The 52,980-nt window shown below is 36.2% G+C and overlaps 5 protein-coding genes across 11 annotated transcripts; 3 read left to right on the top strand and 2 right to left on the bottom strand.

Moving 5' to 3' along the window:
- Nucleotides 1-13,129: 13,129 nt before the first annotated feature.
- On the top strand, nt 13,130-16,561 carry LOC110672829 (uncharacterized). Of its 6 annotated transcripts, none has more exons than XM_021835724.2 (3): nt 13,130-13,427; nt 13,993-14,083; nt 15,398-16,561. In XM_021835724.2, exons 2-3 carry the CDS (start codon nt 14,067-14,069, stop codon nt 16,173-16,175), a joined length of 795 nt encoding a protein of 264 aa, XP_021691416.1. In that variant the 5' UTR covers nt 13,130-13,427; nt 13,993-14,066; the 3' UTR covers nt 16,176-16,561. The 6 variants fall into 6 exon arrangements, with proteins under 6 accessions (XP_021691416.1, XP_058009076.1, XP_021691413.1 ...); XM_058153093.1 differs by having other exon boundaries at nt 13,130-13,388; nt 13,990-14,083; XM_021835721.2 differs by having other exon boundaries at nt 13,130-13,388.
- Nucleotides 16,562-17,427: 866 nt separating this feature from the next.
- On the top strand, nt 17,428-23,794 carry LOC110672836 (rab escort protein 1). 2 transcript variants are annotated; one of them, XM_021835735.2, is made up of 10 exons: nt 17,428-18,283; nt 18,766-18,888; nt 19,148-19,247; nt 19,604-19,642; nt 19,740-19,983; nt 20,074-20,149; nt 21,688-21,880; nt 22,671-22,751; nt 23,057-23,142; nt 23,577-23,794. In XM_021835735.2, the coding sequence occupies exons 1-9, from the start codon at nt 17,553-17,555 to the stop codon at nt 23,138-23,140; spliced, it is 1,671 nt and encodes a 556-aa protein (XP_021691427.2). In that variant the 5' UTR covers nt 17,428-17,552; the 3' UTR covers nt 23,141-23,142; nt 23,577-23,794. The 2 variants fall into 2 exon arrangements, with proteins under 2 accessions (XP_021691427.2, XP_021691428.2); XM_021835736.2 differs by lacking the exon at nt 23,577-23,794 and adding an exon at nt 23,228-23,555.
- Nucleotides 23,795-24,065: 271 nt separating this feature from the next.
- LOC110672837 (probable serine/threonine-protein kinase PIX13) lies at nt 24,066-28,044 on the top strand. The gene is made up of 6 exons (XM_021835737.2): nt 24,066-24,977; nt 25,084-25,421; nt 26,026-26,161; nt 26,301-26,443; nt 26,920-27,043; nt 27,346-28,044. The coding sequence occupies exons 1-6, from the start codon at nt 24,899-24,901 to the stop codon at nt 27,765-27,767; spliced, it is 1,242 nt and encodes a 413-aa protein (XP_021691429.1). The 5' UTR covers nt 24,066-24,898; the 3' UTR covers nt 27,768-28,044.
- A 1,170-nt stretch (nt 28,045-29,214) lies between these two features.
- On the bottom strand, nt 29,215-32,095 carry LOC110672838 (4-hydroxy-tetrahydrodipicolinate synthase, chloroplastic). Its single transcript, XM_021835738.2, has 3 exons — nt 31,693-32,095; nt 31,449-31,532; nt 29,215-30,343 (listed from the first exon to the last, which is right to left on the bottom strand). The coding sequence occupies exons 1-3, from the start codon at nt 31,776-31,778 to the stop codon at nt 29,416-29,418; spliced, it is 1,098 nt and encodes a 365-aa protein (XP_021691430.1). The 5' UTR covers nt 31,779-32,095; the 3' UTR covers nt 29,215-29,415.
- A 12,827-nt stretch (nt 32,096-44,922) lies between these two features.
- Nucleotides 44,923-48,663, bottom strand: LOC110638724 (uncharacterized). Its single transcript, XM_058152129.1, has 8 exons — nt 48,504-48,663; nt 48,072-48,437; nt 47,250-47,596; nt 46,627-47,133; nt 45,945-46,487; nt 45,764-45,856; nt 45,587-45,678; nt 44,923-45,433 (listed from the first exon to the last, which is right to left on the bottom strand). Exons 1-8 carry the CDS (start codon nt 48,661-48,663, stop codon nt 44,923-44,925), a joined length of 2,619 nt encoding a protein of 872 aa, XP_058008112.1.
- Between the last annotated feature and the right edge of the window lie 4,317 nt (nt 48,664-52,980).

Raw genomic sequence — 52,980 nt, forward strand, 5'->3', positions numbered from 1 at the left:
CCCTTCCCCACGGCCGGCCGCTGCCCCAAAAAGCCGGAAAACGCGCGCGAACGCCCCTCCCTTGCGCGCGCAATCGTTCGTCTTCCTGGCCAAAATCCGACTGATCCGGCCACCAATCGGATCGAGTCTTGTGTCTAAACTCATCTACTCGTTGAGAGCTTTCCATAGACACCAAGAACACCGAAATCCATTGAGCGGTTTGTCTAATTTTTGCCCGGGAAGTTTTAGCCCATTTTGACTTTCGGGCTAGATTTCTCGCAAACCGTGAACCCCATGAGAAAACCGAGAGTACCAGAGCGCTCCACTCATCGAGAGCTTTGCGGGGATATAAATTTCAAAATTTTCCAACACCGTTTTTCGATGGGTCCCACGGAACTTCGCAGTGTTTTTCTGAGCATTAAATGAGCTTAGAAAATTCTGAAAAATTTATGTACTAACCCCCGTGTTGTGGGCTTCGTGTAGGTATCCTCAATTCGCTGAAATTCGATAGTTGTCCAGGTCTGTGAATTTCCGGCCAGACAGACCCGTTGCCAGAAAAGTCTCTGAATTGGACCGAGGTTTTGGCTACCCCCCCATTGTCAGACATCCCGAGCGTGTTCCCGAAGTCGGAATCAGCAAAGGTAAACCCGAACCTTGCTTTTTCGTAATTTTCTAGTGCTTAAATAGGATTAAAAATCCATAAAATATTCTTGGTAGCTCAGAAAATTATGATTCTTTTTGCAATAGCCTAGTAATATTGCTAAGGATCGCGGGGCAAAGTTTTAGAATTTTTAGAGCTTATTTGGGCAGTTTTTGCAAAAACGATCAATTATAAGGACTAAATTAAAATTTTACATATTGTGATCGATGATTGATTTGATGGGCCCAGGAGGGGCTGTGTGATGTGATTGAATTGTGGATATATGAGTTGTGAATATTGTAGACCCTTAATTTGTAATGAGTATGTGCATTGAGGCCGTGGGAAACCCGATGATGAAAAATTATATGACTGTAAGATATAATTGAAGTCATGGAGCTGAATTATTAATTCTGTGGCATGATCTTGAAAAAATAAAAATAATAATAATGTTTTGGAAATTAATTTAATTAAATTTAAATAAAATTTTATTTTGTTTAAATTTAATATGGGTAGTTCTTAAATGGATCTAATTAAGTTTAATTGGGCTCTATGGTCCTAAGAAAGCCTAGTTATGAATTTTAAATGGGACCCATTTAATTATTTTCTAAAAATTAAAATAATAAAATATCTCTCTCATCCTTGGCCCCACCCTCTTCCTCATTCCCTATTGGTGCCTTCCATTTTTTCCTGTCTTCCTATTGGTTGAAACACCTCGCCCATATCCCAGTCTTATTCGAATTCTGCAATCGTAGTTGTTTAAGTCATCTAAACTTTATCACCCTAAGACTCCAAATCCTACCACACCTCTTCCTCATTCCCTATTGGTGCCTTCCATTTTTTTCTTGCCTTCCTATTGGTTGAAACACCTCACCCATATCCCAGTCTTATTCGAACTCTGCAATTGTAGTTGTTTAAGTCATCTATACTTTATCATCCTAAGACTCCAAACCCTAGCACACCTCTCTCCCAAAACCCTATAAATACCCTACTAGAGAAGAGAAGAAGGGAGGATGAGAGGAAAGAGGAAGAGAAAATTCAGAGCTATAGGAAATTTAGAGATATTCAAGACTCTTTGAGTTCTTCCTTATTTTTTCTTTTCTTCAAGAAGATTTTCATACAAGATTTCTGGAAGGTCAGTTTTTATTGTTTTCTTTTCAAGATCTATGCCACACAATATTTTAATTCTATGCTCTTTGCCTTCAATTTATTTTATATGTTCATATAGATCATGTAATCATGTTTAATTTGAGGGGATACACAACTCTGCACATGTTTAGTTTCTGTCTCTCGTATTTTTATTATTTTTCTTTATATTCTGAAACTTTAAAAAAATTGTAAAAATTATATTCATATTCTACACGAAATTCCATTAATTTTAGGCTCAAGAATCACTAAAAAAGCTTTAATATTTTGTAAGTTATGACTGTTTGAAGTTAGGGTTCCTGTAAAATCTTATTTGCAGGATATCCGAATTGTGAAGCCCATATCTCCCTTGTTCCTTAATATTTTTGTGCAAATCTAGTGTTTAAAATTAACTTTAGAATCTTATGAATCTTTTCCAATTGGTTTTGCATTCATATCTTTTGTGGTTAATGAGTTATGGATTTTATAAAAAAGTAGTACGATTCTGTCACTTAGAAGAGTTACGATTTATGTAGATCATTCGGCTAGGGTTTTGTTTGATTTATAAATTTTATGTTATTGTATGATATGTAGGCTGTCTTCTGTAATTTTTTTATGATTTTTAGGCATGCTTAACTATTTTTAAAAAATCAAATTTCTTACTACTGTTAATCTGTCAGAATTTGAAAATTGTATATTTATGCATGTTCTTGTATTTTCTTAGGTTTTAATTGATATTTGATATATTTTCTGTATTCTTTTAATTCAAGAAGTGTTATAAAGTGTTTGGATCATGTTAGAAGACTTAGACCATTAGGTAGTTGTAATTAATTAGGAATCTTAACCCTTTAGGAGACTAGAGTTAGAATCTAATGTAAATTGTTATTAATATTTTCTTTATTTCTTTTATTTTCTTTAGTTTCTTTATTTTTTTATTACAAACAAAATTGGTAAGTAGCCCTAAGGTAAGTACCAAAGAGGGCATTTGCGTAGAGCTTATATGGAGCTAAACGGGAGTAAGCCAGGGATATCATTGCCATACTAGAAGAGAAGACCCTTTTTTAAGGGTAGCTTGCCCCAATGGCAACTGCATTTACCAACAGGTAAGTAGCTCTAAACTCCTCGAATAATCATTGGCATGAAATTGTAGTAATAATAGAATTCTTATTTGATAAATTAAAATTAACTTTGTTTTTAATTTAACCGACTTTTACATGTAATTAATTTAAATAAATACTTTGTAAATTAAAATTAATCTTATTTGTAAATTAAACTAACATTGGCATGTAAAACAAATTTAATTTAATACTTGGTAATTGTAAAATAAATTTGCATGTTAGAAATCTTTATTACGTTGTGATTGTTTGGGACTTATGTGATATTAGAATAACTTACACATGTACATAATTAACTTAGTTCAATTATCCTTAGGGTAACTTGGTGAAAATTAATTAATTAGGTTAAATAGAAACGTAGGGTTATTTGAAATTGAATTTGTTTGTAAATTAAATTCTCAATAATAAATTAATTTTAGTCATCTGGTAAATATCATTTAAATAATTAGCAACCCCATAGATAGGAATTACTTGTGCATGAAAATTGTGTGTAAACAACAACCCTTTTCTGAATTACTTGCGTGTGTAGGATTAGAATTGCATTTTTTTAGGATAAAGTTTAATAAAGGAATAATAAATAAGACTTCTAGAAACATTAGTAGAGGACTGGCACTCGAATCAACGAGGTTAGACCAGGCGTAAGGGGTGCCTAACACCTTCCCCTTACGTACCCACTATCCCGAACCTAGACATTGGGCTATGGTAATGAAGGTTGTGAAAACTCTGCAAGGAGTAAGTTGCCATCCATGACCCTCGGAAGAAACACTGAATATGTCCCGGTTATTATCCGGGTGGCGACTCCTGTCTATCTATGCCTTCGTGGCATAAATCCTTAGTACCGTGGTAGTGTTATGGGAAGACGGTACTTACCAGTGGTTTGATTCTATTAGGATTGTATGAGGTGCATGTCTAGGAAATGCTGTCTAAGGAGGTGGTACTTAAGTGAGACCATTGTGACTCCACCATCTTTCCTGGGCATTACCTGGTGCATTTTATATAATTCCAATGGATGATATTTCGCCTCACGCCCCACTCCTCCCTACAGTTTGGCGACTCCACTGGGGACTAAATGGATAGTTACTCCAACATGTTTCTATTAGTCTAATATTATTCCTTTACTTTTTGCATTGCACTACACTATCACACGGATCACCCTTACCCTTTTAGCCTCGTTAGTACTAGCCAAGGAGACCATGGTTCTACTCGAGCTATGATGAATTGGTGAATGCTAGCACCCCATGCCTGTACCTTTGAGTATATAAAAGAGCCACAGCTCCGGCCGTTGTGCTTAATGGACAAGCTCTCGCATGGGTGACCCTTTTCCTACCCAATGAAGCCCATGAGCCATAGATTTTAACCCTAGGTACCCCGTAGATTTTTGTTGTGCTAGATTTATAACTTTACTGTTCAAACCATAAGTTCTAGTGGTAGTTGAGATGAACCTAGGCCTATGCATAGGCCCAATGTGTGTATAGGCCCAAGTCGCCCAAGTCCATTTCAAAACCCATGTTAAGCAAGAGGATGCTTACTTATGGTTAAACTTTAAGGACATAAATCCTTTGTTTGTGAGGGAAGGATCGTCCTGGACCACCCCCTGTTGGTGTGTCCAGTGTACCATAGCCTAGGATAAAATTTTTTCTTACCCTGCACGTGAGAGTTGAAGTTATAAGGGGGCGAAGATTTAGTTCTGGAGATTTTTTTTTCGGTTTTGATTTAGTTTTTGGTCCGATTTTAGTTCAGTTTATATGGTCTGGTTTTGATTCAGTTTTGGTTCTAGTGGTATGGTTCGATTTTGGTTTTGTAAAAGTAAAGGCAAAAAAAAAAAAGAAAAAAAAAAGAAAAAAATGGTTCATTCATGCATTGCATTCATGTACATAGTATGCTTAGGTTAACCCTTAAATCCTATTTTTTTTTAGCAAACATAGCCTCAAAACACACCAAAGAGACTTCCAATTAGGTCACTTGGGTTAGAGAATGGAAGAAACTAGTAAGGATTAAACTAGTAAGGATTTCTCCTGCACTACTTAAGATGGAAAAAACTATAGCCGTGCTTGATGAAATATTGAACGCCAAGATGTTTGAGCTAGAAGAGACAATCGTGGTCAACTTTAGAAAGAGGCCCCGAGGTAGGCCAATTAAGTGGCATTAAAGTTATTGAGGTTCAAATTGTGTCTCACACCCCAAGGAGATTTTTTCCAAATTAGCCAACCCTTATCCTAAGTTTTGGAGCGTCTCAAAGTTCAAGACCTCCTACAGCTCTTAGCACCCAGACCACTACCAAATCCACTCCCACCTAGCTATGATATCAACCAATGTTTCCGGTTCTACCAAGCCCACAATCATGACACTGACTAATGCTTTCAACTTAAGCATGATATCTAAGACCTAATTGATGCCAAAAGGATAATTGACCCAGAAAATCAACCCAAAAGCCCCATGCCTAGCCAAAATTTCCACCTACACCAGGTCTCTACATGATCTCCATCACCCCAAATAACCCTAACAGAATTATTGACTTTATCCAACCCATCCAAAAGCCCAATAAACTTATCCAACCCATCCAAAAGCCCAGTGAACCTATCCAACCCATCCAAAAGCCCAATGAACCTCAGTCTATAATGGTTGTTGACATTTGTGATAATTCTAGCTATGATGAGGGTCCTTTAGACGTTTTGATCAATTTTGATGAGGAGGTAGTTGCATTACAACTAGATGGTTCAGTTCCACTAGTGTTTGATTTTCAAGTTGTTGGGATCTATAAAAACTAGATGGATCTAAAGGTGGCTACTATGAAGAAAGGGATGAAGTTTTTTCTTAGCACAGGCCTAGAAGAAAGTATAGATGGTCTGGTGACTTTTCTTGAAATGAAGGGGTAGATCACAAGGTATGGTTTGGGCTATGAGCCAACTAAAGAGGAAAAAGAGTCAAAACCTCCTAAGTTCTTGAAAGAGAGGGGCAATTATCTAGACATATGATTAGGGGTTACTACATGTGAAAGTGCTAAAGCAAAAAATCAAGACCATTGATCTAAGGACAGCATGGAAAGCTAAGCACCTAAAGTTACACTCCTAAGTTTGAGTTTGTCTTTTGTAATGCTCATAGTAGTGATACAGATGTTTCCATTTTTGATGTACTTGATGCTGATTTTAAGGTGAAGATCAACAACATGACCAGTCCTTCTGCTTACTTGTTTGATGTTTATTCTAATGGGCATATGCATGGCATTCATAATCATTTAGAATTAGTTTCTATTAATGCATCAAAATTGATCTCTATTAATTTGGGTACACCAAATAATCCTAAAGACATTAAGTTAGCTGAAGATTTAACCCAAGAAGAAAGAGATAAATTTATAGCCTTGTTAACAAAGTACCAAGAAGCACATGCCTCGAGCTTAAAATTAGATGGCTGATTCCCAAGTCAAGCTAATGTCCCCATAGGAAAAGAATGATCAAAAGTTGACTTGGCTAGTTATCCTAATGAGGAGTAAAATTTCATGCTATGAAGAATTAATAGTGGCACCTGTTGACCTAGAGGGAGAAGGAAAATGATATGAAGACATAAGGAGATCTCTAGAAGTGAGAGAATACTCGCAATAAGCCTACAAAAGAGATAGAGCAATAATTCATAAATTAGCTGCTCAACTTACTTTAGCTGGGGGGCAATTCTACAAACTCTTATGTGTGATAGAAAAATAGGCTGACCAAATAATGAAAGAAGTACATGCAGGAATGTGTGGTCCCCATATGAATGGAAAGGTTCTAGTTGGGAAAAAATGTTCAAAACACATAAGGATAGCCCTGAAAAACTCCCTTATGTTCTTTAAGGTCATCGTAGTACTGCAAGGACATCCACGGGGGCAACTCCATTCTCTTTAGTGTATGGGACTAAAGCAATGCTATCCATTAAGCGAGAGCTCAGATCCTTAAGAGTGATGCTAGAAGCTAAGATCCTAAAAAAATGAGTGGGCTTAGAAGAGATATGAAGAATTAGCTTTGATTGATGAAAAGAGGATGTGAGCCTTGTATCATATGCAAGCTTATCAGAGGAAGATAGTTAGAGCCTTTAATAAGAAGGTGAAGCCAAGAAAGATCAAAGAGGGAGACATGGTTTTGAAATAAGCTCGGCCCATCCCTTTTGATTTAAGAGGAAAGCTTAACCCAAGCTAGGATGGTCCACACATAGTCAAAAAGATATTGCTACTGTAAGAATATCAGACCTGGATGGGAATGAATTTCAAGAACCAGTCAACTTAGACAAGCTCAAACAATACTTTGTGTGAGATAGGCCCGCTAGGCTGAAAACTTACAAAAGACGGTCCAGGCAAAAATAAGGGTCAAAGAAAAAAAAAAGAAAAGAAAAGAAAAAAAATGCTAGATTGAAAACCTGCAAAAGGCAGTCTAGGCAAAAGGAGAGATGAGAGAAGATTTGGATGGAAAACCTGAAAAGGCCATTCAGAAAGTTAGAAATTTAGCAAAACTAAATGTAAGAGGGAGTAATGGTGTACCTGAATAAATAAAGAAGTTTTTATTGCATTAACCAAGAATAGGTTTTATTTAATTATGATTGTGAATGTTTGTGTCTTGAGGGATACATCAAAAGATTAAGTAATTGAACTGCATTGTTTTGATTTAACCTATTGTCTTGTGAGCATGATAGAATAGGTTCTTGATATGAATATCCTGGTGATTGTCTAATTTCAAAGAAAAAAAAAAGAGAAAAAGAACAAGAAAAAGAAAAGAAAAAAGAGAGCTCGCTAAGTGGAAAACCCGAAAGGGCCGCTTAAGCAAAAGTTAGAGCAAACCCGCTGAGATGAAAACCGAAAAAGGCATTTCAGGCAAAAGTTAGGGCACAGAGAATGGAGTTCATGGAAGAGAAATGAGTCAAGGAAGAAACCATAGGGGGAGAGAAGAAAAAGAAAAATCAGAGGGAAATTGTATTGTGACCTTAAGGAAGTCTTTTTAGTGAATGGTTTTTCTCAAAAATTTTGAGGCTAAAAGAAAGTTTTTGCAAAAGAGATCCCTCAGAGGACTATGTTTTTTATAGAATCTCCAATAAAATTTGCATTCTCATGATAGGAAATAGCATACAGGAAGCACAAAAATCAGAGAGAATTTTGAGACCAAGTTATCCCAATTTTTTTCAAATTACGAATTAGATATTTTTTGGTAAGTCCTTAGACGTTGTTTAGAGCGCACGACATAGTTGTGTAAGGCGTAGAAGAACACGCATCAACATGTCACCTGTAGGTGTGTAAGGCGTAGAAGAACATGCATCACCACAGTTTCAAGTGTCGAACTACGAGGGGGTCTGATTCTTCCTCAAGATAGCGAGGGGGATACGTAGGTAGTTTAGGACTGCGGTCCTAAATACGAACCCACAACATTTCATGACAGATGTTTTTTGGTAAGTCCTTAGACGTTGTTTAGGGCATATGGCATAGTTGTGTAAGGCGTAGAAGAACACGCATCAACATGTCACCTGTAGGTGTGTAAGGCGTAGAAGAACATGCATCACCACAGTTTCAAGTGTCGAACTACGAGTGGGTCTGATTCTTCCTCAGGATAACGAGGGGGATACGTAGGTAGTTTAGGACTGTGGTCCTAAATACGAATCCACAATATTTTGAATCACACAGTTGCCATTGTCATGAGACCGTAGCTAGTCTCATGACACAGAGTGTATCGACAGAGCAAGATGCACTCAATTTTCACATGACACAGTTATCACTGTTATGAGACCGTAGCTAGTCTCATGACGCAGAGTGTATTGACAGAGCAAGATGCACTCAATTTTCACATGACACAGTTATTACTGTTATGAGACCGTAGCTAGTCTCATAACATAGAGTATGTCGACCGAGCAAGATATACTTGGTACTCATAGCCAATGTTTCATAGTTATTAGAAATTTGAGTTTCACTTTGACGAAACTTGAGCAATGCTTTCGCATTGATTTCAACTTTCGCCAAAGTGGGGGGCAAACTGTAGACCCTTAATTTGTAATGAGTATATGCATTGAGGCCGTGGGAAACCCGATGATGAAAAATTATATGACTGTAAGATATAATTGAAGTCATGGAGCTGAATTATTAATTCTGTGGCATGATCTTGAAAAAATAAAAATAATAATAATGTTTTGGAGAAATTAATTTAATTAAATTTAAATAAAATTTTATTTTGTTTAAATTTAATATGAGTAGTTCTTAAATGGATCTAATTAAGTTTAATTGGGCTCTATGGGCCTAAGAAAGCCTAGTTATGAATTTTAAATGGGACCCATTTAATTATTTTCTAAAAATTAAAATAATAAAATATCTCTCTCCTCCTTGGTCCCACCCTCTTCCTCATTCCCTATTGGTGCCTTCCATTTTTTCCTGTCTTCCTATTGGTTGAAACACCTCGCCCATATCCCAGTCTTATTCGAATTCTGTAATCGTAGTTGTTTAAGTCATCTAAACTTTATCACCCTAAGACTCCAAATCCTACCACACCTCTTCCTCAAAACCCTATAAATACCCTACTAGAGAAGAGAAGAAGGGAGGATGAGAGGAAAGAGGAAGAGAAAATTCAGAGCTATAGGAAATTTAGAGATATTCAAGACTCTTTGAGTTCTTCCTTATTTTTTCTTTTCTTCAAGAAGATTTTCATACAAGATTTCTGGAAGGTCAGTTTTTATTGTTTTCTTTTCAAGATCTATGCCACACAATATTTTAATTCTATGCTCTTTGTCTTCAATTTATTTTATATGTTCATATAGATCATGTAATCATGTTTAATTTGAGGGGATACACAACTCTGCACATGTTTAGTTTTTGTCTCTCATATTTTTACTATTTTTCTTTATATTCTGAAACTTTAAAAAATTTGTAAAAATTATATTCATATTCTACACGAAATTCCATTAATTTTAGGCTCAAGAATCACTAAAAAAGCTTTAATATTTTGTAAGTTATGGCTGTTTGAAGTTAGGGTTCCTGTAAAATCTGATTTGCAGGATATCCGAATTGTGAAGCCCATATCTCCCTTGTTCCTTAATATTTTTGTGCAAATCTAGTGTTTAAAATTAACTTTAGAATCTTATGAATCTTTTCCAATTGGTTTTGCATTCATATCTTTTGTGGTTAATGAGTTATGGATTTTATAAAAAAGTAGTACGATTCTGTCACTTAGAAGAGTTACGATTTATGTAGATCATTCGGCTAGGATTTTGTTTGATTTATAAATTTTATGTTATTGTATGATATGTAGACTGTCTTCTGTAATTTTTTTATGATTTTTAGGTATGCTTAACTATTTTTAAAAAATCAAATTTCTTACTACTGTTAATCTGTCAGAATTTGAAAATTGTATATTTATGCATGTTCTTGTATTTTCTTAGGTTTTAATTGATATTTGATATATTTTCTGTATTCTTTTAATTCAAGAAGTGTTATAAAGTGTTTGGATCATGTTAGAAGACTTAGACCATTAGGTAGTTGTAATTAATTAGGAATCTTAACCCTTTAGGAGACTAGAGTTAGAATCTAATGTAAATTGTTATTAATATTTTCTTTATTTCTTTTATTTTCTTTAGTTTCTTTATTTTTTTTATTACAAACAAAATTGGTAAGTACCAAAGAGGGCATTTGCGTAGAGTTTATATGGAGCTAAACGGGAGTAAGCCAGGGATATCATTGCCATACTAGAAGAGAAGACCCTTTTTTAAGGGTAGCTTGCCCCAATGACAACTGCATTTACCAACAGGTAAGTAGCTCTAAACTCCTCGAATAATCATTGGCATGAAATTGTAGTAATAATAGAATTCTTATTTGATAAATTAAAATTAACTTTGTTTTTAATTTAACCGACTTTTACATGTAATTAATTTAAATAAATACTTTGTAAATTAAAATTAATCTTATTTGTAAATTAAACTAACATTGGCATGTAAAACAAATTTAATTTAATACTTGGTAATTGTAAAATAAATTTGCATGTTAGAAATCTTTATTAGGTTGTGATTGTTTGGGACTTATGTGATATTAGAATAACTTACACATGTACATAATTAACTTAGTTCAATTATCCTTAGGGTAACTTGGTGAAAATTAATTAATTAGGTTAAATAGAAACGTAGGGTTATTTGAAATTGAATTTGTTTGTAAATTAAATTCTCAATAATAAATTAATTTTAGTCATCTGGTAAATATCATTTAAATAATTAGCAACCCCATAGATAGGAATTACTTGTGCATGAAAATTGTGTGTAAACAACAACCCTTTTCTGAATTACTTGCGTGTGTAGGATTAGAATTGCATTTTTTTAGGATAAAGTTTAAAGGAATAATAAATAAGACTTCTAGAAACATTAGTAGAGGACTGGCACTCGAATCAATGAGGTTAGACCAGGCGTAAGGGGTGCCTAACACCTTCCCCTTACGTACCCACTATCCCGAACCTAGACATTGGGCTATGGTAATGAAGGTTGTGGAAACTCTGCAAGGAGTAAGTTGCCATCCATGACTCTCGGAAGAAACACTGAATATGTCCCGGTTATTACCCAGGTGGCGACTCCTGTCTATCTATGCCTTCGTGGCATAAATCCTTAGTACCGTGGTAGTGTTATGAGAAGACGGTACTTACCAGTGGTTTGATTCTATTAGGATTGTATGAGGTGCATGTCTAGGAAATGCTGTCTAAGGAGGTGGTACTTAAGTGAGACCATTGTGACTCCACCATCTTTCCTGGGCATTACCTGGTGCATTTTATATAATTCCAATGGATGATATTTCGCCTCACGCCCCACTCCTCCCTACAAATATAGAAGTGTGTTTTGAGCCCTTTTGCAGGTTGGGTAGGTCCTAAGTGTACGGGAGACTCTGCCGGATTTTCGGCACGACTTATGACGAATTTGGTCTTTTCTTGATTTGTATTGAGTCATTTGTATTAAATAATTATAATGTAATTGTCAGGTGAGCCGGGACAGCCTTCTTCCTCCGCCCAGCCGCCACATTGACCGTTGTCAAGTCTGTGAGTAAAATATTAATTTTAATTGTAATTTCACTATTATTATATGTTCAAGCATGTCCATGCATCACTTATATGTATGTATCTATGTAGATAAAATCTATGCACGTTTTATATTGCGTTCATAACTGTTAAAGTGCCATGGATGTTGTTGTGGTAATTTGGAGCAGTGTGCGTGCGTTGGCGTGCGTGTGATGTGGTGTGGACTATGGATAGGACGGGTAGACACGGCTTGAGATCTTCGCTGGGACCCGGTCCTTCGGGGTAGTCACGGCTTGAGTTCTTCGCTGAGACCTCGATTTGGTTTATTAAGCGAAAGTCCGGCTTGAGTTCTTCGCTGTCACCAGGTTGGATTTAAGAGAGCTGTATAGGGGATCAGCTCCTATATATTATGATTGATATTACTGGGTGTGTGAGTGCTCCAAATTACCTTTTTGCTGTTATGATGTGAATTTATTGCTGTTGTTGCATTTCACTCTACATGATGCATTAGTTTTAGATAGTTATAGAAATTATGATTAAAATTGATATTTTACTCTCTGAGTCGAACGCTCACTCCTGTTCAATATTTTTTCAGGCTACAGGAGGATTTTGTTGTGGTTAACCTGCTTTTCTCCTTCGCAGGTTGTTTATTAATATTTGTGTAATTTTATTTAATCCTAGAATTTTCGCATGTGTTAGAAATATTTAAATGATTCTGGTCTGTAATATAAATTGTTATGTGGACCTGTAAAATTATTATATGCATGTTTGATGGGCTGGATGAGGGAGCTGAGCTCTCATTTATCTTTATGTTGATATGAGTATGTGGAGAGTGAGCTGAGCTCCCCAATTGATGATATATTTTGTTTACAGGTCGGGTGAGTCAAAAACTCCCCGTTGAAAGGTCCACTTTATGACCGGACTCTGTCCAGTTGATTTCTTGAAATTGGGCCCAAATGGGCCTTAGAGTTGGATTAATGAATATTTAGGCTTACTACGGGCCTCGGCAACTTTAGACTGGTCCAGGTCCTAGTGCCGGTCCGGCCCATAGGTTGTGTCGTGACAATATATATATATATATTTTTTTAAGAAAAAAAAAGGAATCGCATTTAGAATATAATTATAGAATTGAACTAACCATAGAAAAATTAAATTGAATCATTTTAATTTAATTTTATGGTTTAAATGATTCAATTTAGTTAATACTTAAAAAAATGGGTTAATTTTAAAACACCCAAATTTTAAGGGGTAAGTAATTTATTTGACTGCCGTTGATCGCTTTAGAAGGTGTCGCGATGACTCTATGTGCCCAATTCAACCCATAAGACTAAAGCCCTATCCTCTTTCTTTCTCATTCTCAGGAATCGCGATTGCAGCCTCTCTCTCTCTCTCTCTTCTCGCTCTTGGTCCACCCCTCCTCACTATGTTTTTTTATCAACCCTAAAATCCCTGCGTATAAATCACGCGATCTCTCTCTACTTGCTATCATTGTGTTGTCAAACAAAAAAGAAGAAGAAGAAGAAGAAGAAGAAGAAGAAGCAGGTGGATTTCATTTTCAAAAGACGATTTCACTTTAGTAACGTTTGTTGATTTCCTTCATTTATATTTAATGGGTTTTGGATATTTGATTTCGTGGGATTTTATTATTGATTTTATGTTTTTTCATTGCTGATTTTGTGGTTTTGAATATTTGATTTTGTGGGGTTTTATTATTGATTTTGTGGGGTTTTGATTGCTAATTTAGGGTTTCGATTATTGATTTTATGAGGATTAGGTTAACATGGACGATTTACTTGCATTTTAGTAAAGATTTTTGGGCGTTAATATAGGAGATTATTTTATGGGTTTTGAATAAAGATTTTAAGGTTTTTTTTTATTATTATTTTTTTTTTATAAATTAGTAAGAGTAGATTATTTCCTTGTACATGAATGAGTAAGGGTAGATTATTTCCTTGAATACAATTGTAAACTTTGTGATTAAGAGGAAGCCGATTCTTTTGTTTCCTAGTTGAATTAATTTTGAGTTCTGAGTATGCTTTCCTTCCTTCTGGTTCTCAAAATTTATGGGCCCAGCTAGGGTTCTAAAATTTTAATTTCTTCATTTCTTAACCTTTCTAGGATTTTTAATATCTCTCTAATTTCTCAGGAAATTGAGCGAGACTGCTGAACATTTTCAAAGACGCAAAGCAATAGAACAGGCTACTGAACATTTCAAAAACCATGTACGGATCCAGAGGGTAAGTATATAAAACTTGTTATTTCTTCTTTTTCTTTTTCGCACTTTGTTTGTAACTTGCTTCTGATTTGATGTTGATATTGTTGCTGCTGCTGCTGCTGCTGCTGTTGCTGTTGTACGTGTTTGTGAATACAGAATTGTGTAATAATGATTGTTAGGCAAACGAAAATAAATTTTATTTTTCTTTTTTCCTTCTATCATTTGTGAAATGATTTTGTACTGGTCTCGTGTTTTTTTTTTCAGTTTTACATGGGAAAGTAAATCGTACAATTTGAAGACACGATTTGAAATTTCCTAGATGGATTCCATTATTTGTACATATTCTAAGGTCAATGAATTTGAAAAAATAAAAACTGAAATTTCTCCAATATGTATTTTTCCCAAATATTACAGCGCAGGAATACTCAAAATCAATCAAAATTTGCAACTTTTGAGATAATTTATTTATTTTTCTTTGAAAAACCTTATAGCAGTCAACAAAATCTAGAGATGATCATTTTGCTATTCTCTAAAATGGGTATTAGTGTCAGATTTTTATTTATGTTCTTATGAAATCTGTTTTGCAAGACAGTTTGACAAACTTGTGTTTTTATACAAATCAGTGATTAACTGTTTTTGAGGGCGGCAAATTGTTCTAAGCATCTAAGGTTCACAATTGTAGTAGTCATAAAGAAAACCATTTGAAACCACTTTGATATAATTTACATGTGTGAATGAATGAAAAAGCAGTATGTTTTGTTTTCTTGTAGGGCGAAGCATATCCTCCATGACAAATTATATTAGGGTGATTGATTTGGACATTGCTTTTCTATCTTTTTTTTTTTATTATTATTTTAATACTTGGTACCATGGTTCCCTGTCAACTATAATCTGATTTAGTGTTGAAATACTTTTTACTTGTACCTTGTAGTGTTAATGGTTATTATGGAATCAGTATGTATACGAGGAATCTCATATATGGCATGACACTAATGTTATTGGTTATGTATCTTTGATTTCTGATGGATAAAAAATAAGTCTGCAGAAGTAATCACACATATGATATATACGTGATACATTATTTGCTGATCCTTTCTCATTACATTCGTTTGTTAGACACTTTGTTATTGCCATTGGTGATTATGTGCTATTGTCTTGCTTTGCATTTGTGGTTTTTCTGTAGTTTCTTTTAGGAGGGTTTTAAATATTATGCCTCCTCGTTTTTAAAAAAAAAAAACTGTAGGAATATTAGGTGTCAGGGAAGCTTGGGTTGGGTTTGGTTTTATTAACAGGTTGAGTGGGGATTTTTCTTTCTTTTGGGTATGGATAAATGAAGGGCAATGTTGGGAAGCGGGGGGGTTTCGGATGGGTACGAGGTCGGCTCAAAGAGACAAAGAATGATGGAATCAAATCCCTACTTCGCAGTGAGCAGTGGTCCTAGTGGTTTTCAACCCTACAGCTACGGTGGTGGATTTCAGCCCCCTGCCTTTCCTGTGGTTCGTCTGAGGGGGCTTCCTTTCAACTGCACTGATATAGACATCATCAAGTTCTTTGCTGGACTGGACATTGTGGATGTGCTGTTGGTCAATAAGAATGGACGGTTCTCAGGAGAGGCCTTTGTCGTCTTTGCAGGGTCCATGCAGGTTGAGTTTGCTTTACAGAGAGATCGACAGAACATGGGGCGTAGGTATGTGGAAGTTTTTAGGTGCAAGAGGCAGGATTATTACAATGCTGTTGCTGCAGAGGTGAATTATGAAGGGATCTATGACACTGATTATCATGGAAGTCCTCCACCACCTAAAGCAAAGAGGTTCAGTGATAAGGATCAATTGGAATACACTGAGATTTTGAAGATGCGGGGGCTCCCATTTTCTGTGAAAAAACCTGAAATAATTGAATTTTTTAAAGAATTCAAACTGGTTGAAGAGAGGATACACATTGCGTGTCGCCCAGACGGGAAAGCTACTGGAGAGGCATATGTGGAGTTTGTTTCTGTTGAGGAAGCTAAAAGGGCCATGAGCAAAGATAAGATGACAATTGGTTCAAGGTATGTTGAGTTGTTTCCTTCAACACCTGATGAAGCTAGAAGAGCAGAGTCAAGATCAAGGCAGTGAAGAATCAAAGGTGGCTAGGGATTCGGTGCTGATTTTTGGTTTAAGTTTTATGTTCTATCCAGCTGCTGTTCACTTCTATCATTACATGAATTAGTTGTGATGCTAAAGCTTACTACCTTTTAGGCGTTACGCTTAGAATATTCATATACCTATTTTTTCAATGTTGTATTTAAGTTTTAATATGGGGACAAGTGACACTGTGATCATGCAAGCAGTTAGTTTGTTAGACTGCTTATGATTCTGGATTGGTACTCCACCAGAAATTATCAGGTTAGATGAAGGAAGATACTGCTTTTCGAGGGCTTTGTGCATAAAGCAACCATGTTTGTCATCGTCTTGTTCAATTTATCATATAAGCAACCAGTGGACACAGGCCTTAACCTGTACTTCCCAGATCATGCACACTTGAATCTAGTCGCCTTAACAGTCTGGGATTCCAAAAATCATAAAAACTCTCTGTTATCCGCAAGTGAATGATAATTTCTTTGATCACAAAATTCATGGAATTCGGCTGAAGGTCCTGCAGTCGCCGTAGACGCTAGTAACATTCTTCACACACGCCGCATCTCTAAGAGACTTTCCATATGCTTAGAAAATGTAATGAAAGTGAGTAAAGGTTTATGGAAATAATACATTTAAAGCTACTTTGATGGGAAACTATTCTACTATTTATTAAAAAAAATATTTAAATTGACAAATAATCCAATGCAATTCACTTTTTTTTTTTTTTTTAAGAAATGTATGATTTATTGTTTTAAATGTCAGTAGAATTCATTTTTTATTCCTAATTAATTAAAATATTAATAAATTCAAATTAAAATAAATTATTATTTATTCATTAAATTTTATTATTGTTAATATATTTATTTTATTATTTTAAAAAATTAAAACATATATAAGATTTTAATTAATAATATTAAAACAATATACTTACCACGCCAAGATAACACAAGCCACTATAATCACATATTATCAATAAAATAAATTGAGGGATAAAATTTTAATTAAATTATTGTTTTATTTATAAATTTTGTTATTATGTATATTTTTATTCTTCTATTATGCAAAAAAAAAATGTTTTAAGGTTATTTATTTTCATGAGTATATTTTCTTAAAACATTAATAATTAAATAAATTAAAATAAATAAAAAAATTAAATTATTTGATCAAATTAAATATTATAAATATTTTAAGCTATTCTTCTAAATAAATTAATAAAAAATATTAGTAATTATGTAATATAAAAAAAAAAAAAAATTACTTGATTAGTATGAATCTACCCCTTTAAGGTAGCGTAGTAGGTCAGCAGCAACGGTTCTTCTTGCTGGCTGTAGCTGTTGGCTACTATCTCCTAACGACTTCCTCTGACGCGTCGCCATGAGCGAACCTCCGTCCTATCCTTCAATTGATCCCACCACCTTCGACCTCGTCGTCGTCGGAACCGGTCTACCAGAATCTATGATCGCCGCCGCAGCCTCTGCTTCAGGAAAATCCGTACTTCACCTCGACCAAAACAAATTCTATGGATCTCACTTCTCCTCTCTCCCCATCTTGGAACTCACCTCTTTCTTCAATTCCAATTCTACTCCTCTACCGCCGTCGTCCTCCTCCACCAGCGCAACCAGCAGCGACGACTACTCCGTCGTAAATCTCGCCATCCGCCCCCTCTATTTGGACGTCGAGATTTCCTCGTTTTCCACTCAACTTTTGGATGAACACTCGAATAAGTTCAATCTCGATGTATCGGGACCTAGGCTTTTATTTTGTGCGGATAGTTCCATCGATCTTTTGATAAAGTCTGGGGCAAGTCAGTACGTGGAATTCAAGAGCATAGATGCGAGCTTCGTGGGCGATGAGAGTGGGAAGCTGTGGAGTGTACCAGATACCAGGGCTGCTATTTTTAAAGACAAGAGCTTGAGCTTGATGGAGAAGAATCGGTTGATGAGGTTCTTTAAGCTGGTGCAGGTACATATGGCGGCTGCTTCTGATAGAGATGAAGGAAACGAGAATCAAGAAGAAGGAAAAGAATCAGAGATTTCAGAGGAGGATTTGGAAAGTCCATTTGTTGAGTTCTTGACAAAAATGAAGTTGCCTTCCAAGATTAAATCGTACAGACTGCTGCATCTTTATCTATCTGTTAGTGAGAGTTCTTTTTCTAACTGTTGCCAATTTTATCTTCTTCTTTTTCCTAATGCTTAATGGATTTTGGTGAAATTTGCTGTTTTTCTAATTCCAAAGCAACCTTTTTTGGTTTTTTTCTCGAATTTAGAATATTAATTTCCCTATTCGATGAGAATTTTACTAATACATTCCAATCCTACTTTCTGCATCGGAAGGTTTGCGATTGATGCTTTCAAGTACCTATTAACAGTCTCAAAAGATACTAAAGGAAGTCTTTAGTTTGTATCATTTACTGGGATGAAATCTTTCTATTTGTTTTTGCCTTTTTGGTGATCCATTTTCCTCGCCCCCACGATAATGAACTTGTGTTCAAAATATCCGTGTTTCTCATTGATTAGCTGTTATCTTTTGTTTTTAGCCATTTGCGGTGTGCTTCGGTGACATATTTTACCCCTCTTACCCTCTCCAGGATTATCCTATATGCTATAGCCATGGCTGATTATGACCAGGACAACAAAGAGCAATGTAAAGATCTACTCAAGACAAAAGATGGAATAGCTCGCTTGGCTTTGTATCAATCGTCAATTGGCAGGTAAATAATCCCTTCTTATTCATAGCTGAGCCAGTGATCCTCTAATTTTAAATTTGAGCAGTTTTTATGGTCCTGCACTTGCTACTGGTGTGATATTGGTGCCAGAAATGCATATTGTATAACTTCTTGATCATATCATTTCCCCAATTTGGTGTATCCCAAGAGAAGTGTAGGTTAAAAACGCATGCACTGGGGTTCTTTCATTAGGTAAGCAAGTTAAATTGCTGCTACTCTTTCTTAACTGTTTTTATCCCTTTAGGTTGACAAATGCGCCTGGGGCTTTTATTTATCCTATTTATGGTCAAGGGGAACTGCCACAAGCCTTTTGTCGTCGTGCTGCAGTGAAAGGCTGTATTTATGTAAGTTCTAGTTAATGTTGCTATGATGCCCTTTTTTTTTTTTTTTTTTTTTCTCTCCCTTGATGAAAAAGGGACTCTAATCTTGTTTAACAATTCCTTTTCTCTTATAAAATGAATATCTTTTCTCTCTAATATCCATTTTTTTTAGATCTCTGTGGTTCTATTTGCCTTTGGATTTGAGGGTATATGGAAACTGCATAACTATCTTACTGGTTTCCATTCCCCCTGTGAAGGGGGGAAATTAATGAATTTGAAGACTGCACATTAAATTATGGAATATTGTTTATATAGTGAAAATGCGCCACTGTAGATTTGTAAAGCTAATTACTTCTTTGTTTGAAACTTCTGTTATACAGGTTTTGCGAATGCCAGTGACTTCTTTGCTTTTGGAAAAGGTGCTGAAATATGCTAATGGTTGCTTAACAAATGGATAATATTGAATTAGTGTAGCTACTTTTAAGATATAAATCTCTTTGCTTCAAAATTTTTCAGAGTAGTGGCGTGTACAAAGGTATAAGATTGGCTTCTGGTCAGGACATATTTAGTCAGAAGCTAGTTCTGGATCCATCCTTAACAGTTCCATCCCCCTCAGCTTCTCCATTGGATTCTTTCCATGAAAGTTTTCAATTTCTATGCATGAGAGATGTTAAACAGAAGGTGGCTAGGGGAATATGCATTATGAGAAGTTCCTTGAAGCCAGACATATCAAATTTCCTGGTTGTATATCCTCCTCAATGTAAGATTAATTTCTAGTTTTGCTCTTGTAGTTTGGTGCAGTTTTGAATAAAAGAAATATCTTCTCTTTTTTAATTGTTCTCTTTCTTAGCATTGTATCCTGAGCAGATTACATCAATTCGAGCTCTCCAGATTAGTGGCAATTCAGCTGTTTGTCCGCGGGGCATGTAAGTTTGCATTTAGTCCTTGAGAAGCTGCATATTACCATATGTGCATGTTTCTTTTTGAGTTTCGGTCTATATAGTTAAGCATCTACTATGTTTAAATATGCTGTGGTTTTTTATACTCCTAAAGCAACCCTCCTGCTGAAGTAGAAAATTTCATAGGGTTTGTAATCTATATTGAAGGCCTAATGACAAAAGAAATCATGAACTATGGAACTTTTTACAATTATTTATCATTTTAGGTCATAAGCTTTAGTTAGTTGGACTATTGTGTTACCCTGCCAGCCTCTCTCTCTCTCTCTCTCTCTCTCTCTCTCTCTCTCTTTAAGTTGGTGTTAATTTATTAAGTAGGACACTAAGCAATAACTCTAGGGCTCACTTTGTGCTGAGAAGAAGTTAATGTGGCATGAAGTCTACATTTCGGAGCATATTTGCCTTGGAATTGGAAATCATATTTTGCAATATTCCATTTGATTTGTAGAATCATATGCCCTAGGAAGTGGATTTTATGCCATTTCAGCTCGTCAACATGTTATAGCACTATGGTCTTTTTTGTGAGAAAAAGTCCTAAAGCATTTATACACTTATTGATATATTTGATAGTAATATTTAGAGGGTGTTTAGTTTGACTTATAAGACATTCAAACTTACTATAAATAGATCAAAGTTTAGTTTGGCTTAATTTAAAAAAAAAAATTAAAATAAGTCCAAATTCATGAGTAAGGTAACCTTTACTTATGACTTATTTATTTATTTTAAAATTACCCTTTGATCAAATAAAATAAAATATTATCTTAATAATTTTTATAAATATCAACACTGCTCTTATTTTAACAATTACAACATTCAATTACACATCCTTTTTAGTCATTTACAAATTAAGCTACTTTTAAGTACCTTTTAACCAAACACTTAAACTATTTAAAAGTTACTTTGAAGTAATTTTACCAAACAATCAACTGCGTATTTTTAAATTAACTTATAACTTAAATAATACATTTTAAGTCAAAAGTTAAAAAGTAAGTAATCAAACTAAACACTCTCTTAGATTTTTAGCTAGAAAGAAGGAAAGGAATTATGATTCTAAACTGCTTCAATGTCTCAATAAATTTTTTATGATTGGATTCCTACTTTGAAGTCCTGTGAATTTTCTTCCTCATCAAAAAGATTAGAAACTGCTTCAATGTCTTGATAAAAATTTGTCATGATATTGGATTGCTACGCTGAAGTCCTGTGAATATTCTTCCTCATCCAAAAGATTGTGAGTTTCAGGAAATGCCTAAGTTCATCTCTTCTAGACACTTTCTGAGACTAGCATTGGGACATATGAAAAGATGGTATGGGAATAGTAATTATCCTTACTGATACACAAAATCATTACTATTTTTTTTTTCCCTCCAAGTTAATACAATAAGAGCAGACCAGATGAGAACCGCTGTTTGTTTTGCTATGACCCCACTCTTCTTCTTTTCAAGAAAACTGTGATGATAGACTTGACCATTTCTGTTCATTTTTTAACCTTTTTATTTCTTTCTTTTCAGGTTTGTGCTGTATCTGTCGGCTTTGTCTGATGATGCTCATCAGGGGAAGAAGTCACTAAATGCAGCTATGAATGCCCTTTTCACTTGTCCTGATTCTGTGAATCTTGAAAGTAGTTGTGCAGATCAAAATGAAAATGCAGAACTAAAACCCACTCTACTTTGGAGCGCATTGTATATTCAGGAGCTTGCAACGGTTTGCTTCTTGACTTTTATTGGCTTATATTTTCCTTGGTGTGTATTGAGCACGATAGTCATAGATATAATTTTCTATGGGGTGAAGCTTAATGGTTACTAGGATTCTGATATACTTAAGTGTCTGTTAAGTGTTTGTTGGGTAGCATACTTGTCAGGATTACAGTTGCTAGTTAGTTGGAAATTGTTGTTTCTTCTTGACTTGTGTATTTGGAACTTGTCAAAGCAACATCAACAACTTGTCTAACAGAGCTGAATGGCGAAAATGATCCATATGACTGACTCCAAATAATTTTGGATTAAGTATTAGTAGTTGTCAGTTGGACTGATGTAATTGGACTTCTGGTTATGCAACTTGCTGGTTCCTAGTTTTATCCTCCTAGGATCTGCAATATAATTTGATAACCTAGAATTGTCATTATTTATGATGCACTTATTTTTACCATTTTCTTCACCTTTTGCAATGTGCTCTACATGGTTGGAGCTCTCAGTATTTTTGGGGTAGGGGGAGAGTGTTGGACTGACTAATGCCTCCTTTTTTTCAGTGCTTCTAGTAATTCTGGGGATTCATATACTGATTTGTATTAATTATTAGTTGATCTTTTACTACCTTTACAAAATTATTTTGGGGCCAACACGACAGCAGAACTTGTAAATTGCGCAAGAGAAACTACTTGTCTGAGTGTGTTATATATATATATAAACTTTGCTAAAGTCCAAGAAGACTTTATAGATATGGATGCATTGAAACTGATATGGGTTTGACTTAGATCGATCTTGCTATATTTTAGGGTCAATTTGATTCTATCAGCTTCACTCCCATGCCCGATGGAAATCTGGACTATGGTGATGTCTTAGATTCAGCTATGAAGGTATTTTATTTTCTGTTTCACTTTCATGATGAATAAGGTTTCATTATGCCTAAATCCTTATTACTATTTGTTGCATATGATTATATCATGTTTCCATATTTTGTTTAAGAGGAAAATTAAGGAAAATGGCTGAACAAACAAGTGCACACGCTTGTCTGGTTTAATTGTAAGGTTGTTTCCAAATACGCGTGTGATGTGCCCCATGATTGTTCTGTGTTTATTTAATAAATTTTCTTTACTGAGATTGAAAAGTTATCAATGTTTTTCGTGCTGACAATGATTTTGCTGGTTCATGCACTGCACAGCTGTTTCAGAAGATGTATCCAAATGAAGAGTTTTTTCCAGATACAGTTGAGCATGATGATGGGCTCAGCTTAGAGGAGACATAGAGGTGCTTTCCTGGACTGTACACTTTACATGTGCCCTGTAATGTTAAACAGTATCCACTTATCTTCCTATACTGTCTGCAACTGCAGCAATGCTTTGACATTACTATTTACCAGATGTAATTCCTGAATTTGCTGAGAAACTTCAGGGGGTTTACTATTTGCGTTTAAGCTGCTGGATTGCACAACCCAAGCCTCAGTTTTTGTTGTAAAGTACGAAAACATTAAAAATACAGATGAAATGTTCGTTTGCCAACATAATTGTTTAACCTCTCTGTTGAAGTCCCTGATTATTAATTGTTGAATGGACCCTGGACTTGATGTAATATGGGCTTGAACTGGGAAGGAATTGGACTGAATCTGTTAAATTGTTCCTCAAAGTTAGCCCAATCCATTTGCTTATAGATTTTTTTTTTTTTTTTTTTTTTTTTTTTTGTAGGTGGATTAAGAGAGTGGAGAGTGCATGCTCAAATATGATCTATTAAGTGAGTGATATGCCTTTTAACCATCAAAACAAGGTAGGCTAGTCAATATGAGTTGCTAATTTCCTCCCTCTTATGCAAAGTAAAGGGATCTTGAATAATTATCGTAGATTTGGAAAGCATATGGATAGGAGACAAATATAAAAGGTCAACAAGTGGTTTTAGTGTTTGATGAGATCAGGTCTTGAAATTTTGGTCAATTGATAAAATTTACAGACTTTAATTTTTAGGTGTCTTGCTACAAAATTCGGGTGAGTTTAGTTTGTAATTATTGGTCTATAAAATCCACATATAAATTAACTATCCTGCTTCGAATGAAGTTAAAATTTGATTTTATTATTTTGGATTATAAATCTTTTTTTTATCTTAAAATTTTAATGCGTCTCTCTATTTTAAGTTAGAATACAAGCTTGGACATGCCTTAGTAAGAAGGGCTTTGAAGAATCTTTGATGTTTAATAAAAGCAGTTTTGAATTGTTTATGCCCAAATAACAATGTTGTTGGGATCAGGGGTGTAAAATGCTGTTGTAGGGACTACATAAGCTCTAGCGGGGATTGGAGATTAATTGAAGGAAGGGTGGGTAGTTGGAAGTTGATGTAAAAGGTGGTCCTCACAGCCTTCCGACAGGAAACAAAGAAGCAAATTGACTAATTTCCAATTAAAACAACAAATTCATATTTCATTACCGTTGGACTTCAAAACCGAGTGGCACGTTCGTCTTGACCTTCAACTTCAATCACTTCACTATGCATTGCTAGTCTTCTTCCTTTTTCATTTTACTTTCTTCACTTCAAATTTTCCAAATTATTATTATTATTAATTTTTATTTTCAATCCTTATATTATAAAAATGTATTTTAATTTTTGGATGACAGTAAAAATCGAAGCTGAAGTAAGTAACGGTAGTAACATAAATAAGGTCGTTGCTAAATAGCGGCGGTGAGTTCCGTTGCGTAACTTCTTTTCATAGGAAGAAAAGTCCATGGCCTATAAATTGTAAAATACAGAGCTGGCGACAAAATATGAAACCAGAAAAGTGGGATTTTGGTAACTGCGACGAAAAAAAAAGGCTGAGACCATTCTTTTTCCTCCCTATAAAGAAGAAATCGAAGTGAACATCATCCAAAAGCTAAAAGCAACAAAACCCACTTTTTCTTGCTCCTCTCCTCTTCTTTTTCATCTCTTCGATCCAACCCCCTTTATATACTTCTGCCATCAACATGTTTTCTTGATCTAACGAGTTGTTGTAGCATCTAAGAGAAACAGGTTAAAAGTCAACATGGGCAATTGCTTTGGATCTCCCTTTCAGGATGCTATTCCTAGCTTCTCTTTCACCACTACCAATACTCACACCCCTGGTACCTTTCTCTCTCTGCTTTTTCTTTCTTTTGGGTCTTTAAGAGTTATATGTTAATGTTTGCTTTTGAAGCTGATCTGTTGCATTTTGTTGTTTTCGTGCTACAGGGTCATCAAATAGCAACACCACCATGGATTTCTCTGCCACGAGCAGCAGTGCAGGGAAAAGTCAATTCTCTGCTGCAGTTAGTGAAGTGAATGAAGAGACAAATCCAAACGGTCAAATATTGGAAGCACCAAACTTGAAGGAGTTCACCTTTGCTGATTTGAAGAGTGCCACAAAGAATTTCAGACCAGACACTTTGTTGGGTGAAGGTGGTTTTGGTAAAGTCTACAAAGGATGGATAGATGAAAAGACTTTTGCTCCATCCAAAAGTGGTATTGGTATGGTGGTTGCTGTCAAGAAATTGAACCCAGAAAGTGTTCAAGGGTTTCAAGAGTGGCAGGTCTTGATTCTAATTTCAATTATACAATTATCCGTTAAAAAAATTGGAATTATTAAGTATTTATTGATCATTCTGTTTCCAATATCTTGTTTCTGTTGAGTCTGTGAACGTAAAAGAAAAGAAAGAATAAAAGAGGGGAAAGGGAAAAAAAAAAGGTAAGCAAGGGTGATCTTTGTTGTTGGCTTCAATCATTTTCCGAAATGGATCCCATTTGCAGTGACATTTGGTATGCTATTGACTGGAATTTATTTCACTAGTGTGATTGCTGGTGGAAGATGCCTTGCTCATAAGGTCACCTCTGCAGTCATATCTTTGTAGCTATGAGACCTCTTTTGAGGAAAAATGCTTGAAGAGTGATCATAATTACAAAATTATGTATAGCTAATAACTCTAGCTTGGTTGGATTTTTTTTTTGTTTTTTCATGGGAGAGGAATGGAGAGGCCAGTCTGAGCCAGGGTTTGAAACCTTTTGTTCTCAAAATGTGGGGCAGGTGCTCAACCATTGGGCAATAGTTCCATAGCTTTGTTGAAAACATTTTAAATCTGCGCAACATGGCCCTTATTATTGATGCTAACTATCTGTGTTTCTTTTTTGAAAATGCAGTCAGAGGTGAACTTTCTAGGCAGATTGTCTCATCCCAACTTGGTTAAATTGTTGGGTTATTGTTGGGAGGATAAAGAGCTACTCCTTGTGTATGAATTCATGCAGAGGGGAAGCTTGGAGAATCATCTTTTCAGAAGTAAGAATTGATGGAAAAGAGTAAGAAGAGAGAGAGAGAGAGAGAGAGAGAGAGAGAGAGAGAGAGAGAGAGAGAGAAGGCTAGGGTTTACTAAGTCTTAGATAAGTTATATTGAATATTGGATTGTTTATTCGTGCAGGGAATCCTGCCATTGAACCCTTGTCTTGGGACTTAAGGCTCAAGATAGCCATTGGAGCAGCTCGAGGTCTTGCTTTTCTTCATACTTCAGATAAGAAAGTCATTTACAGAGATTTCAAGGCCTCAAATATACTGCTTGATGGGGTTAGTTTATAATTTATCCGTTCTTTTTTCAAAAGAAAACTGAGGCCTAATTTGAATCCTCTATTTGTTTCTTGCAAAGATGAAAGAATTGGAGACTAATTATAGAAATATGGAACAAATGACGAATTTGTAGTGGGATTGCCATTTCAATCAAGGATTCTATTTTCCCTTCTCTTTCTTATGGTATTTAGTGAGATCTTGGGTCTATAATAAGACTGGTAATTGATTTTTGTACTTGACTAACTATAAAGATACTTTTATAGTAACAATACCAAATTTATTAAACTTCCGAAAAAAATAAAGGTGCCTTCCTTTTAATGTACTTTCAAGCTTAAACAAGAAGAGAAAAAATGAGTATGGAGTTTGAAAGTACCCTTTATAGGTGTAGGAATCTATTATTTGGCATTTATCTTTATTATATGTGGATATTTTAGTGATATTGCATTTTCTTTTCTTCTTTTGTTTTCCATTTACAGAATTACAATGCAAAAATATCAGATTTTGGCCTGGCCAAATTGGGGCCTTCAGGCGGTGACACACATGTGACAACCAGGATTATGGGAACTTATGGGTATGCTGCTCCTGAGTATGTTGCAACAGGTAATACTACAAATGACAAATTGTTAAACCTCAAATCTATTTGCAAGCAACTTTGTGAAATTATATATAGGTGGTCCGGATAAGAAATGAACATTTTCACTATTCCAAGTGATCTAAAAGATACCTTTAGCAGTTGAGCACTGAGAATCAGGAATTCTGACTGCATACTCAGTTATAGGCTTTCATTGACAAGCCAAAAATGAACAGGACATTTAAATTGCTGCTCAAATAGGGTTTTGTCTTTCAGAGCATATATATACCTATATGAATATGCTGACATGCAGTTTTTTCATAATAATCAGGTCATTTATATGTTAAGAGTGATGTGTATGGGTTCGGCGTGGTGCTGCTTGAAATGCTGACAGGCTTAAGAGCGCTTGATACAAAACGTCCAAGTGGGCAGCAAAATTTGGTTGATTGGTTGAAACCAATTCTCTCGCAGAGAAGAAAGTTAAAAGACATTATGGATGTAAGAATAGAAGGTCAATACTCTTCCAAGGCAATGTTACAAGCAGCACAACTTACTTTAAAATGCCTAGAATCGGATCCTAGAAGCCGTCCTTCCATGAAAGAAGTTTTGGAGGCATTGGAACAAATAGATGCAATCAAGGAAAAACGAAAACCCAGGGGGACCAAAAGTATTTCTGGTTCCTCACATTCTTCTACTTCTCGCAAACCTTACCGTCATCGTTACCCACTCCACTCGAGACCTCAGGACGCCTAAATACAAGCAGGATGCCATTGTGACTGACAAAAGGGTGAAGGTAAAAACATGTTGGATTCAACAAGTTTTTGTGTTTTGACAAAGTCATTTATACTGTTATTTTTTATTTGTTTCAACTTGTGATTAAATGATCATATTTTTTAGTAATTCCTTTTAGTTTATAGCAAATTTTGTCATAGTTGCCATTTATGCTCAAAAGAGATGATCAGTGCTGTAACTCATAAAGAAGCTTGATTTTCCAATGTAATTGTGGATAGAGTCAGAAAATTTTCTTCTACTCGTCTTGTTTCATGGTTTTAGTCATCTGTTGAAATTTTCAGGGAAATATAACCAGGGCACACTTGCTCTCTTTGCATGCCCATTTGAATATATAGTTTGCCAACTTTCTGACGCTTGCCAGGAAGGTAGCTCCCCAAGGCTATTGGCTTACACCATATCCATTCGCAGCTTTTAGCAATTTATTCAAAGAAAGAATGTAACCATGTTGTTGAAAATTTATTAATAAAAAATATTTATATGTCATGTCATAGACTTGGTGAGATTACATATAATTGGCAAGAGACTGGGCAAGTCACATTGATGATTAAAGTAATATTCCAACTGTATTCCAGCTAATGGGTTGTAATTAGTCAAAATTCCAGCCGTCCTTGACACTCTCATTAATTTATTATCATCACTCAGATTATCACCATTGTATTCAAATATTCGAGTGTTTGTTATCAAGCAGATACCAAATAATAGGAAATCCAGTTGTGATGTAGATAGGTGGATACTTTTGTGGTGGTCCTGCGGTCTTGGATCTTATATGGCCTAAGTAATGTGTGTGTATGTGTGCCGTATATAAACGTGTGTATAACTATTTTTCAGCCAGTAATTATTGGATGGTGTGTCTCTGTACCGTGTATTTGTTGAATTTAATTTAAAAAGAAATTCATTAAATTTCATACATAGGAGAAAAATTTATAATAATTAAATAAATCTTATGTTTAGACTTTGGAAAAATCATGTATGCCACCAGAACCCTTTTAACACTCATATACATATATTAATAATGGTCTTATTTATTCTAAATAAAATTGAATTTGATTGTTTTAATTTCGTGATTTTATTTTATATATATATATATATATATTTTTTCCATTATTTTTATTTTGTTACAAATGAATTATAAATAATAGTTTTAATTGCATAAACGTTTGGATTCTGATAATTCTCTTTTTATCATCTCTTATGAGAAGTTTATACACCACATATAATACTTAGAAATTATTAAATTTTCTGAAAAAAAAAATTGTAATTTACATATTTCCGAACAACCGTTGAACCGTTAGATTTCTTCGAGCAGCTTGTGATTACATTCACAATGAAAATTATAATAGCTAATTGAAATTATAATAGGAATACGAATACAATGTCAACCAATATTTCTCATCCGCGAGCAACACGATTTGCAAGCAACCACCCCTAAATGGATATTTTTGGCATTAAAAGCACACTACATTTAGCACAAAACCAGCGACAATAAGTCAAATACTACATTTCCACTTCCATGTTTAACGAGGTATCAAGAACCCTTATTGTTAACTGAAAATGCAAAACCATAATAATCATAAGGCCTATTCTAAAGATCCTTGTCAATAAAATCTGCCTAGTACCGACCTACTAATATGAAGTCATCATCATCAAGAACCTCAACGTCTTTTTCTCCCACAAAATTCTCCCGCCCGATTGACTTTACCAAATTCACAAATTCTACCCTCTTTGGCAGAGGAAGAGGTACATATGGTAGCCTGAAAACTGGTCTCACAACTCCAAGCTGTGCAAGAGCAGTGTTCAATGCAATGGGGTTTGGCTCCTGGAAAAGCCAATCTATGAGAGGCATTAGTTTTGAATTAAGTGCAGGATCCTTCCCCTCAAACATAAGTTTTCTCATTAAGCCTGGGACTAAGTTGCTAGTAACAGAAATCACTCCAGTAGCCCCATGGTTCCACCTTGCATCATGGCATTGATCATCATTCCCACTCCACACCACAATTCCTTTCTCCGTGTACTGTTCCACCCTATCATTACCCACACATTCCTTAACACCTGCCAAGTTAGGACTCTGTGCCACACTGTGTATCACACGCGGGGGAATATCTTGGCCAGTTCGTGAAGGCACATTGTAAATAATAGTTGGACCCATAGGTAGCACACTATCGAAGTGAGAAACCAGGCCCTCCACAGAGGTTTTACCATAGTATGGATTGATGTGAAGAGCAGCATGCATTCCGACTGCAAAGCCTTGCTCTGTGGCATGAATTGCTTCCCTTGTAGAGTTGCTTCCAGTGTTTCCGATCACCTTGATAGAACCACCAAAACAGTTAACTGTATGGCCAATGAGCATTATGTGTTCATCCCAGCTCATCAACTGACCTTCACCAGTCGTGCCGCCAACAATCACACCTTCAGCACCATTAACAATTTGCATATTGACCGAGGCATCATATGCTTCAAGATCAAATCTACCATCAGGTAAATATGGGGTTTTGATGGCTGTTATCAATCTAAGCGATTTTATATCCTCAGGTGATGTCCTGCAAACATCAAAAGTGCACATATAACTCTCTGCAGCATCAATTCTTGAACCAAACAAGCATTTTATCAACAAGTAGTCCTCAACAATGAGTTGAGCTCACGAAAAGCATCATCAAACCAGCCACATACACACCAAAAAAACATGCTTTGTTCTACCAGAATCCATTACCATATAAAAGCCATCACCAAGCTTGCAAAACTAAATTATCTTGCACTTGATCAGGATATACTATAGTACATATGAATGGTTCCCACCAATCTTCATGGCACTCATCATTTGGTTTAGAATCTTTCTAAAGAATCATTCAGACCATTCAATTAATCAGTGAACTAAGTACATACAGAGTTCATGTTATTATTATCTAATATTTTACAGGTGCTGTGATTTTAATATGAGCCATGCCTTTCCCTACTCAACAGAACAAGATGTTGAAAGTTGTAACTATGGTTTATACGATATTGAGGTCCTTATCAACAAACCACAATTAAAGATAAAGAGTTATTTTAGTTACCTGTATATGACTAGCAGCAAAATCAAAGTGTTTGATCATCTAAAATTTTTGAAGCAACTAATGGCTAATTTTGACTTTTAAATTCATTCTAATTCATTGACCTTAGCGCTATATTCAACACTAGCAAAAAGCTCCAGACAAATAAACTCAAGGAATTCATTTACAATGTAAACTTATCACTAACATTATGTATCTGGCTACCCCTCATTTTACTCCATTGAATATGTTTGGTTATATTGGTCCAGTCTCGCCAGTTTACGTTGAATAAAGGAAGCAAACTCTTTGTAAAGAACCTAGATAAACATCAGACTCTCAACGATCACAAATAACAAAAACACTGATAAATTTCTTATGTAGGCATCCGACATAATACAGAAAGCATTTTCGTTAGCTATAGTACAACAACACACAAATCTGTCTTATAGCACACATAAAATACTCATCCATAAAAACCAAACCAGAAAAGACTAGCTCATGTAGCACTAGAATACACAAATCTATCTTATATCACACAAGCAATAGTCATCTATAATTCCCAACCAGAAAAAAAAAAATCAAAATGAGACTGCATCACGCACTCTTGATAGTTTACCTATTTTTAACTTCAAAACTTCGCATTGGGAGATGGAAATTGGGTATTATAGCAGCTTGAGGAGACCTCCATTTTGCACTCCTCCTGTTCCAAAAAAACAAAGATAAATAAAGGAAGCACCTTCAGAGAAGAAATAGACAAAATAAAATATTGGCAAAGACAGATATCTCGACTACTATTGCAGAAGGAAGGCTACAAGAGCTTCAAAACAAACTGATCAATTAAAAATAAAAACAGATTCAACCTCTTGTAGCATCTGGTGGAAACAGGAAGGGGAAGCTGGCAAGCAGAATCCCTCAAGCACACACTACTGCCACTCAAAGCAGCCATCTCTTATTTTATCTCTTCCTCTTCTGAAACAAAGAATAATACCCAAGAAAAATTTCTAGAACTAGAGCGAAAAGGCTAAAGATTGCGACTTTTTTAGTGAATGGTAATGGTGATAATGGTGAAAATTGTAGAGATAAACGCTGTGGAGATAGTTTGCAAGAAGCAGTGGAGATTGACGGCGGAACTAGAGCTTTGGTTATCGGAGTACATGACGTTAGATTTCCGATCAATAGACGGCACTGGCGGCTGCTATGACGATGTATTGCTCTCCCCTTATAATCGAAACAGAGGCTACGTGTCTGTTGTGCCGTGTTAGTCTAGGGTTGCATTTATGTGACGACAGGTGGCCTGTTTTTTCCATTTGATTAGTTGGTTTAGCATTAAATTAATTTTGATTATACTTGATTAAAAATTTAAATAAATTTTAAAAATTCTCCTGCATGAAAGATAGTAATTTCAAAATTACAATATGAAAAAAAATAAAATAACAAATTATAAGATAATTTGATTTTTTTTATTTTTAATATCTTAATTTAAAAATGTTTACTTTTATATATAAATTATTATTTTAATTTATTATATTTTTATTAAATATAAAAAATGAAAAATGAAAAATATCCCAGTGAGTTAGAAACGACAAACAGTCTGAGTTTTTTTTACTATTGTCGTTTGGTGCAAAAATTTCCTCCATGACTTTTTGGCCTTCTTCTTCACGCGTATGAGAATGTGGTTAAATTAAACAAAATATTGTCAATGCCATTTGCCTTTTACCAAGTAATGCTCTTATAACCAAAAAATTTATTAAATTTTATTTTTTCTAATTTAATTGAAACTAGAATTCTAATTTATACTACTTTGAAAATGATTTTACTTATTGAAATAAATTTATTAGTATTTTTTATTAATTTTAACTTAAATTATTAATAATTAAATAGAGATTATATATAATTGTGTTAAGTAATAAAAATTATTAATTATTTTAATTTAGAAAAAATAAAAATATTTTATGATCATAATTAAAAAAAAATAATGAAAATCACATTTCCTCGGCCCCCGGTTCACAAGTTTAGCACACAACATTCAGATAAAAAAATAATAATAATAAAAAAAAAAACTAGCACACAACTGCCTCGGGCCCCGGCTCTTGACACGAAGGAAGCAGCCGGTCTGTTTTTTTTGGAAGCAAAAATAATTTTGTATTACTAAAAATTCTTATATCTATTTAATATATTTTTATGTGTGTATATCAATAATTCCAAAATATGTATTTGAACCAGGCCTATTTTACATGAATATTTGAATTTTAATGTAACACCCCTAATTTTTTTAAATTTATTATTTTTGAATAATTATTGATATTTTATTTTATTGAATTTTAAGAAATTATTTAAAATTTTTCAGATTTTAGAAATCAAGTTCGGTTTTTCGAAAATAAAACTTTGATAATTTTTAAAATTTAATTTAAAGACCACGTGGCAAAACTAAAAATATATTTGGAGTCTATGAATTTTTCTGAGTTTTCTATAATTTTTTTCAGAATTTTTGGACCTCATTTTCGGTCTCAAGGTAGAGTAAAAATTTAAAATTTTATATCCCGAATCGAACCGGCCGAATCGAACTGGACCGAATCAGACAGACCGAATCGGGCTAGCTCCTTTTTCTTCTTCTTCTCCTCTTCCCGCTCGCATTCTCCTCCCTCTCTCTCTCTCCCATTTTCTCTCTCCTCTCACCTCCCCTCGCCGGCCGGCCGCCACCCCAGCCTCCCCACCTAACCGGCGCGCCTCCCCAGCCACCCTAGCTCACCGCCGCTCGAACGGAACGCCACGCTGGCGACGCAACGCCAGCGCGTGTCGCCGCCTTCCCGGCCGAAATCCGGACGATCCGGCCACCATTTGGGCCGAGTCTTGTGTCAAACACCATCTACACCTCGAGAGCTTTCAATAGACACCAAGAACACCAAAATCCATAAAGCGATTTGTCCAATTTTTATCCGGGAAGTTTTAACCCATTTTGACTTTTGGGCTAGATTTCTAGCAAACCGTAAACCCCACGAGAAAACCGAGAGTACCAGAGCACTCCACTCATCGAGAGCTTCGCGGGAATATAAATTTCAAAATTTTCCGACACTGTTTTTCTGTGGGTCCCACAGAACTTCGTAGTGTTTTTCCGAGCATTAAATGAGCTTAGAAAATTCAGTAAATTTTATGTACTAACCCTCGTGTTGTGGGCTTCGTATAGGTATCTTCAATTCGCGAAAATTTGATAGTTATCCGGGTCTGTGAATTTCCGGTCAGACAGACCGGTTACCGAAAAAGTCTTCGAATTGGATCGAGATTTTGGCTAGCCCACCATTTTTAGACGTCCCGAGCACGTCCCCGAAGTCAGAATCGACATAGGTAAACCCAAACCTTACTTTTTCGTAATTTTCTATTACTTAAATGGGATTAAAAATCCATAAAATATTTGTGGTGGCTCAAAAAATTATGATTCTTTCTGCAATAGCCTAGTAATATTGCTAAGGACCGCGGAGCAAATTTTTAGAATTTTTAGAGCTTATTTGGGCAGTTTTTGCAAAAAGGGTCAATTATAAGGACTAAACTGTAATTTTACATATTGTGATTAATGACTGTTTGGATGGGCCCAGGAGGGGCTGTGTGATATGATTGAGTTGTGGGTGTATGGTTGGTGGATATAAAAGTGTGTTTTAAACCCATTTGCAGGTTGAGTAAGTCCTAGGTATAGAAGAGACTCTGCCGGATTTTCGGCACGACTTAGAACATATTTGGTATTTTTCTTAGTTTGTATTGAGTCAAATTTATTAAATAATTATAATAAAATTATCAGGTGAGCGAGATGACCTTCTTTCTCTCGCTTCACCGCCACAAAGGATCTGCCAAGTCTGTGAGTAAAATATTGATTTTAATTGTAATTTCACTATTATTATATGTTTCAGCATGCCCATGCATCATTTATATGTATATATCTATGTAGTTAAACTCTAGGCACATTTTATGTTGCATTCACAACTATTAAAGTGCCATGCATGTTGTTGTGGTAATTTGGAGCAGTGTGCGTGCGTTGGCATGCGTGTGATGTGGTGTTGGCTATGGATAGGACGGGTAGTCACGGCTTGAGATCTTCACTGGGACCCGGCCCTTCGGGGTAGTCACGACTTGAGTTCTCCGCTGGGGCCCCGATTTGGTGTATTAAGCGAAAGTCCGACTTGAGTTCTTCACTAGCACAGGTTGGATTTAAGAGAGTTGTATAGGGGATCAGCTCCCATATATTATGATTGATATTACTGGGTGTGTGAGTGCTCCAAATTACCTTTTTACTGTTATGATGTGAAAATATTATTGATGTTGCATTTCACTCTACAGGGTGCATTAGCTTTAGATAGTTATAGAGATTATGGTTAAAATTGATATTTTACTCTCTGAGTCGAACGCTCACTCTTGTTCAATAGTTTTCCAGGCCACAGGAGGATATTTTTGAGGTTAACCTGCTTTTCTCCCTCGCAGGTCATTTATTAATGTTTGTATAAACCAGTTAACTCTTAGAATTTCCGCATGTGTTAGAAGTATTTATTTGATTTGGATCTGTAATATAAATTATCAATTTGGACCTATAAACTTATTATTTTATGTATGTGTGTTGGGCTGGATGAGGAGCTGAGCTCCCATTTATTTTATGTTGATATGAGTATGTGGAGGGTGAGCTGAGCTCCCTAATTGATATATATTGTGTTTACAGGTCGGGTGAGTCAAAAACTCCCCGTTGAAAGGTCCATTTTATGGTCAGACTCTGTCCGATTGAATTCTTGAAATTGGGCCCAAATGGGCCTTAGAGTTGGGTTAAGGAATAGTTAGACTTACTACAGGCCTCGGGAGCTTTAGGCTGGCCCAGGTCTTAGTACCGGTCCGGCCCATAGGTTGAATCGTGACAAATGTGGTATCAGAGCTTAGGCTCCAGATTCATAGGGAATAATTGTCCAAAGTGTTGGGAAGAGTCTACTAGTAGTCACATGCGGAAAATAGGTCCACATTCATCTTGCATTGTCATCTTTGCTTCTAGTCTCTGCTTTATATATTGTGTGTAAATATGAGTCTATAGAGCTGTGTAATGTGCAGTTTTGAATTTTGTGGGCTAATGTTGCTGAATTCCAGGAAAATGTGTAGAAGCAGGAGAGCTGCCACTGCACCAGAACCAGATGTGCCTGACGAGGTTTCAGCACAGGATGAGGCGCTTGTCCCGAGGAGGTGGGGTAGGAGGCCTAGAGCTGCTCAAGTAGAAGAGCAGCTGCCACCAGTTCAGGATCAGTCTTTTATGGCATAGGGTCCCACGGACCCAATGGCAGCTACTCTAGCTGGTTTACAGAGAACCATCGATATGATAGCACAGTATATGGTCCACCCTCCCCAGCAGCAGCAGTCCACCGCACCAAGAGGGGAACCTTACAAACAGATAATCAATTTCAAGAAGTTGGTGCCTGGTACTTATGATATGTCAGACGATGCATATCGGTTTTTGGATTCCTACAGGCAGGCAGGAATAGAATTGCAATTGACTGACAGAAGACTTATTGAGTGTGTGCAGCATGTCATGGGGCCTATGCCTAGATAATGGATGAATGATTACATATTACCTCGGATGGAGGGTTTATCGTGGACTCAGTTTGTGGAGCTGTTCATCAACCGGTTTGTACCAGAAAGTTTCAGAGACCAAAAGCAATAGGCCTTTAAGGCCTTAAGACAGAATGATAGGTCTGTAGATGAATATGTTACAGAATTTCTGAAACTGAGCAGGTATGCCCCTACAGCAGTAGTTACAGAAACTATGAAGGTGAAGAGATTCCTAAAGGGGCTTGACTGGAGGTATGCAAACCTGGCCATAATGTCTGATCAGTCTTTTGATGCGGTGGTTGATCGAGCCAGACAGATTGAGATTAGCTATGCTGTGGATGACAGCGGAAGAGCAAAGAAAAACAGATCAGGAGTATGCTTGTGGATGCGGTTTGGTTAAGGATCCTCCTTGGCACCTTGGGCACAGTGTGGGAGAGGACATTTAGGACTTTGTATGATGGGTTCAGGAGTATGCTTCAGATGTGGCCAACAAGGTCACTTTGCTAGGGAATGCCCCGTGTTCAGTGAGCCACAGATAGGGTCACAGGGTTCTGTTGCAAATGTTCTTCGTCAGTTGTACCCTAGTGCTTCCAAAGCATGGCGCATGGGCTACCGCACAACAGGCCGAGGACAAGGGGGACATGGATTTAGAGGCAGATCAGGAGGTAGAAGTCAGTATCAGGGTTCTGCCACCCAAGGTAGGGGTTAAGCTCGGGTTTTCACCCTGACCCACCAGGATGCTCAGGCTTTCAATGCAGTTGTGGTAGGTATTCTTCTAGTCTGTTCCTATGAGGCTCATGTTTTGATAAATCCAGGTGCTACGCACTCATTTGTCTCCCCTGTGTTTGCCATGAGATTGGTTAGAAACCCTACAACTTTAGAATGTCCTTTGTCTGTAGCTACTCCGCTTTGTGACAACATAGATGTAGATATGGTTTTTCTGGGTAGCCCAGTAGTAGTGGATGGAAAGATCCTCCCAACAGACTTGGTTCCTCTACCAGTAATAGATTTCGATGTAATTTTGGGAATGGATTGGTTGGCAACTCATTATGCCACTTTAGACTGCAGGAATAGAAAGGTGTATTTCCACATACCTGGTATAGAAGAGTTTAGTTTTGATGGTGACAGGAGCGTGGCTCCATATAATTTGATGTCAGCAATTAGTGCTAGAAAAATGTTGAGGCGTGGATGTCAAGGGTATTTGGCATTAGTGAGAGATACATATGTAAAAGGTGTCAACATGGAAAATGCTCTTGTTGTCAGAGAATTCATTGATGTCTTCCCTGAGGAGCTTCCAGGGTTGCCACCAGAAAGAGAAATAGAGTTTTGCATTGATGTTGTGCCGGGTACAAACCCCATATCAATGTTGCCTTACAGGATGGCGCCAGCAGAATTGAAAGAGCTAAAAGAGCAACTACAGAAGCTTTTGGACAAGGGTTTTATACGTCTGAGCACTTCACCCTGGGGAGCTCCTGTTCAATTTGTGAGAAAGAAAGATGGGTCATTGAGGTTGTGTATTGATTATAGACAGCTGAACAAGGTGACTGTGAAGAACAAGTATCCACTTTCTCGGAGCGATGATCTGTTTGATCAGCTCCAAGGGGCTAGATTCTTTTCCAAGATAGACCTATGATCAGGCTACCATCAGTTGAGAATCAGGAATGAGGATGTGTCCAAAACGGCATTCAGGACAAGATATGGTCATTATAAGTTCTTGATGATGTCTTTTAGACTCACTGATGCACCAGCAGCTTTCATGGACTTGATGAACAGGGTATTCAGGCCATTCTTGGACCGTTTTGTCATCGTATTCATAGATGACATTTTGGTATACTCTCGGACCGAGGAAGAATACGTGTGGCATTTGAGGATGGTGTTGTAGACTTGGGGGAGCGCCAACTGTATGCTAAGTTTTCAAAATGTGAATTTTGACCAGAAAGCATCTCATTCTTGGGACACGTGGTTTCTAGTGAAGGCATTCAAGTAGATCCCAAGAAAATTAAAGCTGTAACTAATTGGCTTAGGCCTTCAACAGTCACTGAGGTGCGAAGTTTTCTGGGTCTAGCTGGTTACTATAGGCGTTTTGTGCAGGATTTTTCCTGAATAGAGGCTCCTCTAACTAAGTTAACTCGGAAGAATGTTCCATTCATTTGGACAGATGACTGTGAGGAGAGTTTCCAGAAGCTTAAGGAGTGTCTAACCACTGCCCAAGTGTTGACACTACCAATGAGTGGTGAAGGATATACCGTGTATTGTGACGCCTCCAGAGTTGGCTTAGGATGTGTTTTGATGCAGAATGGAAAAGTAGTGGCTTATGCTTCAAGGCAGCTGAAGAGGCATGAGCAGAACTACCCCACCCATAATTTGAAAATGGCGGCTGTAGTCTTTGCACTAAAAATCTGGAGACGCTACCTGTATGGTGAAGTGTACGAGATATACACCGACTATAAGAGTTTGAAGTACATCTTCCAACAGAGAGATTTAAACTTGAGACAGAAGAGATGGATGAAGCTTCTGAAGGACTATAATTGCACCATCCAGTACCACCCTGGGAAGGCCAATGTAGTAGCAGATGCTTTGAGCAGAAAATCTTCTGGCAGTTTGGGGCACATTTCAGCAGAGAAGAGACCGTTGATTCAGGAAGTACATGAGTTGATGGATCAAGGTTTAATCCTAGATCTTTCAGATGAGGGGGTATTGTTGGCTCATTTTTCAGTGAGGCCAGACTTGCGAGACAGAGTTAGAGTTTCCCAGCACAGAGACCAACAATTGATGAAGATCATAGAAAGAGTACAGCAGGGTGAGGGTGGTGAGTTTTGATTTGCCAATGACGGCGCCCTTATTCAAGGTTCTAGGATATGTGTGCCCGATGTGGACAATCTCAGAAATGAAATCATGCGAGAGGCGCACTATACACTGTACAGTGTCCACCCAGGTTCCACCAAGATGTACCATGATGTGAAAGATAGCTATTGGTAGAATGTCATGAAGAGAGACATAGCAGATTTTGTGTCCAAGTGCTTGACTTGTCAGAAGGTGAAGTTTGAACACCAAAGACCATCAGGGAAGCTGCAAGAGCTCCCTATCCCAGAATGGAAGTGGGAAATGATTACTATGGATTTCGTGACTGGTTTGCCTCGTACCACGCGAGGATATGATTCGACATGGGTAATTGTAGACCGCCTAACTAAATCAGCTCATTTCTTACCTGTAAAGACTACATATTCTGTGGCACAGTACGCCCGACTCTACATTCGAGAAATAGTCAAATTACATGGAGTTCCTATTTCCATAATATCTGACAGAAGGCCCTAGTTCACTTTTCGGTTTTGGAGGAAGTTGCAGGAGACACTTGGCACACAATTGAACTTTAGTACTGCTTTCCACCCTCAGACAGACGGACAGTCCGAAAGGACAATCCAAACACTGGAAGACATACTTGGCATGAGTGTTTTGGATTTTGGAGGTCAATGGGATGATCAGCTAGCTTTGGTGGAGTTTGGAGTTTGCCTACAACAACAAATACCATTCCAGCATAGGGATGGCACCCTATGAGGCACTATATGGAAGAAAGTGTAAGTCTCCTCTATGTTGGACGAAAATGGGAGAAGCAAAGGTGCATGATGTAGACCTAGTGCAGTACACTTCAGAGATAGTTCTTTTAATCAGGGAACAATTGAAAACAGCTTTTAGTAGGTAGAAGAGTTATGCAGACCCTAGACGGAGGGATGTGGAGTTTGTAGTAGGCGACTATGTATTCCTGAAGGTTTCTCCAATGAAGGGAGTCATGAAATTTGGAAAGAAGGGCAAGTTGGCACCTCGGTATATTGGACCTTTTGAGGTTATTGATAGAGTTGAAGCAGTTGCCTACCGGTTGGAGCTACCACCCAATCTTTCTCTTGTTCATCCTGTGTTTCACATCTCCATGCTCAGGAAATATATTCCTGATCCTTCCCATGTACTACAGCCGGATGTAATAGAGCTAAAAGAAAACTTGACGTTTGAGGAGCAACCGTAGTTATAATGGACTACCAGGTGAGGCAGCTAAGATCAAAACAAATCCCTATGGTTAAGATTTTGTGGAGGAGCCAGTCAGTGGAAGAGTGCACCTGGGAGTCAGAACAGGACATGCGTAGCAAGTATCCTTATCTATTCAATATGTAATCCTGTACTTTATTCTGCCTTGTGTAAAAAAAATTCGAGGATGAATTTTCTGTAAGGGGGGAAGAATGTAACACTTTTAATTTTTTTTTAAATTTATTATTTTTGGGTAATTATTGATATTTTATTTTATTGAATTTTAGGAAATTATTTGAAATTTTTTAGATTTTAGAAATCAGGTTCGATTTTCCGAAAATAAAAACTTTGATGATTTTTAAATTTTAATTTAAAGTCCACGTGGCAAAACTAAAAATATATTTGGAGTCTACGAATTTTTTTGAGTTTTCTAAAATTTTTTTCGGAATTTTTGGGCCTCGTTTTCGATCCCAATGCAGAGTAAAAATTTAAAATTTTGTATCATAAATCGAACTGGCCGAATCAAACTGAATCGGATCGGATCGGCCAAATCGGGTTGGCTCCTCTTTCTTCTTCTTCTCCTCTTCCCGCACGTGTTCTCCTCCCTCTCTCTCTCTCTCATTTTCTCTCTCCTCTCACCTCCCCTCGTCGGCTAGCCGCCTCCCCAGCCTCCCTACCTCGCTGGTGCACCTCCCCAGCCACCCCAGCTCGCCGGCCGCTGCCTGGAACGCCGGGAAATGTCGAGTGAAGCGACGCGCAGCGCGCCTTTTCATTTTCCCGACCAAAATTTGGCCGATCCGGCCACCATTTGGGCTGGGTCTTGTGTCAAACACTATCTACACCTCGAGAGCTTTCCATAGACACCAAGAACACCAAAATTCATCGAGCGGTTTGTCCAATTTTTGTCCAGAAAGTTTTAGCCCATTTTGATTTTTGGGCTGAATTTCTCGCAAACCGTAAACCCCACGAGAAAACCAAGAGTACCAGAGCGCTCCACTCATCGAGAGCTTCGCGGGAATATAAATTTCAAAATTTTCTGACACCGTTTTTCGATGGGTCCCACAGAACTTCGTAGTGTTTTTCCGAGCATTAAATGAGCTTAGAAAATTTCGTAAAATTTATGTACTAACCCCCGTGTTGTGGGCTTCGTGTAGGTATCTTCAATTCCCAGAAATTCGACAGTTGTCCGGGTCTATGAATTTCTGGCCAAACAGACTGGTTACCGAAAAAGTTTCTGAATTGGATCGAGAATTTGGCTACCCCACCATTTTTAGATGTCCCGAGCACGTCCCCGAAGTCGGAATCGGCATAGGTAAACCCGAACCTTACTTTTTCGTAATTTTCTAGTACTTAAATGGGATTAAAAATCCATAAAATATTTGTGGTAGCTCAGAAAATTATGATTCTTTTTGCAATAGCCTAGTAATATTGCTAAGGACCGCGGGGCAAAGTTTTAGAATTTTTAGAGCTTATTTGGGTAGTTTTTCCAAAAAAGGTCAATTATAAGGACTAAATTATAATTTTACATATTGTGATTGATGACTGTTTGGATGGACCCAGGAGGGGCTGTGTGATATGATTGAGTTGTGGGTGTATGGTTGGTGGATATAAAAGTGTGTTTTAAACCCATTTGCAGGTTGGGTAAGTTCTAGGTACAGGGGAGACTCTGCCGGATTTTTGACACGACTTAGGACGTATTTGGTCTTTTTCTTAGTTTGTATTGAGTCAAATTTATTAAATGATTGTAATAAAATTGTCAGGTGAGCCGGGACAGCCTTCTTCCTCCGCCCAGCTGCCACAGTGACCGCTGTCAAGTCTGTGAGTAAAATATTGATTTTAATTGTAATTTCACTATTATTATATGTTCAAGCATGCCCATGCATCATTTATATGTATATATCTATGTAGTTAAACTCTAGGCACGTTTTATGTTGCATTCACAACTGTTAAAGTGCCATGGATGTTGTTGTGATAATTTGGAGCAGTGTGCGTACGTTGGCGTGCGTGTGATGTGGTGTTGGCTATGGATAGGACGGGTAGTCACGGCTTGAGATCTTCGTTGAGACCCGGTCCTTCAGGGTAGTCACGACTTGAGTTCTTCGCTGGGGCCCCGATTTGGTTTATTAAGCGAAAGTCCGACTTGAGTTCTTTGCTGGCACAGGTTGGATTTAAGAGAGTCAGATAGAGATCGGCTCCATATATTATGATTGATATTATTGGGTGTGTGAGTGCTCCAAATTACCTTTTTGCTGTTATGATGTGAAAATATTGTTGATGTTGTATTTCACTCTATAGGGTGCATTAGCTTTAGATAGTCATAGAGATTATGGTTAAAATTGATATTTTACTCTCTGAGTCGAACGCTCACTCCTATTCAATATTTTTCCAGGCCACAGGAGAATATTTTTGAGGTTAACATGCTTTTCTCCCTCGCAAGTCGTTTATTAATGTTTGTATAAACCTGTTAACTCTTAGAATTTTCGCATGTGTTAGAAGTATTTATTTGATTTGGGTCTGCAATATAAATTGTCAATTTGGACCTGTAGACTTATTATTTTATGCATATTTGTTGGGCTGGATGAGGGAGCTGAGCTCCCCAATTGATATACATTGTGTTTACAGGTCGGGTGAGTCAAAAACTCCCCGTTGAAAGGTCCATTTTATGGTCGGATTCTGTTCTGTTGAATTCTTGAAATTGGGCCCAAATGAGCCTTAGAGTTGGGTTAAGGAATAGTTAGGCTTACTACGGAACTCGGGGGCTTTAGGCTGGCCCAGGTCCTAGTGCCGGTCCGGTTCATAGGTTGTGCCGTGACATTTAAAATAATAAATTAGTTAACATTATTACTAAGAGAAAATTTATAAAATTAAAATAATGATATAAAGTTTTTTGAAAGGTAACAGAGTTGATTTTTTTTTTATCATTAAACTTATTTAGGAAAAATTCTTATTTATAAAATTTTTAAGTTCTCTCTATAAAATCTATAGCCAAATGATGAAATTGTTTTATTTGAAAAATAATCTTAATTGTCTTACAGCTTATATGATTTGTTTGTGTGCCAAATATAGAGTATATACTTTCATGAATTTTACAAATAATTGAATAAAAAAAGATGATTTGATTGATTAAATAGTAAATGCAATGCTTTGAGAAAAATAAATATAAAGTTTTAAAAATTAAATACGACAGTTACAAAATTTAAAGATAAATAAAATAAAGATAAAAGGTTGTCAAAATTTAATTTATATTATTAAATTATAAAATAAAGATAAAAAATTATTGAAATCTAATTTGTACTGTTGAATTAAGTTGTCGGGCTCTCACGTTATTGCTTATCTAATATTTATAGCTCTACATATAATTACCTGGAAGAATATAAAAGAACACTTTCATATTCTACTATGTAGTTATCACTTATCAGTCCACTACCTTATAACTCGTATAACTATTAATAACTTCTACTAACTTTTATCTCAGTTAATCACCTGATAACTGATTGGATATTTATTTATTAATTATCTTAGGTCATTAATTAATTAAATTACTAAAATAAAATTAATCAAATTAATTTAAAAAAAAAATAATTTAATTAAATTTAAACCTAAAATAATTAATAAATAAAATTAATTATTTTAGTTTAAATAGAAATTTTCATAAATATAAAAAATTCTTTCAATTTATTAATAAAAGTTCCTCATTTTAAGCTCCATTTGTTTTGCATTTTATAACATTTTGGACACTTAAGAAATGAATAAATGAAAAAATATTTTCTATGTTAAAAAAAATTAAACAATCAAAAGAATGACTTAAAAAAAAATTAAAAGTCATATTTTGATAATTTTATTAAAATATTAAAATATTTATACATGCATAACATAAAAAAATAATTTAATACAGTAACTAAATAATAAAAAAAATATTATTTTCATGAAAAATATTTTTTTATAAGACAATTTATATGAAAAATATATAAAAAAATTAAATTTTTATAATTAAATTTTTAATATTCTAATTTTATTTATTTTATCAATTTTAAACTTAATTTCAAAAATTGATTATGAATTTATTTAATATTAAAATTAAATTCGAGAATCATAATACTCACGTTGTGCGTTTTGGAAGTCTAAAAATTACACTTTATGTGTTGATATATACTAAAAAAAATTAAACTCAATCAGCTTATTTGAGCTCTCAAATTTTAGATTTTAAATTTCTAATTTTAATCAAGTTAATTTTAATCTTTTAAATATTTTATTAAGTCGATTTCTAGCTATAAAAAAAAAATAAAATAAAATTAAGTATGATCAAATTGAATTTCGAATTTTATATTTGAATCTTAGTTAAATCCACTTCCTCTAAACATGTCAATTAAATCCACTTTACCTCTGAAAACCTTCTCTCAAATATAGTATTATTTTTTAATTATTTAAAATAAAAATAATTTTTACAAATTATTGTACTGTTTTTTAATACTGTGTTTTTATTTTTTTAAAACTGCAAAGGAGAGTCATATATTACTTAAATCAAACCGGAGTACATCCTCTAAGAACAATGGGGGAATAGATCCCCATTGAGCAGCATCACACAAAGAAAGAGCCAACCTAACAGTAGTATGGGCTGACTGATTTGCTGATTGCTTAATGAAAGTAATAGACACATTCACTAGCTCTTGCAAAAGAGCTTTACCATCATTAATAAGCAAGCCAAAATAAGAAAAATCCAGTAAGGACCCATGAATAGCATTCACCACTTGAAGACAATCCGACTCCACCTGCACATTTGATAAAGCAAGGCCTTTTAGCCAACTGAGAACCTCTTTGAATCCAAGAGCTTCGGCAAGAATAGGATCAGAGGTACGCACAAGACGAGTAGCTTTACCCATAACCCATTGTCCATCTGAATTCTGAATGACTGCGCCATACCCAGCAGTTCGAGAAGAGTGATTCAACACAGTATCAAATTTGCATTTGACATAACCCACATCAGGCGGCTTCCATTTGATAGTAACAACATCCTGCCTGTGAGGTGCAGGTTAGTTAAGGACTTGGCGAGCATTTCTCCATTCATAAAGTGAGTTTCGAGCCTTATTAAAAACATGGACAGTAGACGATTGGCGTTTGTTCCAAATAAACTCATTTCTACTCCCCCTAGATTTCCCAAGCTAACATTACCGCAACACAGTAATTCTCAATATCAGATAAATGCAAAACATGTTGTAACCAATCTGCAACAGTGTGAAAAGATCTAAAGGATACGTAGCCACCTACATGCCAACAAGATTCAGCAAAAGAATAAGAGAGAAGAGCATGAACTGAAGTTTCAGTATCAATCTAACATATAGCACAAACACTTGACACATCCACCCTTGTTAACAAATTATCCATTGTAGGCAACACATTCATAATTGCTCTCCATAAAAGATTTCGCCTTTGGGGGAATATCTAACATCCATAAATGCTTCCAAGCATCAACAGATAATGGGGATAAACTAGTCTGGTAAGAAAATTGAGCCCAATATCCACTTTTAACCGAATACACACCCTTCCTATCCCACTTCCAATACCAACAATCAAGGCATTCTCTAGAAACTAATGGAATGTTGCAAATGAGAGACAAATCATGATCATTAAAAATGCTAGATAGTAAATTCAAATTCCAAGACCGAGGATTCCGCAACATTAAATCACAAGCACACACATCATCCATCCTCGAGGTATTTGGCGTCCGAATATAAGGGAAAGACACATTAGCAAGCCATGGATCCCCCCAAATCCTTGTATCAACCCCATTACCTATCCTGCGCACACAACCCAATTTGAGAACAGATTGACAAGCCCAAACACTGCGCCAAATGAAGCTTGGATTATGACCAACATTCGCCTCAAGAAAAGTATAAGAAAGATAGTACCGAGCTTTGTAGATTCTTGCAACAAGAGATTGTAGGAAAGACAAGAGGCGCCAGCCTTGCTTAGCTAGAAGGGCAAGGTTAAACTTACATAGCCTATGGAAACCCAAACCCCCTGCATCCTTATGATGACACATGCGCTTCCAACTCATCCACCGACTACCAGTCTGATTAAGATTACCATTGCACCAAAAAATGCATTCATAAACCTTTCAATAAAAATACAAATATCCACTGGTAGAAGGAAGACACTCATCACATAATTAGGGAACTCTTGAGCAACTGTTCTCAACAGGATTTCCTTGCCTGATTTTGAGAGAAGCTTTCTCTTCCAGCCTTGCATTCTCTTCCACACATTATCAACAACAAAATCAAAGATTTCTTCTTCTTCCGACCAATCAATGAAGGCAAAACCAGATAGTCGCCAAGCCAATCTGTTTGCTGAACTCCCAAGGCTGCACAAATTTCCATCTTCACAGAAGAAGTGGTATGAGGACTAAAGGAAACAACAGATTTTTGTAAATTAACTTGTTCCCCAGAAGCCTTCTCATAAGTATGTAAGCAACTTTTAACAATATCAGCTTTAGCTTTAGAGGCTTTAAAAAAATAAAAAGCATTGTCGGCTAAAAATAAAAGAGAAACTGATGGAGCACCCGTTGTTACACGAAAACCATGAAGGAAGCCATTCTGCTCACAATTCCTCAATAAAGCTGAGAGTCCTTCAGCACAAATAATGAATAAATAAGGGGACAAAGGGTCCTTTTGCCTCAACCCCCTCTTAGGAATTATCGGACATAAGCTTCTCCACCATAACTGATATGATAAGAGACAGAACTAATACATCGCATAATAATAGCCACACAACTGTTGCAAAAACCCATATTCAACATAATTTGCTCAAGATAAAACCATTCAATGCCGTCATATGCCTTCGACATATCAGTTTTAAGAGCTACTAAACTATTCTTACCCTGTGACCTCCTCTTCAAATAGTGTAATAACTCAAACGCGATCATCACATTGTCCATTTTCAAACGACGAGGCACAAAAGCACTTTGAATCTCAGAAATCAAATTTGAGAGTAGTCCTTTCATACTATTTGCCAATGCTTTGGTAACTATTTTGTCGATAATATTACACAAAGAAATTGGTCGTACATCGGCAACAACTTCAGGTGATTTCTTTTTAGGGATCAGCACTATAGCAGTGTCATTAGAACCCGGTAAAGGAGCCCCATCATTCAAGCAACGTAAGCAAGCCCGAGTAACATCCTTGCCTATAATATCCCAAAAATTTTTGTAAAAACGAGGATTCAGATCGTCCGAGCCAGGCGATTGGTCTTAATGCATAGAAAAAGCAGCAGGGCGAATCTCCTCAGCGCAAAATGGACACTGAAGAAACTCATTTTGGTCAGCTGTAATTTTTCCTTCGACCGCTAATGGCATCCGCAACATCAGTAAAAGAAGAAATGAACGATTGTATCCCCCAAATCATCATCCTAAGTTTGCGAAGCTCCCAAACTATTCGCAATTTGACAATAGAGTTTTTCTTTTTCCTGGTCGAGGCCATTACATGAAAGAACTTTGAATTCATACCACGCCAACCAAAACTGTTTTGCTTGTTGTTTCCAAAAAGCTTCTTGCTGAGCCAAAATAAATTGATATTTTCCGCGTGCTTCTTTTAATAAGTTTCTAGAATTAACATCGTTTCCACAACCTAAATGCGCATTCTTTTCTTGTAATTATTTAAACGCTCTTTAAACTGCTTTCGAGGAGTCTCAGCCCACACATAAAGATAATGAGTACAACAGGCAATCTGAGATTTAATATCCAGTCCTCTGAGCCAACTTAACTCTACTCTTTGGCGACAATCAGATTCACGAATCCAGGCGTTCTCAAAATGGAAGCGCTTAACCCTATACTGAACAAAACTAATGCCAATATTCAAGAATAAAGGAACGTGATCAGAGCAACCAGTATCAAGGTGAAACACTTTAGCATTTGCAAACTGATTCCTCCAAGAAACAAAAGCTAACGAATGATCTAACCTTTCTCGAACCCAGCCATCTTCATTATTGCCTCTTTCCCACCTGAATTTACTCCCAACATAGCCCAAATCTATCAACCCACAATCTTAAACAGCACTACGAAAATCAATAAGGAGTCCTCTTGGATGAGGAATACGCCTTTCCTTTTCATGCGCAGCCAATAAGTCATTAAAGTTGCCTATCAAAACCCAAGGTATGTCTGATCGTTGAGAAAGTTGGCGAAGTAAATCCCAAGAGAGGTATCTACGATTGCGCTCAGGAAATCCATAGAAACCAGGCATTCTCCAATTAACCATGTACCCCGGAAGAGTGACTAGTGAAGGAGTGGAAGCATGGTGAGCATGGTGATTAGTTCATAGGAGCATTAAATTTTAAAAATTTTCTTATAGGTTTTCATGCATCATGTTACATCTTTTATGTGCTTGATTAATTTCAATGTTCAATTATATATTAAAACACTTTTAATATGTATTAGGATTTATATTTACCATTTAAGATTGTGAATTAACAAATTAATTCATTTAAACCCTAATTTAAAAGTGGAGTTTGAGTACTAACCTCTTTGATGCACTACGTATGCAATTGACACTTTAGTAAACACATATGACCCTAAATGTTGTACCTCTAACTTGTCCACACCAAGATCACCAATTGGCAGCTTCTAAATCAGCTTCTTAAGCCTTTGCCAACTAATTATAATTTGGGTTTTTGTCTTTAGAGAAGTTATATGTGTGTATAGTACACTAGAAACAATTTTTAGCAATTTTAATTCAAAGGAATTTGGGTTATTTTCTTTGAATTGAGTGAGAAAAGAAGAGAGAAGATGGTGAACCCTTTGTGCCGTCCACTTTTAGAGAAGAAGAAGAATAATTTTTTTTTTCTTTTCCTTTTATACCTAGGTCATTAAGTCACTTAAACCCTATGCCATATGTTGCCACCACATTGCTGTAACACCCTAGGCAAATCCCACATCGGTAAAACACGGGAGAGATGTTGGGTTTATAAGTTATTGGTTCGTAACCCCTAGTGACGCGTTTTAAAACTGTGAGAGCTTCGGCTTAGAGCGGACAATATCACTACTGGGCCGGGCCATTACATTTGTGGTATCAGAGCTGCTCTGCGTGCAACCTTGGGCGATGGTGGGGCAAACCTCAGCGAGGACGCTGAGTCCCATAAGGGGGGTGGATTGTAACACCCTAGGCAAATCCCACATCGGCAAAACACGATTTTAAAATGCGTCACTTGGGGTTACGAACCTAGGGTGTTACAATCCAACCCCCTTATGGGATCCGGCCCACTAGTGATATTGTCTGCTCTGGACCGAAGCCCTCACGGTTTTAAAATGTGTCACTAGAGGTTACAAACCACCAACTTATAAACCCAGCATCTCTCCCGTATTTTTTCCCGTGTTTTGTCGATGCGGGATTTGCCTAGGGTGTTAAAATCCACCCCCCTTATAGGACTCACCGTCCTCGCTGAGGTTTGCCCCACCATCGCCCAAGGTTGCACGCGGAGCGGCTCTGATACCACAAATGTAACGGCCCGCCCCACTAGTGATATTGTCTGTTCTGGGCCGAAGCTCTCATGATTTTAAAACGCGTCACTAGGGGTTACAAACCACCAATTTATAAACCCAACATCTCTCCCGTATTTTACCGATGTGGGATTTGCCTAGAGTGTTACAATTGCATCTTATTTTTAATTGACCTAATCACATTAAGCCAAGTATCAAAGCTAGACTTAATCTTAACTTTGATCACCTTGCATGATGGGAAGGTGACACATGTCACCATCTCATGATGCCACATGTCACCATGTGAAATAATCAAATTACCCTTATGTAATAATTTTGAGTTCTCAACCCAAAATCATTATTTCTCCTCTTCAAATCAATTTATATCAAATATAAATTAATTAATCTCTATTAATTAATTTCTTACAATTAAATTCCTATTTAAACACTTTAATTATAAATTTAACTTATACTATATATCCAATAACCTAGATTTTGTTTCAAGCCATGCTAGAGACTTTGCAATCTCATTGTAAACTAAACATATTTAATTAATCAATTAAACTCTTTAATTAATCAATTAAATTACATTTAACTTGATGATTAACTTGTGTATGTGTGTGACTCACTAGGCTTATCACTAATTGGCAATGTGACATGATATCAATTCTTAATATCATTAGAATTCTTTCTTACCATAAATAATTTCTCTAAATCATTTTAGGCATCTCATAGACCATGGTTGACACCTAGCATAGCGTGTCATGGCCACCCAATCAGTAATAAGGAATACCTTAAATGAACCTATAATCATATGTTACCATGCACTAGAATCTCTCTGTTATAAAATCTCAATTCGTGCTGGAGTCATGATTTATGTTAAATCCCATTTGCTATGAAATTATATTCTTTTTTAATTCCAATTCTTGATTAATTAGATTTTATTATCAGAAACTCTTTTCTGACTAAATTTGTCTGTCATGGCGAGGAACTTGAAACATCAAGAACAATGAAATGAACATAAGATTTTATCCCTATTTACTTAGGGTAACAAATTCCATCTTGATCAACACTTATCTCTATATATAACTAATAGGAGCCAACACATGCCCATATACCCATACACAGTACAAGTATGAAAGCAGTATCAAATTCAAACTACCTATATATAAGATAACTGTGTTATCTTAGGTCTAAAGATTATATGCACTGATATGATATATGACAATGCATTGACAAGAGTAAACTTCATGTGCTTGTCATATGCGTCACTAGTTTGGCCTACTTATCATGTATAAGTGCCTATCATATTTGTTATATGGCATGAAACTCACTATTCCATCTTATTTATGTCTCATATAAATGCCTTGGAAATAAACATAAATATAATCTTTCTGGATAAGTCATGTCCTGTGTGAAGTATCTTCGATTGTGAACCAATTTATGATACTTTGTGCTAGAAATACTGTCACTCATATTCTTAACAATTTAATAATAAAATTTCTAATAAAATATCAATGGACCTTTTCTATTACACATAAATACATTATGTAAAAGAAAAAGTGAAATTGTCTTTTTATTAATAAAATATGTACAAGATACATACTAAATGATATGCTCTAGGGCATACTACTAACAACTAGAACATCAATGTGATTTGAAGAGTAGCTAAGTAAAGAAGCCGTGTTATGTTCTTTCCACAATAATGCCAAGCCACCACCATAGCCTACAGGAGCCACTGCAAAAAAACGCTAAAAACCCAGAAACATTTAACATACTCTATTTAGTCTCCATTAAGAAGACAAAGTTCGACTGCTTTTTAGATACTAGATCTTTTAAAACCCGAACTGACCATTGGTTCTGAAGCCCGTGACAGTTCCAATTGAAGGTACTTATGGCTCTTGGCAGGCTTAGAAACTAGGTCCTGCCCCAAATTCGTTTTTTGAACTGTGTTGGCCCATCTGGTGAATCTCTAAATCAGACCCCGCCACCTCTGATTGTCCATCATCCTCTCTACTTTGACATCATCGTTTTAATGAGGACATCCCCACATTAGAGTCCGTTGCCACAACAGCCACTTGTCCACCAGCATAAACTATAGCCGTTATGAGAGAAAGATTACGTTTGGGTCATTTACATAGCCATTGTGATGTGCTTTTTGACAATCCAAAAGCTGGAAATAATAAGGCTTAGGGCCTATGGCTGCGACCTCCATCAAAACAAGTTGCCTCATTTTTTGGTGGAAGGTGGCTCCTCGAGATGGATGGCTCCTCCCTTCCTAGTTTTTCGGCAATGAATCAGGATTCACATATGGAAGGGTCAGGTCCTAGTCATCCCACTGATGACTCCACTCAAAATGGTAATGATGAGAAATAATGTTGTCAATCATTCGGAATCTTGCGCTTTTAATTATGACACTCCCACTAGTATGGAAAGAAATGCTGGATAGGAAGTTTTTCATATTCGAAGTTAACAACCACTAGTTCAGAACCTTGTTTCTGAATTTTCTTACATCTCTTCAGTGGTAGGTGTGCATCCAACCAAACTCTAACCCTGATATAACTTTGCCATAGAGCAGCTTTGTCCTAAATATCATGGGCAATGAATTCTCCAATGAAATTACCAAGGTGTTTGACGACCTGTTCAGATTTGAGATCCAATGGCAGATCATGAATTTGAACCCAAAATTCAGCATGGTTTAACTCAACAAGCATCAAATCATCATCTTCTTATAGTTTATGCAAAACAAGCAGGTTATTATTGAATGACCAAGGAGCGCCATTCCATACTCTATTCAAATCAATCTCATGAAAGAATTCAAATAGAAATCATCGATTACCAATATCCTTGATACCAACACCTTTAACTGGTTGCCAAATATTGGCCAGTGTACTCTTCATTGTCTTCGCATTGAAAGATTTTTTTGTAAAAGGCAGAGTTTAAAGGTTTATTTGATTTAACTGTTGGATACAGTTAGTTGATGACTGTTATTGTTAACTGATAGTTGATAATTGGTAGTTAATAATAACTTATTTATATTAAGTGTTTGATAAAAATGTATTTAACTTTTGCTGTTGATATATAAGATGACCAATAAATG

Source organism: Hevea brasiliensis, chromosome 9 (assembly GCF_030052815.1).
Source record: "Hevea brasiliensis isolate MT/VB/25A 57/8 chromosome 9, ASM3005281v1, whole genome shotgun sequence".
Lineage (NCBI taxonomy): Eukaryota > Viridiplantae > Streptophyta > Magnoliopsida > Malpighiales > Euphorbiaceae > Hevea > Hevea brasiliensis.

Excerpts from the sequence above, each read along its gene's own strand:
- LOC110672836 (XM_021835735.2), top strand. The coding sequence starts at position 17,553 with ATGAGCGAACCTCCGTCCTATCCTTCAATTGATCCCACCACCTTCGAC. Across the intron at positions 18,284-18,765 it reads TTGCCTTCCAAGATTAAATC|GATTATCCTATATGCTATAG; the intron begins GTACAGACTGCT and ends TACCCTCTCCAG. Across the intron at positions 19,643-19,739 it reads CTTCTTTGCTTTTGGAAAAG|AGTAGTGGCGTGTACAAAGG; the intron begins GTGCTGAAATAT and ends AAAATTTTTCAG.
- LOC110672837 (XM_021835737.2), top strand. The coding sequence starts at position 24,899 with ATGGGCAATTGCTTTGGATCTCCCTTTCAGGATGCTATTCCTAGCTTC. Across the intron at positions 25,422-26,025 it reads AAGGGTTTCAAGAGTGGCAG|TCAGAGGTGAACTTTCTAGG; the intron begins GTCTTGATTCTA and ends TTGAAAATGCAG. Across the intron at positions 27,044-27,345 it reads TCCTGAGTATGTTGCAACAG|GTCATTTATATGTTAAGAGT; the intron begins GTAATACTACAA and ends CATAATAATCAG.
- LOC110672838 (XM_021835738.2), bottom strand. The coding sequence starts at position 31,778 with ATGGCTGCTTTGAGTGGCAGTAGTGTGTGCTTGAGGGATTCTGCTTGC. Across the intron at positions 31,533-31,692 it reads TCCACCAGATGCTACAAGAG|GAGGAGTGCAAAATGGAGGT; the intron begins GTTGAATCTGTT and ends TTTTTGGAACAG. Across the intron at positions 30,344-31,448 it reads AGTTTTGAAGTTAAAAATAG|GACATCACCTGAGGATATAA; the intron begins GTAAACTATCAA and ends TGATGTTTGCAG.
- LOC110638724 (XM_058152129.1), bottom strand. The coding sequence starts at position 48,663 with ATGGTTAATTGGAGAATGCCTGGTTTCTATGGATTTCCTGAGCGCAAT. Across the intron at positions 47,597-48,071 it reads TCGAAAGCAGTTTAAAGAGC|GCAAGGATGTTACTCGGGCT; the intron begins GTTTAAATAATT and ends GGGATATTATAG. Across the intron at positions 46,488-46,626 it reads AAAGCTTCTCTCAAAATCAG|ACTGGTAGTCGGTGGATGAG; the intron begins GCAAGGAAATCC and ends AATCTTAATCAG.